General features: G+C 38.1%; 2 protein-coding genes and 1 long non-coding RNA gene across 4 annotated transcripts; 2 read left to right on the top strand and 1 right to left on the bottom strand.

Annotated features, from left to right (window-relative positions):
• Window positions 27,719-28,395, top strand: LOC109825766. 2 transcript variants are annotated; one of them, XR_002243092.1, is made up of 3 exons: window positions 27,719-27,860; window positions 27,928-27,988; window positions 28,074-28,395. It is a non-coding gene; the product is annotated as an uncharacterized LOC109825766 (long non-coding RNA). The 2 variants fall into 2 exon arrangements; XR_002243091.1 differs by having other exon boundaries at window positions 28,071-28,395.
• Window positions 31,829-42,396, bottom strand: LOC109825869 (peptidyl-prolyl cis-trans isomerase FKBP15-1-like). The gene is made up of 6 exons (XM_020392775.1): window positions 42,257-42,396; window positions 42,085-42,134; window positions 37,413-37,475; window positions 34,845-34,935; window positions 32,341-32,445; window positions 31,829-32,192 (listed from the first exon to the last, which is right to left on the bottom strand). The coding sequence occupies exons 1-6, from the start codon at window positions 42,306-42,308 to the stop codon at window positions 32,077-32,079; spliced, it is 477 nt and encodes a 158-aa protein (XP_020248364.1). The 5' UTR covers window positions 42,309-42,396; the 3' UTR covers window positions 31,829-32,076.
• On the top strand, window positions 42,762-58,401 carry LOC109826679 (protein TIC 22-like, chloroplastic). Its single transcript, XM_020393700.1, has 8 exons — window positions 42,762-42,971; window positions 45,963-46,037; window positions 48,345-48,401; window positions 53,718-53,777; window positions 53,858-53,938; window positions 54,010-54,045; window positions 54,163-54,209; window positions 58,098-58,401. Exons 1-8 carry the CDS (start codon window positions 42,762-42,764, stop codon window positions 58,102-58,104), a joined length of 573 nt encoding a protein of 190 aa, XP_020249289.1. The 3' UTR covers window positions 58,105-58,401.

Raw genomic sequence — 72,089 nt, 5'->3', positions numbered from 1 at the left:
TGAAAAAGGTGGTGTCTTCTCTTGGGGCAAAGACGAACCCGAAATGGGAGAGGAAGAATTTTATATTCTATCTCCCGACAATGAAGAAGAAGAATTTTATATTCTATCTTCAGCTGGAAAGGAAACTCGAGGTGGGATCTCCACCCCCAGAATCCAGTGAGGGATTTTGGTGGTGAAAATGATTTTGGGTTATCCTCTAGAATATTAAATGTAATATTCTTCAAGGAACTTCCCGGTAAATGGGTTATCCTGAATGTACTAGGGATAGTATTTTTTTAGGAATTTCCCATTTATTGGCATTAATTGCCTGGCGCCCTCTTGAGTAATCAGGCGATATGCGCCGTTTGAATAGACTGTGTCTATTACAAACGGTCCTTCCCATTTGGGTTCGAATTTACCTTTCTTCTTGGAGGTGAGAATTATTGGTAGGCGAGCAGCGAGGACAAGATCTCCTTCCTTGAAGCTTCTCTGTCGGACTCTTTTGTTAAAGGCCCTAGATATTCGGGCTTGATAAAACTCAATTTGTTGTTGAGCTTCCAAGCGCTTTTCATCCAACCTTTCGAGTTCTTCGAGACGTTTTTGATGTTGTTCTTCTGTCGTCATCTCGGTTGCGAGAGTGATCCGAAGTGACGGGATTTGAATCTCTAAAGGTAGCACAGCTGTGCGTATGGTGGTGCGATAAGCCCAGAGTGCTTCACCGAGTTTATCGTCCCAGTCTCGTTTATTGGTCTTCACGAGCTTTGACAGGATCTTAATGATCGTCTTGTTAAACGCTTCAGCTAATCCATTCGCAGCGGGATAGTAAGCTGTTGACGAAATATCTTTAATTTTGAACTTGTCACAAAACCTGACGAAGGCGTTGCTTATGAACTGTGGATCATTGTCATGAATGATTCGTCTTGGCATGCCGTGTCGGTATATGACATGATGTTTGATAAAACCGATGACGTTGTTCGTCTTCACTTCTCTAAGCGGAATTGCCTCAGCCCACTTTGAAAAGTAATCCGTGATTGCGAGAATGAATCGATCACCTTTGACTGAAGGGGGAAAAATAGGACCGACAATGTTCATACCCCATGTCTCAAACGGCCAAGACGTGGTTGATGTGTGCAACTGCTCTGGTGGTTGATGCATATAATTTGCATGTATTTGACAAGCATGACACTCTCGGACGTATTCGATTGCGTCACGAACCATTGTTGGCCAAAAATATCCCATTCTCCTGATGCGATCATACAGTTTGGGACCAGGATGATGTGCACCATATTCTCCTTCATGTGCTTCCTTAAGAACTTCTTCTGCTTCTTTGTTCGAAAGGCATCGGAGTAACAAACCATCGTACCCTCAACGGTATAATGTATGGGTCTCGGTATTATAGAAGAATCTTGGTGCTCTTCGGCGGATTGATTCCCTTTCTTTTACATCCTCTGGCAAAATACCATATTGGACGTAGTCAATGATAGGAAAACGCCAATCTCGGGACTCAGACCCAATTTGAGTTGAATTCACCTCTTTGGCGCTTATGTTTCTATCATCTTCCTCTTCAACCTCCATATTGTATATGGGTATGCAGAGTTGATGTGTCCTTACTGTGACTAATAGTTCAGTTTCGGGAGGCTGCGCAAGTGATACCGCTAGTGCTGCCAGTGCATCCGCATAAGCATTCTGGAGACGAGGGATGTATTCGATAAAGAATTCTTCAAAAGAATCTACTATTTTGATGGCCTCCTGGTGGTACGGGATCAGGTCTTGGTTCCTGACTTCATACTCTCCACGGACTTGGTTGACTATCAATTGAGAATCCCCAAAAGCTTCGAGATATTCGACCCCCAGCTCCTTGGCGAAACTGAGTCCAATGAGAAGCGCGTTGTACTCAGCTACGTTAATCCCGGGGTTATTACTCTATTAACTGCCCTTGAGGCACCATCGAAGTATAATTGCCATACTTGTTGGTGCGAGGTAGTGTTAGCCTCGTGGGTTTCATCCGGCAAATCATCATATACTTCTGCCTTATCCGTTGTCGGGTTTGCCGCCAAAAGATCGCAAATCGCTTGTCCTTTGATCGACTTTTGTTGCTTGAAGTGCAAATCATATTGGGAGAAGAAAAGGGCCCACTTCGCCAACCGCCAATTCATAAAGGTCGGTTGCGTCATAAATACCCGTACTGGATTAACGTTGGAAATGACGTAAATCGTCTGTCCAACCAAGTAATGCCGCATCTTTTGCATTGCGAATACCAATGCGAGGCATTCTTTCTCAATCATCGGATATCGAGACTCGGCGCCTATCAAGGTCCGACTTAGGTAATAGACTGCCTGTTCGTGACCATTATCATCGTCTTGTGCTAGTAAGGCACTTATCGAGTGGTTCATCGCCTTGAGATAAATCAAGAACGGTCTACCTGATTTTGGTGCGACGAAAATAGGAGGATTCGTCAGATATGTTTTGATATCTTCGAATGCTTTTTGGCAGGCGTCGTCCCAAATAAATGACACACCTTTCTTGTTCAGTTTAGAGAATGGTTGGCACTTCCCAGAAAGGTTTGAGATGAACCGCCGGGTGTAAGCTAAACGCTCTTACAATCCTCTGAGCTCTCTTAGATTTCTAGGGGTTTGCAGCTCATGTATCGCCTTCACCTTATCAGGATCGATATGTATACCTTTAGTGGTGACGACGAATCCAAGGAATTTTCCGCTGGACATTCCAAGGAAGGATTTAGTGGGGTTCATCTTCAATTGATGATTTCGCATGAGATCGAACATCGTCTTCAAGTCCTTGATGTGATCTTCTTTGTTGCGGCTTTTTACAACCAAATCATCAACGTAGCATTCGACTATTTTCCTGAGATGTTCTTGGAAAATCTTAGTTATTGCTCGCTGGTACGTGACGCCTGCATTCTTTCGACCGAAAGGCATTACGGTGTAGCAAAAGATACCGAGGGGCGTTCTGAATGCTGTATGCTTCTCGTCATCTGGGTGCATTTTGATTTGATTATATCTTGAAAAACCATCCATAAAAGACATTCTCTCAAACCCGCATGTGTTGTCGATAATGACATCCGTGATTGGGAGAGGAAAGTCGTCTTTTGGACATGACGTATTCAGGTCCCTGAAGTCGATGCAAATTCTGATTTTACCGTTCTTCTTCATGACGGGAACAATATTGGCTAACCAATCTGGATGTTGTTCCTCTCGGATAAATCCTGATTCGATCAACTTCTTAACCTCTGCCTCAATGGCTTCCATAATCTGCGGGCGAAACCGTCTTTGCTGTTATTTGACAGGTTTGGCATCCGGCTTGATATCGAGACGGTGCATTGCCACATTGGGATCGAGCCCTGGCATATCTTCATAGTTCCATGCGAAGATATCAATATATTCCCTGATGAGAGCAATTAATTCCTCTTTCTCATTTGAGGGAAGACTATCGCTGATGAATATAGGCTTTGGGTTGGCCTCATCACCCATGTTAACTTGGACTATTTTATCTTCAGTGGGGGGTTCCCTCTATTCGAACCTATCGCCATACTGCATGTTCAGGTGATGAACCCACGGGTCTTCCCAAGTTGACATTTGATCGTCGTTCTCCATCGTGGACGGATCAGCTGTAGCCATGTTGTTCGCCATTAGGGCTTTGAAAGCTTGCCCCAGACTTGTATCAGAATCCCATTCCGAGGAATCTGACGAATTTCCATCTTTGTATTGCTTAGATGATTGGTTATTGATTAACCAGCAGCATTCGTCTTCTGAAGAAGATTCATACCCTAACCCTCGTCCGTATTTATAATAATCGTCAGGTTTCCCTTTTGGTACATATGCCGCTTTGGCTGGAATACGAGGACCCCGATCGAAGTATAGACCTTCTCCGAGATCATACCCCTGCTTTTCCATGAGCTTGCGCGCTTCCGGACTATACTTAGATAAATACCGACCAGGTTTGTCATCATCTTCATCTTCCCTTAAGAAATGATCTGGTAATGGAGAGATTTTTCCTTTACCGTAAATCACTTCTTTTGCGCCTCTTATTTTGTTCGGGATGACCATGGTTGTTCCGAAAGAATGCTGGAGGCGTTCCTTTGTTATATAGGACGATCGAAGCGGCATATATAAGTCGGGAACATCATACAAATCTTTTATCACATCATCAAGAGACAGGGAGTACTCTAAATCATTATTTATATCATTATCGGCAAGTTGCCAGTTACAACCGCCCTCTGACGATTGTTCATCGTCAAGGTTGATTACAAAGGGTACAATATCGTTTAAAACATAACCTCCATTGTAATCAAATCCGGCTTCGGTATCAGCTTCTTCTCCGCTGTCCGTGCCATGGGCCGATGATTCAGTATTGGATTCGTTACCATAAAGGAGAGAATCAGTGAAATAATTCTCATACCCTTTGAATGGTTGCTTATCCGCGACCACCGTCCTAACCTTATTATCAGTGTCGACATATTTCAAACACTGATGGAGAGTGGAGGGGATTATAACGTTACTATGGATCCAAGGCCGACCCAATAGTAAGTTATATGAAGTTTCGGCATCGATCACATAACATGTGACTTCTGTCTTCAAATCTACCATTTGACACTTTACCCGGATCTTACCCAAGGGTCTTGACCCGCTAGTGTTGAATCCATAGATAACAGTGCCCGTGGACGCCAACTTGCTAACTGGGATGCCGAGGAAATGCATCAAGCGAAGCGGCATAATACTCACAGCAGAACCCGGATCCACTTGGATTCGGTTGACTTTGCTGGAGCCAATGTACCCAATGAAATATAGGGGTCGATCATGGTTTGAATTCTTCGTCTGCATATCCTCTTTGGTGAAAGTAATGCAGGGAAGGTTCTTAGTCACTATATTGCAGTGTTGACTCAGCGGTTCTGGCCCTTCTGGCACCGGCTTGATTTGAGTCAGAAACACCTCTGAATTGGCCAAAGCTTCTTGCAAGGCCTCCCTGGTTTCCTTGGACAACCGCAGCAACTCATACAGCGTTATCCGTGCTGGAATGTTGGCTAGTTGAGCCAATATATCGAAGACTTGCGGAGTTTTCGAGCTTTCCGGTTTGTCTCTTCCAATCGGGCGACTGAAACGAGACTGCTTCGGATTCTGAACCTCCTAGGGATTCTTCTCTTTCGGTTTATTCACCGGCTGTCATCGAGCCTCTTCGCCCGGTGTAGGACTCGTAATCACCCCCATCTTCGTGAGAGTTTTGGCTGGTCCCCGTTTATTCACCCCCTGCTCACTAGGTGGTGGATAATTGTAGTGATACTCATTTCCGCTTCTAGTGGTGAAGACTTCTTGTTCTTCTTCGGAGAGCGGGAAAGTAGGAGCTTCATCGCTATCCTCCTCGAAGATTGCGGATGTAGCATTGCAGGACTTGCCTTTACCCTTTCTTCTCGAGGAAGTCGCCCACTGCTCGTCTTCAATGAGATCGGGATGAACCCAGAGGATTTCGCCGTTTGGGGCTGTGTGTGGCACAAGTCCTTTTTGGCGCTGTCCATGTGGGTCATCGTTCAATGTCTTCATTCCTACTTTGGTGATGCGCTCTGGTTTGAACTATGTTGTGGGCACTGATCCAAAGCTGATTGACACTGCGTTCGCTCCGACATTCTTGGACGGCTTTGGGGTTATGTCGCCTACATCAATTAGCGCCTGGATCTTGTCCTTGAGGTGGTAGCACGACTTGGTAGGGTGATGGACCGCTCTATGGTATGCGCAATACTTCGGATCCGTCACTTTGCTAGCCCCTTCTTGATCCACGATCGCTGGCAGCTAGATTTTGTTATTCTCCAACAGGTACTTAAAGATGCCAAGAACTTCGTCATCCTTGAAGGAGTACACTTTAGGAAACCTCGGCTCCGAAGATTTCTGCTTCTGAGGCCGTTGTTGCCATTGCCCTCGAGATTGTTGTGGTGCTTGTTGCTGCGGCTGTTGCTGAGGTTGCAATTGGAAAGTTTGATTAGCATCAACTGCATTAGCATGTGCCTTACCTTCCCCCCGTGGGACGAAATTCTGTTGCGGAGCATTCGTCGCTTGTTGGCCTCTTTCCGCCTTCTTCCTCCTGAGAAACCGCTCGGCTTGCTCTCCTCGGACCTTCAAATCCTTCCAGGTTTTGGACGGTGCTATCCCCATTGCTTTCAACACGTCCAGTGCGAGGTTGTTGTGGCAAGTCTGGAGAATAAACTCCTCAGTGATCGGGTCCCGACAGTTCATCGCCTTGTTTCGGAACCTCTTGACGAAGGTGTCCACCAATTCCCTATCCTTTTGTTTCTCGTCGAGCAACGTTCCGATGGATATCTCGGTGTCGTCGTCGAAGAAATTAGCGAGGAACTTAGTTTCCATGTCGTCCCAGTTATTCACACTTCCTGGCTTGAGGCGGCGATACCAATCGAAGGCGGCTCCACGAAGAGTGCCAACGAAGGATCGTACCATCAGAGGCTCAATACCAGAGATAACTCCCAGGTGCGATTTGAAGTAAATCAAATGCTGAGTAGGTGAACCCATCCCATTAAACGGTGTGAAGTTAATTAGACTGAACTTCGCCGGATATGGGATTGATTCCCACTCTCTTGGGTATGGACAAGGAATGCCCGTCTTTTTCGTCTCTTGAGCGGAAATCAACGTATTGATTTTGCTCTCGAGGTTTTTAATTTTCAGGCTTTCACCTGTGTCTTCGCTAGCATTCTTGTTACCACCCCCTGCGTTGACGGGAGGATTATTAGCATTATGAGCTTCATTTGTATCCTCATCTTCCTGATGAACTTGGTTACGACGACTTGGCTCGCCTTGCTGGTTCGTCAATGCTTGGTTTTGTTGGTCATGCATTTCTCTCATGTTCTGCATGGCCATCTGCATTTCGAACCTGAAGGTCTCCTGTTGTTTAGCCATGGCCTCTTCAAGCATCTTGACCACTTGTTCCGCACTTATCATAAGTGCCTCACGGGGTTGTCCCTCGCTCGCGGAGCCGGCATCAGATTCTTCATCTTCTGAAGGGAGTCTTGTCCGAATCCTACCATAGGTTGCTCGCTTGATGGTTCCGGACTGCAGACGGGTTATAGGCCGGGATGCTTTCAGAATCGACTCGAGATTATCCCGTGCCGATGTCCCCTTGCTGGTCATATTGGTGGTGACCCTCGGAAATTCTCCATCTTCAACCACCGTTCTTCTTCGTCGGAAACACCTAGGCCTTGGTTTTGGCGTTTCGGTACTAAGTCTTTCGAAAACCGAAACTCTTTCAGGAACTGTCTTGATGCAGTTGCACTCAGACAATACTGCCCGAATGAGTTTGGAACAGGGGCATTGGGTCTCTAGTCCTCGAGGACTCCTCTTCCTAGTTTTTCTCATACTTTCATCACGATAGTACAACTCGTCAGCTTGACAGTCAGAGTAACCTATCGTGTGTGGGCACGACTTCTCAGGTATAACGTTATCGTCATCAGACGATAATGTTTCCTTCTGAGGGCGGACTGCCTTCTTCGGGCTTTCAAAAGTCACACGCCTCGAGACATGCCCTTTTAGGCGTAAGTTCTCAGCGGGCTCCTGGACTTCGATGCGCAAATTGGCGCGCGCAGCTGCCTTGAACTCCTTGTCGTGCTGAAGGTGGTGGCGACCCCCAGCATGTTGAGTCGTTCGGGGCTTTTTCATCGGGCCTAAACGTTCTTGAATTGGAGATTTTCCTCTCTCATCGTGAATTGGACCAAGGCGCTCCAAAATTAGCTTCTTTCTTCGGGATGATTCTGCATGATCTCCCGGAGTAGCTATGGGAATTCTCGGCAATTTAGCTTGGTTCGCCGGAGGTTGAACTTTGGTTGGAGGCTGCAAAGGTTTCTCCTTAGCCTGAATTGCCGCTTCAGACTTTGGCCTCCAAACTTGGTGGGTTGGTGGCGGCTTCTTCGCCACCTCCCTCTGCAATCTCCTGCGGGCTTCCTGGACTTGAGCCCGTGCTTGCGCTGACAGTGCGCGGCGCTTGCGAATGCGCTCTTCGAGTGTCGAACGATTCCGTTTGACACGGACCCATTCGTTCGTTGGCGGCTTGGAGGAGTCGCCATTCATCGGTCGTTGAGGCTGTTTGCCTCTCCTGTTCTTCAGATCCGCGTTGTAGCGGATTCCGTCCGTAGACTCCATCGCCTTTGCGAGTTGCCGCGCCAGGCGTTGACATCGCCTTTGGCGAGCTCTCTTCGAGAGAGTCACAACGCCCTCAATGGTGGAGGCATCGGCGAGAACAGGGTTGACCTGGTTGGAGGTCGACGGAACTTCACCTGACGCAACTTTGGCATCAGCTGTGGTGAGAGCTTCGTTGGCGTTCTGTACTTTTTCGTACCAACGAACTTTTCTCTTGGAGGAGAACTTCTTGGACTTGCGGGGGGAGGTGGATCCGGATGAGGATGAAAGATACTCCTCGAACTTGGCCTGGTCGAATTCATACTCGACCTCCTCCTCGACCGGGATTGAGATCCGCGGCTGCGACGCGACGATCTCAGCAGCGAGATCGTTGGCTCCCACTGTGGTCGCCAGATTGTTCGCGGGAAAAATTGTTTTCTTTGCTGATTCCATTGATTCCTTTGTTAACAGTTTATCGGTTACAAAGATCCGGTCTTTTTATAAGATCCGGTTACAATAAAATCAAAAGAAAATAAAAATTACAACTTTCCTTATTTGTCGAACGAATCACGAGCTCCTGTTTTGCGGTCACTCGCTTTTGTGGGTTCTTTGCCTGCGCCGGGGTTAATCCGTGGACCACCGCGCGATCTAGATCCGGTCGGATCTACACGGTATAACGGGTGTTATCTCACGAAGGAAATAACAGCCGAGGGGATTATTTTACCAAGGAAATAATAGCCCGTAGTTATCGAAATCGACCAAGCGAAATCGAGACTCTTCTCGGGATCAAAAACCAAGTTTTGATCCGGAGGATGACCGTGTGGATCTCAGATCTGATCTCTCTCGAACTCCTGCCTTATTTGGCGTGAATGATCACCAAGAACCAGATCTGAAAAGTCCGAGTCTTCAAAGCTCCAAAGCTCCAACCTTTTTTAGTCTTGAGCCTTTAATCCAGCAGAGTTTCCCCTCAGAAGTTCCACCAAAAGTCCAACCCTTAAACAATGAGCCCTCCTTCTCTATTTATAGGCATCTCAATCCAGATCTGGGCTCAGATCTGGGCCCAGATCTGGGTGGCTCGGCCACCGGAGAGGTAAGGTTTGCCGAAGCCAACCTAGAGGTGGCTCGCAAATAGGTGTCTCGTTATGGCGCGAGTCCAGCAGGTGTTGTGTCTGTGTTGTGTCCGTTGTCCGTTTTTGTGCGGCGTTCGTTGTTGATCTGGACTCTGATTTGACAGTCTGAATCGCGAATATCGGCAGTAAATCCGCCGCTCGGTGTTTGAGTTCAAATCCGTTCTAATGGTTGGATGACCGTTGACTCACCGGAAACTGTTAGCTGTATTCCGCATACGAGTGGAATTATTCCATTGTTTGCGTGCGGTTACGTTAGCCCATCGCTCCGTTATCCCGTCGTTGAAGTGTCATTGTTTCGGGCGTTGTGGACTGACGTTCGGTTTGGATATGCGTTCGCCCGATGGTTCGTCGTTGTGGCCGAGCTGTGCGTAAGGGACGCTATAAGCAGTTTATACGCCTACAATTGTGGAGGTAAAATATTGTTTTTTTATGTACTTGTTATGCAGTGCATATTCTTCTTATAGGGGGTATTGGTGGTGGTAACTTAGGAATTTGGGGGTTACAGTTATAAGTATTACGTCATGAAATCGCCAATTTATGGATTGTAGATACAATTTTCTCGTAAATTGAAATATCTTTTTTAATTGAAATCAGGTGAAGATTACATTGATATATTTATTTTGGAAAATTTTTTGTAGGCCTCGATTACATTGTATGTTAATTGCGTTAATTTCCATGTTTTTCTGTTATTATGGAGTCAAAATCTTTGTGGATTTTTTAATGTTTGGTAAAACTATATGGATTTGTGTACTTTTTATGGAATATTTGTATAGTGGCTAATGATAATCTAGTGTTTCTACTTCGTTTAATTACCTCCTTGTTGAGCTTTTTTTTTGTGGGGGGTTGGGGGGGGTGGGGGAGGGGTTTAATTATGTTGTTCAATTATTGTTAATTTTTGATTTGTGAATGCATGGTATTGAACTTTGTCATTGATCATTGCATGTAGGTTTATTTGTTGCATTTAGATGGAGAAGGGTGTAGTTGAAATTGTTCTTAGGTATGTAGGCGTTAAAAAATGCTGAAAGATATCCAAATTCAGCTCAAGAGGAAATCATCCAAAAAAGGCAGAAGAACACAAGTATAGACTGTCTCGCACAAGAGACAGTCTTTGCTGTCTCGTCGTGCGAGACAGCCTTTGCTGTCTCGCACGCGAGACAGTGTTTACTGTCTCGCCCGCGAGACAGCTTTCAAAAGGCCCAGAAACAGTTTTATAAACTACCGACACGTGGCCACCAACTGTCAAAGAATATGGGGAACGTCGTGGGCTAGAATCACGTTGATAACTGCCAAAATAACAGAGTTGTAAAACGTGGGAAGGCAGTTACAAGAAAACTTCCAGACAGTTACTGTTTCCGAGACAATATTTACTGTCTCGCGGGCCGAGACAGTCTTTACTGTCTCGGAACCCGAGACTGCCAGACAGTTACTGTTCCCGAGACAGTAAACACTGTCTCGGAAGCACTGTTCATCCCAGAGGCTATAAATACCCCCCGAGATCGATTTTTTTTTGGGGAAGGCTGATCAGATAGCATCCACAAGCTGATTTCAGAGCAGAGAGGGCAGAGAACGAGATCTAAGCTCAGACTTGATCTTTGGAAGAGTGAACATCTTACATCGATAAGATATTCGCTTCAAATTCTTACTTCGATAAACGAAGGAAGAATCATTAAACCCCTCACGATTCAATCAGAATCTGTGATTTGGTGGTCCACGAGTCAAAGCGCTCCCGGCACAGGCAAAGATCCCACGCAAGCAGCGATCCAAACAACGATCCTGCGTTTGTTTCTCAAGAATTGTAATTTTTCCTTTTGTTGTGTAAAAGGAGTCTTATAAAAAGGCTATCTCTTTTTTGAATTTATTGTAATCGACCGAAGATATAATGAATTCCATGACAAAGTCAACTTTTGACGCAAACAAGCTGGCGACCACAGTGAGAGCCAACGGTCTCGCTGCCGAGACCATCGTGTCGCAGCCAACCATCAAGATCCCGGTTGAATCAACGGTCGAGTACGAGTTCGACCAAGTAAAGTTTGAGGAGTATTTGTCATCCTCATCTGTAAAGTCTTCCTCGCCTCGCAAATGCAGGAAGATTTCATATTTGTTGAAGTTGTCAAACACTACAGATGAAGACTCTCGCTTAATTGTTGCTGAGGATTCTACTCGCAACCTCTCTGCTCATAATGACTCTTCTCCAATTAAGGAGTCATTAAATCAAAGCCCGCCAGCATTGACAAAAAGAGCTCGTCAGAGACAACGCCAACGCCGCGCTCGCCAAATGGCTAAGACATTGGAATAACCCGACAGAGTTCGTTATCATGCGGACTTAGAGTCGAGGAGGCATCGAGTGGTTCAGTTGTCTCAACGACCAATCACTCATGTCTCTGCTAAACTCACGACGGAGGAATGGACTATTATCAAAAGGGCTCGTTCGACCCTCGAAGAACGTATACAAAAACGTCGTGCAAACACTGCTCATGCCCGTGCTCTCTTACAACAAAGACGAGAAAGGAAGAAGGAAACGGTGGCCAAAGAACCACCGAAACTCTGTTAAGTTTGGATTCCAAAGTCTGGAGTTGTGAAAAATCAGCATTCGGAGCCCGTTAATACTCCACACCCGCAAGGGGGTGGTTATAAACGTATGACTCTTGACATAACCTTGGATCGCTCAGAGGCGACGACAAGTCATCCTGAGTATGTTAACAAGGTTCAAACACAAAAAACAGAAGATAGGTTGCTCTGGTCACCATGCTGACGAGTTGTACTATCAAACTAAAGGTGGAAACAAATCACATGAAAAGACTGTTCGAGAAACGAATCGTCATTGTGTATATGAAAAACTTATAAAAGCAGTGTTGTCCAAATGCAACTACTTTAAAGCCATTCCGCCGAAAGTTTCTGTGTTCCAGAGACTTTCTACTGAAATGTCGAAGCCTAAGCCGAGACATTTCCGCAAGAGAAAATCAGCCGCCCAAGATGATGAATTCCCTGAAGTCACCATCAACATGGCTGATAAAGGAAAATCTAAGCGGCATTCAAATGAATCAAATCCCGACTTTTTCCCGAGAGGAAAAGTCAATCCAAGAATTGCTCAAAGGATGTCTCGACTCCAATTAGGAGCCATCAGACGCAGAGATTACAAGAGAATGCATAAAGGAATGTCATCAGAGGATGAGCTCTCGGACACTTGTTCTGTGATCGCTTCGGATGATACATCATCTAGCATAGGACAAACCAGAGAAGTACTCACAATCACCTCTGATCAATTCGCTCAAATGCTTCAAGAAGCTCTAGCCAAACAACGTGAAGAAATTAGAGCTAAAATGAAGACAGAGATGGAGTTGTCTATCCAACAAATAAAAGAATTGCTAGCTCAACGGTCTCAACCTCCTGAATCCAGCCGCCACACTCAGAATATTATGGATGATAGCGATCCAGAAGTGGATGAAGTCATTATGGCTGATACACCTCCCAATAGTAATAACGCTGGGGGTGGTCTAAGGGATTCTTCCAATAACGAGATTGGGGGTGGTTCAATAGCACCTCTCACAGGGGGTGGTCTAACTCATTCTCCTCAACGTCCTTCGAATGAAGATATAGACGATAAAGGGAAAATAAAAGAGCTTGAAAACAAAATCAACGCTTTGATGACGGCTCAAGAAATAAAGAAGACGGGTATTCCATGTCCCTATCCAAGAGAATGTGATTCAATACCGTATCCGGCAAAGTTCAATCTGATTAACTTCACACCGTTTGAGGGGAAGAGTTCGCCTATTCAGCACTTGATTTATTTCAAGTCTTATTTGGGCATGATCTCTGAAAACGAGGCTTTAATGGTCCGGTCATTCATTGGCACCCTTCGTGGACCCGCCTTCGATTGGTACCGACGGCTCAAGCCAGGGAGCATCAATTGCTGGGATGACATAGAAAGTTTGTTTCTCAGCAACTTCTTTGATGATGACACTGAAGTGTCAATCGGGACTCTTCTGGATGAGAAGCAAAAAGACGGAGAGTCAGTCGACAATTTTGTCAAGCGCTTCCGTAACATGGCAATGAATTGCAGAGATCCTGTTACGGAGGAGTTCATCCTACAAACATGCCACAATAATTTCTCTATCGATGTCCTGGAAGCCCTGGGGGTCGTACCATCCAAAACTTGGAAGGATTTGAAAATACGCGGCGAACAAGCTGAATACTTTCTTAAAAGAAAGAAAGCTGAGAGAAGCCGACCAACGACATCTGCAATTGCTGGGAACGCGACTCTCGATCCGAGGTTTCAAAAGGAGTATTCTTTCGAAAATGATGAAGCTCCAGCCATATTGGAATACCTCCTCGCCAATGACAAAATCGAGCTACTGCCTATTAAAGATCAGGAGGGTGCTAAGATGATTACGGATCCAAATTACTGTGCGTACCACAGAAGGGTTCTTCATCCCACCAATATTTGCATTGGACTCAAAAATAAAATCCAAGCCCTAATTGACACCGGCGTCATAACGGCAAAACAAGCCGATTAAAGACGACCTAACTCCATTGGATACACGAGTATAAACTGTTTCCCCAGACTCCGATGAGTATACGAGTATAAACTGCTTCTCCATCTCACTCCAAAAAGTATACGAGTATAAACTGCTCCTTAATACTCCAACAGGTATATGAGTCTAAACTGTTTCCTTTCCTTCACGGGAAGTTCCTGGAGAATGCCATGCATGGTACTTTTAAGGATAACTCGATCATACAGCTAAACATGATGATAAACCCAGCTTCGCAAGAAAAGCTGGGGGTGGATAGTTCATGTAACGGGAAGTTCTCGGAAGAATGCTATATATAATTTTCTTAGGGATAACCCGATCATTACAAACAAAGTGATAAATACTACATCCCCACGGTGATTTACGAATACTCTTTTGCTGAGGTGAGATTCGATCACTTCGTTGGATCAATCTTTCCTCACAAAATTCTCTCATGGTCAAACATTTAAACAGTTAGGACCAAAGCCAAAATCCCCTCTCGATTCCTTCCATGAACGAGAGGTCCACAAATCGAATGATCAAACCTTTAAACAGTCAGGATCGCCTCAAAACTCCCATTTGGTCAAACCTTAACCAAAATCCCCTTTCGATTCATTTCATGAACGAGAGGTCTACTTTTGAATTGAATAATCAAACCCTATGACAGTCAGGATTATTCAAACCAGTCCATATCCTTTAAGTGGAGATCCCACTTTGAGTTTTTTTTGCACCAGGAGATAGGATATAAAATTCTTCCTCTCCAATTTCAGATTCATCTCTACCAACAAACAAGAGACCAGGAGATAGAATATAAAATTCTTCCTCTCTATCATCGGGTTCATCTCTACCAACAAATAAGAGACCAGGAGATAGAATATAAAATTCTTCCTCTCCATCATCGGGTTCATCTCTACCAACAAACAAGAGATCAGGAGATAGAATATAAAATTCTTCCTCTCCATCATCGGGTTCATCTCTACCAACAAACAAGAGACCAGGAGATAGAATATAAAATTCTTCCTCTCCATCATCGGGTTCATCTCTACCAACAAACAAGAGACCAGGAGATAGAATATAAAATTCTTCCTCTCCATCATCGGGTTCATCTCTACCAACAAACAAGAGACCAGGAGATAGAATATAAAATTCTTCCTCTCCATCATCGGGTTCATCTCTACCAACAAACAAGAGACCAGGAGATAGAATATAAAATTCTTCCTCTCCATCATCGGGTTCATCTCTACCAACAAACAAGAGACCAGAATACTCCAATAGGTATACGAGTCTAAACTATTTCCCTAATCTCAACAGGAAGTTTCTAGAGAATATTACTCAAAATATTCTTAAGAATAACCTGATAATCTCCCAACGGGTATATGAGGTTAAACTATTTCCCGAACACTCCAATATAGTATATGAGTATAAACTATTTCTCAAATTCTTCGACAGCAGTTTTAATTTGAGACTTCGACAACGGCCACGCGATAAACGCAGCACCGGAGGAATTTTAGCTATTCTACAAAGCACTGAATAGGCTAGGGAGACAGTGTTTACTGTCTCGCCCGCGAGACAGCTTTCAAAAGGCCCAGAAACAGTTTTATAAACCACCGACACGTGGCCACCAACTGTCAAAGAACATGGGGAACGTCGTGGGCTAGAATCACGTTGATAACTGCCAAAATAACGGAGTTGTAAAACGTGGGAAGGCAGTTACAAGAAAACTTCCAGACAGTTACTGTTTCCGAGACAGTATTTACTGTCTCGCGGGCCGAGACAGTCTTTACTGTCTCGGAACCCGAGACTGCCAGACAGTTACTGTTCCCGAGACAGTAAACACTGTCTCGGAAGCACTGTTCATCCATGAGCACTTCAGAGCAGACAGAGCAGAGTTCTTAAGCTTCCGGCAATCCCTTGAGATTCGAGCTTTGACTTGACTTCAAGAAGAACGACTATCTTACTTTGATAAGATATCGTTTCAAATTCTCACTTCGATAAACGAAGGAAGAATCATTAAACCCCTCATGATTCAATCAGAATCTATGATTTGGTGGTCCACGAGTCAAAGCGCTCCCGGCACAGGCAAAGATCCCACGCAAGCAGCGATCCAAACAACGATCCTGCGTTTGTTTCTCAAGAGTTGTAATTTTTATTTTGTTGTTTATAAAAAGGCTATCTCTTTTTTGAATTTATTGTAATCGACCGAAGATATAATGAATTCCATGACAAAGTCAACTTTTGACGCAAACAAGGTACAATGGATATTGGAGGAATGTACCTGTGCTAGCGCGTCAGCATTGACTGCCGTGCTAGCGCGTGTCAGCGTCGACTGCCGTGCTAGCGCGTGTCAGCGTCGACTGCCGTGCTAGCGCGTGTCAGCGTCGACTGCCGTGCTAGCGCGTGTCAGCGTCGACTGCCGTGCTAGCGCGTGTCAGCGTCGACTGCCGTGCTAGCGCGTGTCAGCGTCGACTGCCGTGCTAGCGCGTGTCAGCGTCGACTGCCGTGCTAGCGCGTGTCAGCGTCGACTGCCGTGCTAGCGCGTGTCAGCGTCGACTGCCGTGCTAGCGCGTGTCAGCGTCGACTGCCGTGCTAGCGCGTGTCAGCGTCGACTGCCGTGCTAGCGCGTGTCAGCGTCGACTGCCGTGCTAGCGCGTGTCAGCGTCGACTGCCGTGCTAGCGCGTGTCAGCGTCGACTGCCGTGCTAGCGCGTGTCAGCGTCGACTGCCGTGCTAGCGCGTGTCAGCGTCGACTGCCGTGCTAGCGCGTGTCAGCGTCGACTGCCGTGCTAGCGCGTGTCAGCGTCGACTGCCGTGCTAGCGCGTGTCAGCGTCGACTGCCGTGCTAGCGCGTGTCAGCGTCGACTGCCGTGCTAGCGCGTGTCAGCGTCGACTGCCGTGCTAGCGCGTGTCAGCGTCGACTGCCGCATTTTGAGGGGGGCTGATCATTTTGAGCACTTCAGAGCAGACAGAGCAGAGTTCTTAAGCTTCCGGCAATCCCTTGAGATTCGAGCTTTGACTTGACTTCAAGAAGAACGACTATCTTACTTTGATAAGATATCGTTTCAAATTCTCACTTCGATAAACGAAGGAAGAATCATTAAACCCCTCATGATTCAATCAGAATCTATGATTTGGTGGTCCACGAGTCAAAGCGCTCCCGGCACAGGCAAAGATCCCACGCAAGCAGCGATCCAAACAACGATCCTGCGTTTGTTTCTCAAGAGTTGTAATTTTTTCCTTTTGTTGTGTAAAAGGAGTCTTATAAAAAGGCTATCTCTTTTTTGAATTTATTGTAATCGACCGAAGATATAATGAATTCCATGACAAAGTCAACTTTTGACGCAAACAAGGTACAATGGATATTGGAGGAATGTACCTAGGACCGGTAGGAAGAAGTATGAATGTGGTAACCAAAAGAAGCTAAGGGTAGTTATTAAATACATAACATTGAAAAAGTTTAGTGAATTAATTGCTGAATTTCTACTAGTTGTTAAGGGTACTATTATGAAGTTGTCATATACTATTCCTGGAACAAATCCTAGAAGGTTTGCTAGAATCAAGACACATGCTGTTTTTTTTTTTGTTGTTGTTATTAACAATCACTTAAACAAGAAGAGGCTGGAAATGTTTTTAACACTTGTTTCTGTGTCACACATTAATTCGGGGTCACAAGTGTCCTGTAGAAGAATAAATCCACCTAGAGAGCATGCGTACCAGTCAAAAACGACAATTCATATAGATATGAATGCATTATCTAGTGATGATGAAGAGGATCAAGGGGTTAGTGATGATAGATTTGTCAACATGGGCACAATACAAGATGAAGTTGAAAGGAAAATTTATAATGATGATGGTTTTGATTGGGGTTTAAATGATGATGAACTTGAAGTGCCTAACATCGAGTTAGGGGGAACTAGTGTTTCAAATGAAAATGAAGCTCACATGTATGATGTAAAGGACATCATAGATGATGCTGATGAAGTAGTTTCAGAGGATGAATACCATTCAAATCATAGCTCGGATGAGGAGATAGAAAGCGAAGATGAGGCCGATTCAATCTTATGTGACGAGAGATCAAATTTGAACAATGACAAAGAGGACCTTGAATTTTTTTATAGGGAAGAAACTTTTTAACACTAAACATTTAAAGCAATCATTGCAGCAACATGCAATTAAAAGTAATTTTAATTATCAATATGTGAAAAATAATAATGATAGAGTGGTGGCCAAATGTAAAAGGGAGGGTTGTGAGTGGCAGCTGAGAACTAAGAGACTATATGATGGTAAGTCCATGGAGGTTACCAAGCTTCAGGAACCCCACACATATGTTGGTGTTGACAGTAGTGGTAATGAGCAAGCAATTTGTTATTGGATTGCAAATAAAATACTAAAAGATGCAAAAAGTACCCTAATATCAAACCAAGGGCATTCAAAGTGCAGTGCTAAGCAAATATAGATTAACAATCAATTATAATAGAGCTTGGAGGGGAAGGGAAAAGGTTAAAGAAATGATTATTGGGAATGTAGAAGCAATATATGATACGGTCTTAACATTAAAAAATGTGTAATTGAAGAGGAATCCTGAAAGTCATGTGGATGTGCAACTTGAGGAAGATAATGCATTTAAGAGGATGTTTGTATGCTTTAATGCATGCATACAAGGCTTTAGAGATGGTTGTAGATAAATTTTAGGCCTTGATGGTTGTCACTCAAGGTCAAAATACCTTGGTACCCTCTTGACTGTCACTGCCTTGGATGAAAATTTTAGTTTGTATCTTGTTGCCTTTGCTATTGTTGAGGGTGAGAGTGGTGAGTCTTGGCATTGGTTCATTCAAAACTTGTTAGTTGTATTCCATGGTGTCAGTTCTTTTCAGAGTTTAACAATAATCAATGATTAAGATAATGGGCTACTAGAGGTTGAAGGCACCCTAAGGGGCGGTGTGAATAGGGTTTATACTAATCTAATCCGAATTAATACCAATTAAAAACTTATTAACAAATTATCCTAACAAGAATTATATACAACAATTATATACAAGGATATGCAATATAAACAAGGGCGAAATAACATGAACCAATGGCGATATGAAATAAATGATGAACACAAATAATACACCAAGACAAACTCAAACACACAATATGATCACAGAGTTCGGTCCTTCCGACTTACGTCTTCGCTCTCCACTCCTGGGGAGAATCCACTATCACAACCGGGTTTTTGACGCTCACCCAAAAAATGTTTATACCTCACAAGTTCGGTTTTCTAGCTCACCGAAAACTCTACAATCTCACACTATTGCAATCACACTTTACACCCTCTAAGTATTGGTCTCTAGCCCGTGTTCTTCCTCAAGTGCTCGGATTTACCACCTCTCCCTAGGCTTTACTACCGACACCACTCTTTTTGGAACTGACCTAGTCTCTCACCACACACTCCTCTCGGTGTACAAGTGTATTACAAAGTGATTTCACAAATTAGGTTCAATACAAATAATTTGTTCTCTACAATGGATGAGAACTCTATGTAAGCTCACACTCTAAGTAACACGCGCCACAACCTAAATTATACAATATATGAAATACTAGAAGCTTAATAGGTTGTGTGTGTAAACAAAGAGTAAAATGAAATTTAATTCAATTCAATCTCGCTCAAATATATAATAGACAAAATAATAAATAGCTAGAAGATGAGTTAAGAAAACTTCTCCAATGAAAACAAGAGGGAGAGATGGATGAAGTTGAAGCCTAAATCAATGAGATGATCTTCTCCTCTTGTGGAACTTTCTTCACAAAATAAACTTGTAAAAACACACTTAGACAAAACTTAAACACTTTTAGAAACTCTCTTAAACTTGTTTAAAACATTCTCTTGGTTGGTTAAGAGGACTGTGGTATGATGAGGTATATATAGGAAACCCTAAAGTCAAGAAGAACCCAACAACAATGCCAAAAAGCCCTCAAAAATCACAATCAGGAAACTAGTTGTTACAGGCAATGACTACATCGGCGGTCGACTGCTAACCAAGTCTCGGTCGATCGTGAACAATACTGACAGATTCTAAAACCTGAAAATCTACGTATCTAGCTTTGTAAAATAAATTAAAAATAGTAAATCAACTCCAAAAATCATGAAATTTTGAGAAATGTTTCTAGACATGTAGAGGAATATGTTAGAGAAATAATTTCTAAAATATCACTTACCATTGTGAGAAATAAATATTTTAAAACAGATATTACAAATTCTAAAATACTGCTAAAATACTCAATTTTGTAAAATCAATTCAACATAGTAAATCAACTCTAATAATAATAAAATTTTGAAAAATGGTTATAAACATGTAATAGAATATGTTAGAAAAAGAATTTTTCAAATTACATTTTTTATTTGTGAAAACTCATCTATTTTATAAAAACATGCACGGACATGAACTTATTAAAACTTGATTTTGTAAATTCAATTAAACATAACAAATTAACTCTAAAATTAATAAAACTTTGGGAAACATTTATAAAGATAAAAAACATTTTAATGAAGGAATTTTTGATATATCAGTTCGTATTTGTGAAAACTTACTATTTTGCAAAACTTGTAAATACATGTGTACATAAACTTCTTGATTTTGACTTTTGAGTTAAACAATATTTTGAAACCTTATAAAATAATTTTATAGACTTAATAAAAGATGTATATAATTATTGTTAAGTCCAAAAACCGATAACTCAATATTTTATCAAAATTACTCAAAATTAAGAATTGTGTGTATGTGTGATATTGAGCTCTAAGTATAAACACACAAAGTATCAAAATTACTCAAAATTAAGAATTGTGTGTATGTGTGATATTGAGCTCTAAGTATAAACACACAAAGTATAAACCTAAACTAATTGTACCCAAGGTGTGTATGTGTGATATTGAGCTCTAAGTATAAACACACAAAGTATAAACCTAAACTAATTGTACCCAAGCTATTTGATCTTAAATATGATTGTATTGGTTGCGGATGAAGCTTAATCTTGAATATGACTTGATGTACAATTGCTTCATACCGATATTCCGTCAACCTCCATTTAATGTGATCATTATGGCGTAATTCCATCCAACCTCCAACAAATATTTCTGTAGATTACCTAACAAAATAAATGCAAATGCTCGACACATGTTGTTAGGAATTATTTATAATTATCAAAACAAGATTAGGGAGTAGGTTCATAAACATGAGACCTAACAAGGCTAACAGAGGTAGTCTTTATTTTGTTACCTACTACAGAGCATAGAGTTTGTGTGAGGCATCTTTGGAAGAATTTTAGAAAATACTTTAAAAGGGGATTTTTATGAGAAAACTTTGTGGGATGCATCTAGAGCATGCAGTTTTGAGGAATACAACATGCATGTGAGCATAGTAGATCAAGTTTCATATGCAGCTTACAAAAGACTGACTTCTGACTTCTAACAACACTTTGTGTGGTCTAGATCTAAATTCAATACTGTTGTAGTGAAGCGCTAAATTGTCAACAACTTTTCTGGGTCTACAAATTCATGATTATTAGATGCTAGATTTCTTCCTGCAGTTGATATTATTGATAAAATTAGATCTAAAATGATGGAAAAGTTCAATAAAAGGAGAAAGCACGCAAGAAAATGGAAGGGCAATTTGGTTCCTTATGCAGATAGTTATTGCCAAGATTTGAGCAAAAAGTTAGGGGGACATCAAGTCAGGTATACAAGTGATGCTGAAGCTGAAGTGGAGAATGAGTTTGAAAGAAAAGTGGTTAATCTTGAATATCGTACACGTAGTTGTAGAAAATGGCAGATCACTGGGTTGCCATGCATTCATGTTGCTAATCTGATTGGAACAATATGGAATACAGATTGGTCCTAATTCTGTTACAATTATGATAGTGTGGATGTGTATGCAGTTTATTCATGTTAACTTATTTTCATAATTTCATTTAATTTCATATTCATGTTGCTAACACTTATGTATTTTTATGTAAATGCAGCTATAAATTGTCATATAAAGACTCTATAGGGGTTCTACCATCAAAGGACCAGTGGAAAATATATGCAAAAGATTTTACAATAACCCCTCCACATACGAAGAGGTCAAGAGGAAGCACAAAGAAGAAGAGGATAAGAGGGAAAGACGAAGATGATCTCGGTAGAGAGAGACCATCACGAGTGAGCAAAAGGGTTCACACATGCAGTAGATGCAAAGGCCTTCGACATCACGAGACCAAATATAAGCAACCTATAAATGATAGTGATGGGAGTACTCAACATGTACAAAATCACGCACAAGACCAAACAAGTCAACTAGCAGGACCAAGGTGATGTAAACATTATTTTTCATTTATTTTATCTTAGATGCTAATACGTGCTTGTTCTTTTAAATTTATTGGAACAAGGGGAAGCAGAAGAAAGATGTCTGTTGTTAGAGGAGGAAGGGGTAAAAGGCACATTACTAATGGTGTGCCAACACCATCAGCAACAACCCTTTCAGCAACATGGGAAGAAACAGCATCGCAGCCCGCATCAATAACACATCCACCAACACCATCAGTGCCAGAATCATCAGCTACACAGCCAATAGCTAGATCAACCAATTGGTGCTAATATTTTTTGTTAGCCAAGTAACTTTTGTGTATATGCTCAAGTATGGAGCAGTTGTCTTGATCCATGGCTATTTTTTGAAGGATAAAGCTTTGAAAGAGACAAATTTTGAGAAATATTTAGTAAAAACGATCGTTTTGGCTAAATATTTAGCAAAAACGATCCTTTTTTTGCCAGCTCAACAGAGCTAGCCGAAAAAAATCGATTTTACAAAATATGAGCTTCAAAACGCAAGGGATTACTAGCCCGGTATGTTTAGAGCCTGCTAATTAGCGCTTAATACACCGTGAGTTTTTGCAGTAGCAAAAAAAATATGTATAAATTAAAAAATAGCACAAAATCAATTAGGAGAAATTTTTAAAACAGCCCATTTTTTAATTTTATTGTGCAAAATCGACCGTCTCACAAAATAATTAGCAAAACCGACCGAAAAGGGTCGGTTTTGCAATTGTGGAACTGCACGGGACTACTAGTCCCGTGTAGGCTACCCCACCAGCTCCCCTCTTTCGTTCTTTTTTTCGTTCTTTCTTTCCTTCTTCGAGCCGCCGCCGCTCTAGTTCGTGACCGATCCTTCGACCCCCGCCGCTCTCGTCTTCGAGCCTTCGACCCCCCCCCAAAAAACCCTAGCCTTCGAGCCTTTGCCGCCGACCCCGCCGCCGCTCTCGTGACCGATCCTTCGACCCCCGCCGCTCTCGTCTTCGAGCCTTCGACCCCCCCCCAAAAAACCCTAGCCTTCGAGCCTTTGCCGCCGACCCCGCCGCCGCTCTCGTGACCGATCCTTCGACCCCCGCCGCTCTCGTCTTCGAGCCTTCGACCCCGCTGCTGCTAAAGGTATTATAGATCTATAGATTTTAATTGGTTAATTTCTGTCAAAGTTTTAATTTTTATACTGGGTTTCTGGTTGATTTTGGGGTTCTGGAAATGGTTTTTTTTGATAATTTGGGAATTTGATGGGGCTTTTTTGTTCTTTTTAATTGATGCTAATTTGAGTTATTTATTGGATTTTGTTCGTTGAGGGGGATTGTATAGGTTGAATAATGTGATATAATGTGATATAATGTGATTTGGGAGTTAGGGTTTAGCCATTATTTGGGATTGATTAAGGTAATAAATTTGATGTTGATTTATTCAGATATTAATAGATTATTTGCATATGATGGACTGTGTATTTTCAGTTTCGATGACGAACTCCATACCCATTATTTGTTTCTTTAATGGGAGCCTCGGCGTCGGAGTGAATAATTTGCCGGTGTATGATGGAGGTTCTCGGAAAATGTTCATGCTATCTAAGTCGTGTAATTTTGATGGAATGACTAGGGAAATACACAGAGTTACTAAAATTAAGAAAGAAGAATATACAATTAGGGTGTTCTTCAACTGTCCGATAAATGAGAGTAGAACTATTGCCGTGGAGATTACCGAAGATGAGGAATTGAATGACATGAAACAATTAGTCGAGAAGCAAGCGTCAATTGAGTTGTTTATTGAGAAGTATCCGATTCAGGAATTTGCCCAAGTTTCACGACCTCAAGGAGAGTTTTCTCGGATGCTTGACTTAGACAACGAGTCGATTGGTTTTATGACATCTCCAAGTCAAGAGCCATGGTCTCAACCACAACATTTAAGTGAGTATTCTATCGGTGGGACGTCAACTAATATATTTAACGACGCTTCAGGTCATGTTACGGGTTACCCACCAGTCGGAGCAATTATAGAAGATGAAGCAGATGATGATTCAGATCATTTTGAAGAAGATGGCGTGCAAATTGATAGCATGCATGTGGCAGCTGGAATCGATGATGACGCCCGTTGGATGGAGCAATTTAACGTTAACAATGATTATGTGGAAGCTGAAGATCCGTTGCCCGACGAGTTTCATAATGAGGATTGGATAAATACTTCTCAAGCTGGATTTGTTGATGTTGGGCCAAATTTACAACGACCTGAGGACTTCACTTTTAAAAAAGGGGATCTATTCGAGAACAAGGAGGCACTGATTTTTGCAATCCGAGAATGGTCCATCAAGAATCGGGTCAAATTAAAGCCGGTAAAAACTAATGCAACAAACTACAATGTGAAATGCTTCTTTAACGATAAGAATGAAGTAGAGAACGCAAATGAGCAAGATGAGAGAAATAAAAAATGTCCTTGGTTGCTAAATGCCGCTGTGAGAAAATCATCAAATGGGCAATTTGTAATATGTAGATATTGCGGACTTCATACATGTTGCAACCCGTCGGTGGATGTCGATGATTATTCTGCATCTTCTTCTTATATATGTAAGCTAATTATGCCTGAAGTTAGAGCTGAACTTGATCTGAATGCAAGTCAGATATTTCAGAGGGTATATGACATGCGGGGGATTAAGATATCTAAATATAAGGCATATGATGCAAGGAGGAAAGCGTTGTCTAAAATTTTTGGAGATTGGGAAAAATCATATGAATTACTTCCACAGTATCTTGAAGCTATCAAACGAAATAATCCGGGTACTGAATACGAAATATTATCCGAAGAGATTGCACCGGGTATGGAGAGGTTCACTCGCGTGTTTTGGGCATTTGGTCCTGCTATTAAGGGCTTCACTTTTTGTCGTCCGCTATTGAGCATTGATGGTACACATTTATATGGAAAGTACAAAGGCGTGCTTCTTGTAGCGACCGGTGTAGATGCAAATGGCGGGTTATTTCCTCTAGCATTTGCAGTCGTGGAGGTGGAGGATACGTCTAGTTGGAAGTGGTTTTTTGAACTTATATACAAGTGGATTCCAAGTGTCCGTGCGCCAAGAATAATTACCTTTATTTCGGATAGGATGAAAGGAATTATAAGGGCGTTACATGAGGGTTTTAGTGCACCACATCACCATCGATATTGTTTAAGGCATATAAGAGATAATTTCAAGAAAAAACACGGTGAGATTAATTTGCAAAATCTTTTGTGGCAAGCCGGGTGTGCGACCGACACATTAGTGTATGAACATTGCAGGGAGAAAATCAAGTCTTTGTCATTAGATGCACATAATTGGATTGAAAATAACTTGAAGCCTCAATTCGAGCATCGGTGGGCATTATGTAAGGATGAGGGTGTGCGGTTTTGCATGATGACGACTAATTGCTCCGAGAGCTTTAACGGCGTTCTTAAAGGAGCACGAGCTATGCCAATACAATCTTTGGTTGCGAGAACATTCTATAGACTAAACGCATACTTCAACAAAAGGCGTGGTGATGGCATAGACTGGACAACACGTTACACACCAAAAAATGAGTCCATTTTGCATAGAAGAATTGAGGCAGCAAGATCATGTCAAATTACTGTATTCAACGACAACGAATGGCAGGTACAAGATTGTGACGGTATCTACACCGTTAAACTATTTGATGTTGATTGCACTTGCACATGTAACATACCACAACTCCAAAAAATACCCTGTGCACATGTGCTTGCGGCTTCTTCTAATCAGCCGGGAGGTGCTAGAATTCCCAGAAATCGGTATTGCTCGCCTTGGTATTCAACAGCTCACTATCAAAAGACATATAGTGAGAGTTTTCATCCACCTGATGATAGTCGGTATTGGCCTGAATATAATGGACCACATATAGTTCCACCTCAGTACCGGAGACAAGCAGGTCGACCACGATCTGTGCGAATTAGGGGAACCATGGATCAAGGGCGAGAAGGAGTGGTCAAGCACAAAAAATGTAGTCTTTGCAAACAACCGGGACATACTCGACCTCGTTGTCCATCTAGACACAATAGATAGCAACTAATTGGTAATTTATATCATTTTTTTATTTTTATATACTTTAATAAAGAAACTGAATTACTATATGATTGATTATTGACATGTGTATAATTGTATGTGCAGGTTTGTACACCATGGATCCTGGGCCGGTTAGTGATGAGGTCTTATATGACCAGGCTCAGCATCGTTCACATATTATATCCTGTACAGAGGTAATTCAGTTACTTTATAATTGTAATATTTGCATTTACATAATATTACATTCTTATACTATCATTTGCTGTACAGAGAGGTCCGAGTATCGTTATGGTTGATCATAGCCTCAGCCATAGCCGTTGGCGGTTAGAGGATGAGCGTATCATAGCAGCTGTGGGACGGGCCGGCTTCTTGACTTGTTCAAAGCTTCGTTGGATAAAGCTCGATTGGCCCCTACTCATCGCGTTGATGGATAGATGGAGACCTGAGACCAATACTTTCCACTTCCGGATGGGCGAGGCTACCATTACTCTACAAGATGTAGCCGTGATACTCGGTCTCCGTATAGATGGTCCGTGCATTACCGGCACTGATAGTGATGTATGGCCTCGAAGATGTGAGGAGTTGTTAGGTGTAGCTCCAGAGACTATGCCTCGAGGAACTATTAAGTTGAAGTGGTTGAGAGAGACCTTCTCAGTACCGTTGCCTGTTGATGCCCCACAAATTTTGGTTGACCAACATGCACGTGCATACATTATGCACATGATTGGTACTATATTATTTCCAGATTCAAGTAAAGATAAAGTGCATGCGAGGTGTGTGTATTTATAATATGAATCTGTTTTTCATTGAATTAGTTTATTTTAATAAATTGGAATATTGTGAATATGCTAGGTGGTTACCACTCCTCGAGGACTTGGACGTATGTGGTACAAAATCGTGGGGTAGTGCCGTTTTGGCGTATTTATATAGAGAGATGTCAAAAGTGGCACTTATGCAAAACAGTGAGCTTAAAGGGTGTCTAAGCTTATTGCAAGTATGGGCATGGGAGAGACTTCATTTGAAGCCGAGACTATGCACACATTTACAATTAGATGGACAAATTCCACTGGGATGCAGGTATTGTATTTTTTATGTAGCGAATATTAATGTAGTTATCATTGTGGTACACCATGTATGACAAACATTTTTTTGTAGATGGAATGTCGAAAAATGCTATGACGAGACCCCGGCTAGACAATTGGATTTCTACCGGAATGAGCTTGACCGTATGAAGATTTTTCAGGTAATTCTCACCGAAAAACATGCGCTTTTTTTTCTACATACTGAAAACCCAATTCTGATATGCAACTGCAATAAATTATTGTAGATGGAATGGGAGCCCTACACCCAATTTCTACCTCAGCTACCCCCAATATGCACAGAATACCAAGTTGTATGGAGAGCTAGAGTTCCTCTTATATGTTTGGAGATAGTAGAAATGCATGTACCGGACCGCGTGCTTCGACAATATGGTCTTGCACAACATGTTCCGCAGTTTGTTGAAAAGATAGAGAGGAAGGCAAAGAAAGGAGACCAACAAATAAACAGGATGGTCGTGCATCAAGCTTTTATACACAGATGGCATGATAGACATTTTTGTATTGTCACCCAAATTGAACCAACTCCTCGGGAATCAGATTACTACACTTGGTATTGGGACATAACCCGAAGATGGATACTTCATTCGACCACAATACCGGTTGAGTCGCAAAGAGGATATGTGCCCCGGGGTATAGATGAGAGAGAATTAGTAAGTATTTTCATATTTTGATTTAAGTCCATTTTTATTGGTACTTTATGTGTTGAAAAATTTGCAGGTATCAGCAATAGATGAAGTTCAAACTCTTGCAAATCGTGGCTTGGAATTGGCTCGAGCAGGTACGATAAAATTAAATCTCAAATTTACATTCTGTAATATCAAATTTAATATGAAATTTTGTTTTTGAACTATCTATCGCAGCAGATAGAAATCCCGAAGCACATGAACATGTATCAATATATCAGGCTATAATGCAGAGGCTTCAACAAGCCTTACACCGAACTCACGAAGATCGTCATGATGGACGGGAGGTAAGGTCATTCGTATATACACGACAACAGCGACAAAGTCGAGGACGACGCAGAAATAACGATGAAGCTGGACCTTCCCAACGTGTCGACGATGGAGCTGGACCGTCACAACCACAAACGCAACCGGATCACGAACTCGTCGAAGGGCGGTATGGAGGACGACGAAGCCAAAGGAGGAGGAGGAGAGTTCTTGGATGTATGTAAACTACAGGTTATATACATTACAAAACTATTTAGGGATGTGATTTTTGGATTTGTAGTCGATAATATCGTGTGATATGTTTGATTTCTAAGTGGGTTTGTGGTGTTATTATGTTGGATTTGTTAGTGGGAGTTTGTGGTGTTATTATGTTGGATTTGTTAGTGGGAGTTTGTGGTGTTATTATGTTGGATTTGTTAGTGGGAGTTTGTGGTGTGATGTGATTTGTTTGATTTGAAATGAGTTTGTGGTGTGGTGTGATGATGTGATGTAATTTGTTAGTGGGAGTTTGTGTGGATGTATGCAACGGGACTACATGAAATACAGTGGTGAAATGAGTATGTGACTTGTTAGTCGATGTTTGTGTTGATGTATGCACAGGAAGTGCTTGAAATGCAGCCAGAAAGTGCACAAAAGTGTGCACAGCAAGTGCACGGGACTGCTAGTCCCGTGCACTTGGTCTGGGGCCTGGCCTCTCTGCTTAAAAGTCGGGACTGCTAGTCCCGACTTTTAAGCAGAGAGGCCAGCCGCTGCTCAAGACCAAGTGCACGGGACTAGCAGTCCCGTGCACTTCGTAAAAGACGCTCCGCTGCAAAACCGACCCTTTTCTTCCGAAAAGGGTCGGTTTTGCTAATATTTTCCGGTTTATGTCGATTTTGCCTATTAAAATTAAAAAATGGGCTGTTTTCAAAATTTCTCCAATCAATTACCTAGGAAGACGTCCTCAAAAACCCAAGCCTCCAGACCTTGGACAAGCTGTAGCCCCTCCTCTTGCTCGCCCTCCCCATCACCGCCATGAGCGTGGTTGTCTACCTCCGTCCTTTGCCTCGTCCGCCTCACCCCCTCACCCTCACTAGCAGTGCCCTCTCCATCGGTTTCACCAACATCATCTCCCTCTCCATCAGCTTCTGGCTACGAAAACGACGGCGGCCAACAAAGACAAGGATAAGAAGAAGCCCGTCCGTCGCACTTCTCATGCTGGACGTCATGTAAAATTTTCCTCATCCCCTTCTAAATTTAACCCTCACAAAAATGTACCTATTACACATTTAACCTTTTTTTGGGTTTCCTACAAATATTGTAGTTCCCCGTTGGTTGAATCCACTACCAGCTGAAGCCTAGAATCGCCGCCCACTGCCGTGTCGGAGCAACAACATCAGTGTATTCTGTTGCGATTCTCGAGTATTTGACTCCTAAAGGTGCTGAGCTCGGCGAAAATGTCAGCAAGGACTTGAAGGTGAAGAGGATAACCCCTCTTCATCTCCAGCTGGCAATTGGAGGGGACGAGGAGCTTGACAAGCTAATCAACTGAACGATTGCTAGAGCAGGAGTTATTCCTCACACACTAGTCTGGAGCCTTGTGTTTACCGCTATTGAAAACTCACGGGACTATCAGTTAGCCCTAAACACATGGGACTAGTAGTCCCGTGTGTTTTGAAGTTCACATTCTGCAAGATCGATCTTTTTTTGCGAAAACGATTGCTAGAAGAGGTCGATTTTTTTGCTAAATATTTAGCAAAACGATCGTTTTCACTAAATATTTTTAAAAATCAGCCTCTTTTAAAAAATTCTCTTTTTTTGAAAGCTTGTTCACATAGTATTTTGGGTATAGGCTCAAGTGTTTTAATGTGTACATGATATTTTGTCATGTTAGGATCATGTCCACTAAGAAACACTTGTATACGTTGTGTTAATGTTTAAGTTATGACACGGCAATTTATTAAAAATTAGGTTTATAAGTCCATGTTTATGTATAATGTGAACAAAATCAATGTAGCACCATGTTTGTGTGATGACATGGTTATTGTGTTTATTTGGCCATGTAAAATACCTGCAAGTCAATATGAAACTTGGTTTTACTCTATTGTCCTTAATATAATTGATTTATGTATCTTGTCTATGATGTTAACAACTTCTTTATAATTGATTTATGAATAATGTGAACAAAATCAATGCAATCACATCAATATGCAAAACTATGATCAAAATCCACAAATAACATTAAATTGAACAAATAACATCAAACACATATCAATAATTCCTTTAAAAGTTCACAAATTACATCTAATTCTTCTCAAATTCCATACAATTCTTCAACATAATTTTACGTAATTCCTAAACTTGTTACATAATTTTAGCAAAAACTAACACCCATAACACAACCAAAACAATCTTCATCCACATTAAAACTTCATCAAACTTCTTAGATAACATGCTAATATCCTTTGACATTTTCAGCATTAAGCTCCGATTATCATCAACCTAAACAAAGTACCCACAACCCTTGTATGTTAAATTCCAATATTATGGGCAGCCGTAGAATCGTAGACCCTTATTCTTCCCTTGCTTGCAAGTCCTAATCTTGCTTTGTAACCCGTAAAAACATCTCATGTTAGCTCCGTCCGCACTACCTCTATTGCCACCAGCCGTGGATAAACCCCAATACTCCATTTTTAAACTGAGGTCTAAGCTAGGGTTTGAGGGTCTAAATTAGACGAGGAGTAAAGGAAATATGAAGTGGAGGCCAAGATTTGAGTTTTATGTGGGTCTTCTATGGGTTCCAAAATATTACCATTAGGGGGAAGAAGATGAGATTCTTAATGGGTTTCATGCCATTGAATGCGGGTTTGGGTTTTAAATTGAGGTCATAACTGTCCCAATGAGCGCCACTGTTAGAGTTAACAGAATACTCCGTTAGTTTTTAACACCAACTAGCCATAGGGACCATTGTCAATAACTAAAGTGTATTTGAGGGACTAATATCAAAATATGAAGATTTGAGGGACTAATATCAAATTCGCTATGATGTAAGGGACCAATATCGAAAAATCCCTATTTAATTATAACTACCACAATATTGACAATATGTTTAAGACTATAAATGAATATAATCAAGTGTAATAGAAAATAATAAATTATTATAGAAAATAATATATTATCATATTAAATTTTATAAAAATATAATTAATATATTATTATATTAAATATATAAACACTAAATTATAATACAATATTTTATATCATGAAATATAGTATAATAATATTTTTATTCTAACTAATAAAATATATATTCAATAATATAAAGTAATATTATAATAATATATTGCTAATATTATAATAATGAAATATTATTAACTAGGGTATGTAATATGGATATTATAATAATGTTATATTATGATAATATTATATAATATTATTATCTTAGTGTTATATGTAAGATTTTATAATATAATACAATTAAGATATATTATATATTATAATACAATTAACATATATTAAATATTTAATAAATTAATACTTCAAAATTATCTCACTTTCTCTATAATTGTCCCAAGGTTAAGAATGAGGTAATTTTTAGAGTTTAGGACAAAAAAATTTGTACAAAAATGAGATAATTTTGAAAAAAAAAGAGTAATTGTCCCAATTTCATTGCCTCGATGAATAACATCTTAAAATAAAATTCCAATTCCATTGTCCGAATGATAAGTACGAATATCAGCTACTGGCATTTGATTGTCGCAAAGGCACTTTCAAACAAGTCCGAGACAATGTTCACGTTGAATGAGTACAGGCATTCGTTAATTTCTTTATCCGATCCCTACACAACTTACTTTTCAAGACTCTTGACGAGCATATCTCTAGGAATTGGAACCTCAAAAGTTCCCTAACAGCTAGGCCAACGGGAGAGAATTTTTCGCTACAGTTCGCTATCATCATCATCATCATCGCTTTCTTCCTCCTTGGGATTGCCACCAGCAGATGGCTTCCCATTTACGGACACGAGCTCTGTATCAAATATAAGTGTCGCTCCGCCTGGCGTTTCAGTACCAGATTCAATTAGTACTCAAGAAACGAAGATTTTATTCTACCAAGTCATCAAAGATAGGATCACAATGATATCTTTGTTGTCCGTGGCAAAATGTACCTATCACAGAAATTAAAGTGCAGAGGGTGGAATTACCTGGGATAGTTGGAGGGGATCCTTGATCTCCATAGCCGAGCTTCGCAGGTATCTTTAGCTTCCTCTTTTCACCCACACACATTCCCAAAAGTCCTTGGTCCCACCCTGTAAAGTCCATACAATATCCAATCCAGGGTTTAAATACGCATATGCATGGAGTCCGGAAAATATTTCAGCAGACAGTAAAGTATAACATGATCTTGATATCGAAAGAGCACAGAAACATAGTATCAAACTCGAGAACAAGTACAAAGCAGTAGAAGGAAATCAAATGCTTAAATCCCCAACCCATTTTGCTAGTTCGTGAGGTTACTCAAGTGAGCTTTTAGTACTTGATAGAGTTTGCCCGGACATTTGCAAGAGTAATCGTAATTTTCTAGAGCGTAAAAATTGTGGTACATGACGATGGGTAATTCAGAGGGCAATTGGTACTAAATGCTTAAATCCCGACTCCATCTTGCTAGTGTGTGAGGTTACTCAAGATGAGCTTTTAGTACTTGATAGAGTTTGCCTGGACATTTGCAAAGCCATCATAAATTTCTAGAGCGTGTAAAATGTGGTACATGAGGCTGGGTAATTCAGAGGGTAATCAGTAGAGGCTCCAATATACAAATCCCTCACGATCTTACATTATTGTTTCTATAAGATGTCCGGACCACCATTCTCACTGCTAATTGCGTACTTGGACGTTTCTGACAGTAACTTCATTCACAGCTCAAATCTTGCCAACCTTAGATTAGATCAAAACTTGGAATATAAAGGCTGGGTAAGCTATTACATTGTTGACCTTTTCAATCATTTGTCCTAAAAAGCTACTTTTAGGTATAATCTGCAATCTCCTTCTGCAGGCACATTGCAATGTACACATCTATTTAGACTCTCTTTCGCTGCTTCAGGGCCCACTTCCTTTGGATTCTTAGATTGAAGTATTGCATAATGCACTGTTGAATTAGCAGGGACTTGTTAAGATGGCCAATTTGGTTTTATAGAGGATTATTACTATGCTAATGTTATTTTCAAATGTATCGAGGCAAAGGTCAAGAGAAGTAAGATCATCATGATTTGTTCAAGTTTCAGGCAGGTGCAAGCAAGTGATTTTGCATCTCTGTATACAATGCCAGAGGTAAATTGAGGTAAGGTAGGTCACCCACCTGACCCAACAGGAAAAACACACCCAATGCTGTTCTGTGTACTTGTCCATATAACAAGTCAAATTCGGGAAGTTAAATCCCTATTTAAGCACATGGAACCATTTACGTCCTATGTTCCTGTATATTCTCTATTTTAAACGTGAAAATCACACCGTTTGTCCAGATACGGACAAAAACTGTAAAGATAAGTACCCTTTCGCATATACTGAAGTCCTCTCACATAATCACGTTCTCTTCGTATAAACAAAACTCATACTGTAGGAAAGGGAAGCACCTTCACTAGTTGTCAAAACATATCTAAATCGATCTCCATCTACTCGAGCTCAACTAAAATCCAAGCAAAAATAAAACCGACTTCTGATAAAATCATATACTAATGACTAGCTAAGGCTGCACATAGAAAGATGCAAGACAAAGTATAACTCTTAGTTAACTACGTTAATACAAATCTGAGCAAAAGTGGTCTCTAAGGGCCTCCCTTGACAAGTCAAATGCTTCAATATGTCTTCATTACTAACCAAATTCAATCACTTATGATTCTGAGTGAGAACAGGACCAAATAAGAACAATTGAAAACCACAAATGAAATAGGTTTGCTTTGGTCATTTTCAGGTTACATAATTACATAATGTGGATCAAAATGAAGGAAAGAATACTATTCAACACAAATTGTATGGATCACACTCATTATAAGCTTCATGTTATGAACAAACTATACAATCTAAGTGACTTTACAAATAATGCAATATATCCAGTGCTCCACTCCGTCAGATATGCCATAAAAGAGGTCAAATAAAAGTAATCCTGATTTTCTAGCCTCTAAACCTAACATATAGGCTGTATGCAATATATTATTGAATTGTGGCTTCTCAAGTCAGGTAAATCAACACTACAAATGAAACATGAAGCAAGCTTTACGGTTCTTAAATTTTTTTGAATCTGGACCAACACGCTGATGCCGTATAACTGCTCAAGAGCAGGCCATAGAGCAGGACATAAAGGTCTGTTAGGTCAGATCCCAGATTTGTTACATACCAAATTGCACCTTATTTTCTTCTGACTACCATATGGAAGTGTTGCAGGCCAACAGGCTTGCATCAACAAGTGCATTAGGTTTACCATATGGGCACCGACTACTACTAGATGGTTTATGTTTGTCCTATATATCTGCTTCATCTTTTCACCAAAAGTCAACAATGTCCATTTCCAACACACAACTTTCTTGTGATTTTCTGAATTAATTACTTTATTTCTTTTTTCACTTTCGACAAAGATCATAATTAAGTAGTGCCCTTGTGTTAATTAGATATGGTTAACTGAGTTAAATGATAATAGTATCTAGTGTTCAGTTACCTTTGATTACTTGGCCACTGCCCAGAGTAAACTCAATGGGATCACCTCTTTCAAAGCTTGAATCAAATACCTTTCCATCAGTGAGTGTTCCCTGCAACGTAAATAAACATTCTTATGGTGGAAAATGCAGTTGACAAATTAAACAGAATGACTAAAGAGTCAAATAGAGAAACAAGTTGTGCGATCCAATATAGACCTTCAGGGTCCTTAGTACCACAGAACGACATCAAAGTAGTTTTCTTCTCAAGAAAAGGACCAGTGAAACATGGATATGTGCAATTACAGAAATTGAAGATGCCTTAGGTGCTGAATGTAGGTTACACAAAGTAACGAAACTACTGAAGAAAGTGTTACATAATTTTTTGCCTGTATGCTGGTTCCGAGCACCAAAATAAGCTATGTTATTTTCTATCACCAAGCACTACAGTAGTAGATAAATGTTGCATCGATACAATCTTTCAAGAATCAATGTTACTAAACTAATTGGTCTATAGATGAAAATAAATAAATAAATAAACACAAAAAACATAAATATACCAATAACCATGCAAGAGATATAGCTCTTGACGTGATATGATACAATATGGATATGCTACAAAACAACTAAATAGATACAGAGACAAATCTAAAAGGTGAGAATGTTGCTAGATCATGATTCACAATAACAGAATGATAAATAAATAATCAATGTGTACATGTAAATTTACTTCGAGAATATCTATGCAGAAAACTAAATTTTATGGGAAAAAATTGCAAGTTAAGTTTAAAAAATGTGAAAAATTTTACAGTACAGCAGCAGTATATCTTCAAGGCAGCAATGATTTTGTGAAAAAGGTTATCCATAATGTTGTCCTATGGAGGGCTTAGAATCAATAACTTTTATCCCAACCATTTCAATGCTATGGACAAATGTTAAAAAGGATTCTTGGTATGGGTTTTACCAAACCAAATCTAAACCCGTAACCTATTTATATTTGAGAATCAGGTAAGTTCTCCCTCACTTTGAGCGTTTAAAAAGATTGTCAATTTGTCATGTTTGCTCAATTATCTTTTCAGCATATTATACGGAACAACGGATCCAAGTAATTCATCTTTTTAGAATCATCTAAAAAATGATAAACTTGCAACCTAAGCATAGTCTTTATCAACACCTTCTAATGCTTGTTCAATGCTTGTTTGATATATTAACTTGCTTCAAGCTTTTTGGAAGGTTAATCTCAGACCAACAAACAAATGATGTTGATTAAGATCTCTGAATCCCCCAGTTAAAGCATGATCATATACAAAACACCAACCAACATTAATAAAAGTTACTGATATCACAATGCTACAGATTTATGACAACTACATCACTCCGTATTTCCTTTTTTTATATCAATTATTTATTATTACATGATAATTAAACCTCCAAACTCAAAAGCCATGCTTGCAAGACTCCATGCCATCACTGATTGTTTGTCTGCATTTGTCATCATAATTCACATGTAGTGACTGAACAAATAAGCTTCTAGTATAGACTACACTTTCCTTGCTGACTACATTGTTCTAGGAAAATGAAAGCAATTATTGTCATTTACTAGGCTCCCCTGCACTGAATGAGGCGCAAGTTTCAAATAACCTGAGTTGGGCACAACTTCATTGCATATTAAATTTGCGACACCAATAACTTTGGTCGCATTTACCCATAAAATAGTGGAACAAGAGATCCTGCTCTTAAGCATTGTTCTAAACCTCAGACTCCGAGGCAGTTTCAGCCATAGCAGCCATGTCACAGCCACAGTGAGCTTTAACAATGTTCATGCATGAGAGAATTGCAATTCAGGCATAAAAACTGTAATTTCATCCATCTTAACTACCATGCAGTGAGGCAATGGTCGGTTAAATAAGCTTCCTTTTCTTTTGACTAATAATTGATGAATTAACTTTAGAATGTTAACTTAGAGGAAAAAAAGGAGGGACATAAACTCAGAAAACGGAGAAAGAGAGGATTGTTATTTAGGGTTTTTCTAAGAAGTTCAGCTATTACTTTTAATTCTTTTTGGCACTGTATAACAAGATACCTCAACAATATTAGTTGACCATTTTACTCTTGTTTCTTTCCTTAAATAGTATTCTTTAACGAATCCCTTATTACACAATTTTTCACCATTAAATACAACTGTAACTGGATATTTATACACTACATTACTGTATATTTCTTAGGCTGGTTAAATGTTCAGGACTAATTGAGAATTTTGAAGTTGATCGATGGCGCTAACTAGTTGGCCATGCTATTCTATAGCTTAGTTGGTAATTGTCAATTATCAAAGTGTAAATACACCATTTGGCACAGAATCAGTTTACAAGGAATCCACCAACTGCAACTTCAGCAAGGAAATTGCATGGCTGCTACAATATACACATTTCATATGCCCTATTCAATTCAATAACAATAGTAGATGAAGATTTAACTTTAAACACATATGAGACACCAAAAAAGAAATGTTTCATATAGTAACAGGAATGGGGAAAAACTGTTTGGTTTAATTATTCAAATCAAACACATTGAATAAGAAAGTTATTACTTACACGGTAGTGCACTTTAATCTTATCACCTTTGTGAGCTTGTATGCTGCAAGATTCTGGCTTGTACTGAAACAAAAGAAAGTCATCTAAGGAGGTAAATATGGTAGCTCAGAAACCAAGGGGAAGACGTTGATCTTTGGAAGGGGAAAAGATAATAAACACAAATATTTCATGCGCGTGTAATATATTGTTATCAATAGGTTATGGGCTGAAAACTTCCTGAAAGCCTTAGTACTATGAGCATCTGCATTTGGACTTACAGGTGAATAGAAAGACAAAGCAGATAAACATATTTCACAGGAGAAAAACGCAGGAATCAAATCATAAACGAATATTTTATGCTGCTGCACGTACTGTCATGTATTTAACAAAGGATAAGTGCACATTTGGAAAAATCAAACACGGGAATGGATTCCAGTCACTTCATATGTCTAGATTACAGATATTCATTAGAACTCAATATGAATTTGACACTGCTCTGCATGTTCAATTTTATTATATAAGATATGCTTCAAATCAAGGCAGTACATAAACAAGACAACTACTTTTGAGGATGATATGCTCCCATCTTCATAAATATAAATTTGTGGACCAAGATCCTCTTGAAAAAGTCATATGATGCAATAATTTATGTTACACCATCCGGTTAATCTGCTTTAAATAAAAAAAAACCGTAAGGGTGTTAGGTATAGGTGCCCTGCAGACAATAATTATATATTGTAATAGGACCTATATGAATATAACATCCTTGTTCAAAATGGTAGTATGCTATTTTGGTCAGATTTATCTGGTATTTTAATACAGATAAAGTCCTTAGAATGATACTTGACTATCAGACATTTCGGATATGATCGTAATGAAGAGCAAGTGCAAGTATATATTCCGAAAAATTTAACGGTGGAGATTCATCACCCCAAGCGATCGAGCGGCCCAAACGCCCTGCGACGCTTCGAACTTGACGCCATTAAAGGCTGCTCTCGAAACCCCGAACCGACAGATCGGATTGGGCACGAGAGGCGAAGCGACCTATTTCTCCTTTGGAAGGATGATGATCCATCTCTTAGATCATTGATGTAAGACATCAAGATACAGTATATAGGTGACTCATTAGTGAATGAGTTGACTGAATGACTCACCGAGAACATCTAGTTGGTAATTATACTTAACTGTCAAACAGAAGTTCTCAAGTGATATAGTACAAAGTAATCTCATGACCTGAGGTATGAGTGCAATATCTTACATGTCAGTATAAGTGCACTTAGACTTTTACCTAACCACAGTTCTCATTGAGTTGTGCATAACGGTTCTTATTGAGTGCATCCCGAGACATAAGTAGATATTGAGATGCCAAGATGGGATTCGTCTCTCCCAGTATAAGGGGTTGATGTCATAAGATTGTTTGATATAACTATAGCCAGGAAATCCTTAGCCGAGGTAAATAAGATAAACCGAGTGTCAGTTTGATCTTATAGGTTATGAGTTTAATATCAACAAACACTAATCGAGCTATTAGGATTTGATAATTTTTCATACCCTAGGCTCGATAGTTTGACATGATTTGACGAAAAGACCGGACTGTACAATATTATCACTGAGTGATCTTGATAAAATTGTGTTAGCATCTTACATACATTTATCATAACTTATACCCGGGTAGTCTTCATGTGTAGCTAGTATCTCTGTTGTACTTGTGGATATCATCCACTGCTGAGTTCTTAAATTGGGCCCTAGAGTCACACCAAGCGCGTACTTAAATCTTATAAAATACTATTTATAGAGTGATGCGTATGATTAATACGCATATATGATTATACCGGATACACATAAACGGTTATGTATATCGGTAAAATCGGAATGCTATGTGCTTAGGAAATGAATTCCAGTATTTTTTTCCATAAAGTTAACTTTTAGTCAACTAGTTGACTTTTTTGTCAACAGTTGACTTTTGGTCAACTCATTGACTTGTTTGGTCATATGATGACTTATTGGTCAATGATTGTAAAGTTACAAAATATCGTATTTATGAAATACCGTATTGATGTGGTATTTTTATTTATGAAATACGCACTTCATTATACCTTGATTAATGAGTCATGAGATAAGTCATTAAGGTGGTATGGTTTGGGAACATGGTTTTAGCACATAGTTTTGATTCTTCATGATACATTGCATGACTCATGAGATGAGTCATTGCATGACTCATGAGAGAATCATTGTTTTGATGACTCATGATGTGACTCATGGAATGAGTCATTCATGTCATGACATATTCTTTCTCTATAAATATGAGCTCTCTTTCTTCTTTCATGGTTAATGAAAAAATAAAATAAATGGTTTATTCATAGTTACTTTCCATAAAAGAAAAGAAGAGAGATCTACTTCTTACTAAACTCTAGCAATCTTTGAGTAAGAGGAAGTAGGATTTTAAAATACCCCGGGGTGGATATCTTACCTTGTGTCTCAAGAAGACTCCGATTTTATCAAGCTCACTTGAAGACTTGGAGATCCACTACGAAGAGATTTACTTCCACAAGGAGCAAGAGCTAGGGGTTGTTCGATCTTCCATCGAATCACGCTTCGAAAGTACGACTTTCTAACTCTTGTATGCTCTCTTTATTATAGGGATCATGTTAGATTTAATTAGGATGGTCCTATTTTGTATTTCATGCTCTCTACATGCTTAGTATTATTATACATACAGTCTTCCGTTGCGTATTTTGCATGTAATAAGCACGAGATTTCCTTCAAAGGGCCTGACGGTAATGCTGATTAGTTGTCAAGGTTATCGATAGCGGAGAGCGTCGCGTAGCGGTGAGGCATCGCTAAGGCTATTTCGGGCTATTGCGATAAAATAACGGTAAAAAACGTAAAGTCAAATAGCGGCCTAATTTAGATATGTATAAATACTAAAAAAAATTAAAAAAAAATCTAAGAAATCTAAAAGTACATATTGGATGATTTAAAGAGATCCTAAACATGAAATAGACATGTAACAATCACGTAAGTACATATTGGATGATTTAAAGAGATCCTAAACATGAAATAGACATGTAACAATCACGTAATACCGAATATGATTGGAGGAGTCAAAATTCGAGAAGAAGAGCTTAGCGGTGACAGGACTGCCCTAAGAGGAGTTCATGGTGAAGGAGGTGAGAGGAAGTATCAAGGTAGGTACCAGAGGCTATGAGAGGTGACGGGAGTATGCTGAAAATCACAGGAGACGGTGGAATACAATGGTCAAGTGTTGAGTTTAATTTTTAAAAAATAAGCCTCAAACCGCTTTTAAATAGCAGTCAAAAAGCAAATTTTGAATGCAACCGCTCACAATTTACCGTTATGACACACTATTGATCGCTTTTGCGAATAGACATATTCCGCAATATGTCACTGCTATTGCATGATAGCGTAGCGGACGATAGCGTCGCGGGAAGGGACCGCTAACGCTATTAGCGCCGCTATTACGAGGCTATTTACCGCTATTTATAACAGTGTTAGTTGTACATATAAAGTCAAGACATTAATATGATTCTTACAAGTATTATGGCCGTGCTCACACAGATCGTTTTTATTTCTTTGGTTTATATATGTTGGTTTATATGCCCTTCAGATACGTTAAGCTACCCTAGTGTAATAAGGGAAGTGATTGATTATATTTCTTTGTAGACTATAACTTATAAATCATCTGTTAACCAATACATTAAATACGGGAAAAATTGTAAAATAGACCGTTTTTGCTAATTATTTAACAAAATAGACCGTTTTGCTAAATAATTAGCAAAATAGACATTTTTTTGACCAACAGGTCAAAAAGATGTCTATTTTGCAAAACAGCTCAGAAAACATACGGGACTAGTAGTCCCGTATGTTTTAATCACGGATTAATGAAATTTTCTACTCAGAAAACATACGGGACTACTAGTCCCGTATGTTTTCTGAATCACTAATCCGTGATTAGTTGGCTCTAAACATACGGGACTAGTAGTCCCGTATGTTTTCTAAGCATTGTTTTTCAAAATCGACCTTTTTTTTCAAAAGAGGTCTATTTTGCTAATTATTTTTCAAAGTGATCTATTTCACTATATATTTCATAAAAATGGTCTATTTTGCAAAATTTCCCCATTAAATACTTATCAAGAGACAATGAGTATCTCTTTTTGGCTATGTTATGTCACCCAAGTTGTCAATGGACCCAAATCCGGACTTTTCCATCCTATGGAACTTGCAATTGAATAGGGAAAGGAAGGGAAGAGAGAGTAGGGGGGCCTCAGTCCCCTCCAAAAAATTTACCTGCCCACCAAGGTGAAATTTTCACCTATTGCCCCTTCGCTTTAATTCCCCTCAATCCGAAAATTGCATTAGGAAAAAAAAAATCTGGAAAGGAATAATAGCAAGATTCTACTTGGCACAAATCCTGCTTCAATTAAATACTCAAAAAAAAAATCTGGAAAGGAATAATAGCAAGATTCTACTTGGCACAAATCCTGCTTCAATTAAATACTCAACTATTCAGCATTGGGAGTAATCATCAGGCTCAGATCCAGCCCAACAAAACTACTGCCCGCCATAACCCTAATTCTTACTTCAAAATCATAAAGAAATGATCGACACTTTAACAGATCTAAGAAAAACCCAATTTTTATCGGAGTTTCAAATTATACAACGAATTTATCACCTTAACGCCGATCTGGAGTTGCGTAACATCTCCCGAATTCTTTGCAGAAACTTCATGGTTAACAATTGAGAGGGGGAAAAAAAGAAGAGATCAAAATGCAAATTTAATATCCATGAAATTATATATAAATAGATCTAGTTTTAGGTCAATTAGGAAAAAGATTCTACAATACCCAACAAGATTACAGCAGCGATTAATGCGGTGAAAATGCAGAGTTTCGCCATCGGATTCCTCTCTGCCGTCTTCTCCTCCTCTCTCTCGCTCGCTCTCCTGATCTCCGAATATATATGTACGGGTCGTACTTGGTACGATGTTCTGGCGGAGGAGTTTTACCATTTTCGCGTTAACGGGTTTCGGTTTTAAACGCAAACTCAAACCCGACCCACTTGCACCTCCTTACGGCTGATCAACCTTACTTCCATTTTATCATCTACCGCCAAAAAAACTGCTCATTTTATCCCCCCGAAAAACCCTAAACCCTAGCTCTCTCCGCTCACAACAAGATGCAGTTTCCATTTCTAAATCCCAGTCAGCAACCAAACCCCTTCACCTCCTTCGTCCAAAACCTCAAGGCCCAAGCAACCCAATTCCTCCAGTCAACCCTAAGGCCCCGAACTCAACTCCCATGGGCCCACATCTCCCTGCCGAGCTCTGAGACCCACAGGTTCGACCTGGCGATGTCGACGCCGGAGATCGAGGAGAGCCCCGTCTACGCGCTCAGCAACGCGGCCGAGGAGTTCGTGCTGGTGTCGGGGGCGAGGACGGGGAAATCGCTAGGGCTTTTCTGTTTCAAGAGGGAGGATGCTGAGGCGCTTCTTGATCAGATGAGGTCGGTGAGTCGAGAGATGCGGGAGGGGTCGAGAGTTGTTCCTGTGGCCCTCAACAAGGTGAGAAAGAATGTTTTTTTTTTTTTGAAATTATGTTGCTTTTTGGTGTGTAAATCGTCGACAAATTGACATGCAAAGTTTAGTAATTTCAGGAAAACCCCCTGAACTTTGGGATGATTTGCATGAAACAACGATGGAATTTGGAATTCAGAGAAAAACACCCGACTTATGAACAAGATCCACATACTGCAATGCCATTTTTAAACCTCTTTCTGTCAGTAAATACGTAAAACAAAACTCTTCTATTAATTTTTTTTTCCATTTCCCCATGTTCTCTTTCCTGACAAAACCCTATAAAAGAACTTGCCCCAGCTTTCAGGTGGAACTTTTTGAATGCAAGGGGAAAAAGATTGATTCTTAAAGTTTTTTCGGGCAGTGTTATCAGTGGCGGATGCAGAAAATTATCCTTAGTGGAGCGGAGAACAAGTGTCTATTTACCTAAAACTAAAAATAAAATATTATAAGACTATAGTTCCCCGATGGAAATGCATATGGATACTCTTTATTGATGGGATTTCAAGTGGGCTTCTACTTTCCAATGGGCTAATTCGAAATTGTTACTATTTTTTAAAGTATTTTTAGATAGCTTTGGTCTTGGGGTGCAATTTTAAAAGTTTATGGGGGGAGTTAATTGTAAACATTATAACAATTTCTAGATGCAAATTTAAAATTTTTAGGCATGCAACTTCACCCCTAAAATATACATAAATCCGCCACCAAATGTTATTATGCTTTTTTGGTATCTCAATTGTTAACAAATGAATTTCATGATTTTTGTGTAAAATTGCAAAATTTAGTATCAGAATTGCACAGATTTATCTTCTTCAAGAAGGGTATCTTGGGTGTGCAATAGAAATGGGATCATTTCCTTTTTGGTATCTCGATTGTTAACATTTTTATGTATCTTTAAAATCTTTTTTTAAAGATAATTGAATGGAAACAATGTGTTATGTGGCACGTAGTTTGAATTATGAATGTATGAATCATATATTAGAGCTAGTTAAATGTATTTTGAAAATAAATTGTTAATCTAGGTGTGGTAAGCATGAATTTAGTTTGTGGCTTACTGGGTTGAGAAATGTGAGCTTTTTAGTATCTTAGTTTTCTGTGTCCGACTTACTTCTCAGTCTGTCTGACGCAGACGAAGTTTTTGAACCATTTTTATTAGTTTCTGTGACTTTGAATAATGCGTTTTTCAGTTAATTGGTTGCGTTTCCCAATGTCAGTAATCTACGTTGGAAATATCTTGAGTTATTAGAAATTTGCATATATTAGAAATGTGTATAATTTCAACCAGATATCTATCAATGTTACAATTCTGAACCTTTGCAATTGGTTGCGTTGCGTTGGAGTCATGACTTTAAAATACTTAAGGATTATGCATTCAAGTGGTTGTGTTTCGCAATTTCAGTACTTGTCACTGAAAATATCTGCAGCTGTTAAAATTTGTATGATTTCAGCTATATATTGGTCATTGTTGTCTTATTAATATTCTGAAGTTCAACGGCAAGTTCCGTGATTTAGTTCCAAGAAAATATTATATGGTCGATAAACTAACTCTTTTTAATTCTAAAACAAGACATGAATGTAGGATGGTTTTGGACTACCTCGTCTATTGAAAGAGGAAACAAGCTTATAATACCTCTTTCCACATATACTTTACAATTCCTGAGTATCTGCCTTTCTCCCTATATGCTTTATGTTTATATTGACATTGTTGCGAATACTAAAATAGAGGGTCTGATGTATAGAATTGTTTTCTTATCATAAGTAGTGATGAGGTCCTACAGTTTTTGGGATTCTGAGATTAATTAGTTTTGTAAATATAGTTTATTTGCTCTATTACCACCTGCTATCACTTTCTTAAATGAAATCAATTTCCCAACGGACAAAGATAAGTCGTAAGTTCAGTTTACTTTTGTTAGATTTCTTTAAATAGTGCACTCAAGTAGGTATGTGGATTACGTAAGTGATAATTGTTATTGTTAATTGCTGATAGGCCCTTTGTACTAAGCCAAAGTTCGGATAGACTCCCTGTAGTTCTGTTGGTGCAGACAGACCCACTGAGTGAACTCTTTTTTCTCTTTTAAGAGTAAAAAACACTCAAGGGTCTATCCACACAAATAATATGGGCCGTCTATCAGCACCAATAGAACTACAAAGAGTCTATCCGCAAATAACCCTGATTTTTATTAGTAATTAGTTTACTTCATAATAGAAGTACTGCTTGCTTGAGTGTATTTCCCGTATATCCCTGTCTACACCAGTCTTTGGAGACATGGGAGTCTAGATACGAATGTACAATGAACATCAAATACTTAAGCTCATACCGACTTAAGCTCATACCGACCTTGATCTGCTTGTTCATGTTAGTCTCTATTTGTTCTATGTTACTACTTCATATTATAATGATATTTATTACCGCCTCCATTTTCTGTCCATGCCCTTCATCCATTTGATTTGAATCCAGCCTCATCTGGGTGATGGTCCCTTGATCAGATATTCTAATTTTATTTGGAAGGTCTGGATCTTAGAAGCGGATCAGTTTCCTTGAAAGAACCAGAATATTCAATGTATATGGATTGACTCATTTATCATAGCTAACCATCCGTTCCTTTCCTAGGACAATTCATTATGTAATCTATTTATATCATGCTTAGACATGTATATCAAATTCTGAAAAGAATAAAGCATGGAAATCTTGGTAATCTTGAAAAAAGTTGCACTTAGTTGTTGTGAAACCCTTTTCTGAATCTGAGAAGTTATTGAATTTGAAGCCATTGCCACATTTCCTAATGCATTTGCTACTTTGCTCATTTGTGTTCATTGTTGGTCTAAAAGCTTGAAACTGATCCAATATGCGGCCTTTGTTGTAGTTGCTCATTTGTGTTTCGTTCCTTTTATTTCTATCTCTTTTTAATTTATTTTGTTCGTATTTTCAATATGCTTGGTTTGCCTTATCTTCTTTCACCCCCTTTGATGTGGTTGCAGGTATTCCAACTTAAAGTTGATGGGGTCGCTTTTAGGCTTATTCCTGATACTCATCAGGTTGCAAACGCCATTAAGGTGAGTGCTCTGGCAGCCCTTAGAGCCAGTTGCTTATACTATACTTCCACCAATGGAATCTGAAATTAGAGCTTTGCTACAGGGACCCAAAATATGGGACCAATAAAGGGGACAAGTGAGGTGTCCCCCTCTTATTGGATAATGAGTTGGTCATCATTAATGATGGCCAACTCATTATCCAATAGGAGGGGGACACATCACTTGTCCCCCCTATTGGTCCCATATTTTGGGTCATTGAAGAATTTTTCCTGAAATTATTGTGCTTTGCAAAAGCATCCTTTTTGCATAAATTGATCTAAATCCTTTGGTCATGATACAATACTGATAATGTGATGCATCTAAGAAATGTTTGTTCCGCGGCATTTATTAATGGGGTATTTGGATGCTTGGAAATGCATAAACTGTTCTTTTGCGCATTAGTTAGAAGTTAGAACTATATAATATATATGTAAACTTGTTATTCATTTGAGTTAACCCTAAGGTTCACCTATTTTTATCATCTTAATTGGGAATGTTCCCTATCACTATGATACTAGGTAATTTACACCAAGAAAAACCTGTCATGTATGTTCCTGTATCAACTATGTTTTTTTATGTTTAAAACACTGTTAAGGTATCAGCATCCATGTTTGCCCTGTTGTCTTTGAGCACGTGTTGCTGCAAGATGAAGATATATATATATATATATATATATATATATATAGTGTATCATTAGTAGTTAATATATATCATTTCTGATCCTGTTGAAACTTTTGATGTAAATCCTCTACTTTTTTTTTCCTTGGCTGATATCTTTCTAGTATTCTCTTTTATTTTATTTTTTCATTAATAAAGGGAGTTAAAGTACTAAATAAGACTTCTTAGAAAGACATGGTAAGGTTGTTAATTCTTAATTGTGGTTATGATAATTGTTAAGTACATGGAAACGGATTGAGTTCTTTTTCAGTCAGGAAACTCCTTTGCCTTAGGGTTGCAACTACAGTGCAGTTGAGTTGAGGATCAGTCCTAACCTGAACTAACTTGTAAATTCCTTCACTCAGCCATAACCTAGCATGGCTTTAGTGGTTGTGATGGATCCAATCTCATCAGGTTTGGATGGGGTGGGAGATTCTGTGGATCAAGTTTTTGTTCAGACGGGCGATTGGTGGTGGAATGGAAAGCTTGAAAGGGTTAGATAGGGTAGGCAAGAAGGTAACAAGATGAAGAGCGTACAATAGGATTGTATAATTTCATAATAATAGCATCTAATACTCGAGCAAATGATATGTATTTATTAATTGTGTTAATTTTTTTTCTCAAAAGGATTTACATGATTTGAGGTGAATACATAATATAAAGATTTTCTGGCTGGTCTGAGCGTGCCTCAGTTTACTTTGAGGATTGCCTTGCATTTCCTTGAGTGTTCATCGTCGCAATCATTTTGGGGAATATTTCATTACGGCCGTTAGAAGGTGTTTAATTGACTACAGGTAAACTGTTTCTGATTTTATAGGAAAAATTGTGGGGAAATGGAAAGTGTTTTCCAAAGGTAAACTTGCTGATTACTTTGAACATAAGAGATAACTCAATGAGTTCAGTAAGAATCAAACAACCATAAATTCTAGGAAGAACTCCATTACCTTCCATGTTTTTTTCAGACATATCAGTAGCATCCATTAGAATTGACCTGCAATCATCAATGACCTTGCTGCAATGATATATGATATTCCTGTCTATCTGCACAAGCTTCAAGTTGAAACTCTGGATGAACCTCATATTCTCACTGGAAGTGTGATTTTCATCTACCTTCATAGCAGCACAAACAAAGAAGAAGAAAGAAAGGAAGGCAGGAAGAAAAGGAAGAAACAAATAAACATGTCAAAAAAAGGAAAATAAAAGGTTCAGGCGTCAGATAAAGAAAATCTGTGTACTCCTGTTTTAATTGCATGTTGGGTCATCTAGGTTTGTAATTTATTCTGTTTGAACCATAAACATGGTGAGATAGAATCAAGTGTATTAAGTTTCAAATGGAGTTTTGCATATGCTTTTGTTTCAAAAGTGGATTTCTACTAGACTACTACATTGCAATAGGATGTATCGTCTGTGTCTTTGTTGCATAATCCAGATTAAGGAAAAAGTTAGTTAGTCATCTATACCTGCTTTAGTTATAAAATATTTCAACCGCACAAAATAGCCACCATAACCGTTTTAATTATGCAAATTTTCACATACATACACACATGAAACCCTCACACATGTTGTTTTCTTGAATTTGAGCGGACTTTCAGTTATATCCGTCTTTTGAATGATGAAATTTTCGTTACACAGGAAAAGGAGAAGATTGGTGATACTGTTGAGGATTTCCCTGGAGTACCAGTTTTTCAGGTTCTCACCTCATTCAATTTATAATTTATTGCATCAGATCTCATAGAATAAATATGTATTTCACTAATGCTACGTCTGATTGATGATTTCTGGCTTTCTGGTTCGCATAATCAGTTGAAATTGCTCATGGTGATTTGGCATTATTAGAGGATGTCCTATAATTTGCTTGTAGAGAAATAAGTTGTCACCATATCTTTAATTTCCTTCATGGTTTTGGACGTACTTTTGAGAAGCAGTCTTGAACATCTCCTTTTTTTGTGCTTAATTGCAATGCATTTTTCCTTCTTTGGGTAGAGTTTTTGCTCACTTATATATACAGCTTTAGCTTTGTGCTACTCTCTTATTCTGTACTTGCTGTTCTTTAGGCCAAGTATTTGCAAGGGGCTCTTTTTCATGATCATTCTAGCATATGTTTGGTTTATTTCGTGTTCTTCCATATGTATAATTTATATAATTTATTTGCATTTTGGTTGCCAGACATATATTTCCTTATTATCTTAATGTGTACTTTAGAATGGAGAGTACAAGCCGTCTATTTACGATGAATTCTCTAAACAACTCTATGTTTAATGTTTATTTTACATTTTTCACTTTATGAAGGATGAGTTTCTTGTTAGCATTTGAAATTCAAGTTTAGACATAAGAGATGAGGAAATGGGGAGGACCTTTTTCTCCCGTGTCATTTAAACTTGCAAATGAAGGAAGATCTTTCAAAGAGGGTGATATAGAACAAGGGGAAATCATACATTCCTACTTAATACATATTTTAGAAAAGACATTGCTCATTTTAAAATAAAAGATCTGGTTAAATATTTATGCAATCGACAAATCCGAAGCATTTCTCTCATATCTTCTACACTATGGGTCGGGAATTCGTGTGAGGTTTTTGTTTTCGGGTCTTTGCTTTTCCAACTACAATTGAAAACTTTTCATAATAAATTTATAACACTACTATTCCTCATGATGAGTGCATCCTAGTTGAGGATTGCAAAGTTTTACTGGGGGTAAAGAGGTCCATTATTTTCAACCTTGCATAGATTAAGACATGCTTGAAATTGCCAGTGCCTTATTTTATTTATTTATTCTTTATTGTGTTTGTGTTGGGGGTGGGTGGGCGGTGGGGGTGGGTGGGCTACAAGGTTTGAATTATTGATATTTTCCCACTGAAATTGGACATGATCGAAGATTAATGATGTACATAACGTGCAGTATTTCGGCCTGAGAGGAGCACAGAGCTTTAATTTGGGTTATACACAATGCTGCTTGTATCTTTTGGTTTATGCAACTATTCAGCAGTTACTAGACATTTCTTCTGAGAAATATTGACTAAGATTTGTTAGGACAGATTACATCTCAGTTTCCTGAAGCTGATTTTTTTTTCACATTGGTTATAGACTCGTAGTAAATGACTGAATTCTTGCAATTCACTTTTCCTATGAATGGTTAGTTCCATCAAGAGCTATAGAAGAGGAAACAGAATAAAGAAGTTGTGCAAATCCATAAAGATACGAACTGTAGCAAAAGAACTGCGATGTATCACAGTTTAATGGAACAAATTCCATTAAAGGTACATTATCCTTCTATTCTAAGGCCAATTTTCATGTCTTCATAATACTGTTAGTAGGTTCTTAACCATGGGGATGTTTAGACACTGGAATTGATTTAGCTTTTGGCTTGTATTGTCCATGGATAGATTCTTTATCGTTGTCCAAATTTACTTGAGGATTGTCCGTTTGTTTTATGTGTGTAAACTGTTGACCCATATGGTGGGTTTCTACAATTGCTTCTTGCTATCCAGGTTTATTAGAAACCTTTCTTGCTCATGAGCCTTCTCAGAATAAAGCACCATACATAGGCTTCTCAGGGCCACTTTGTGAAATTCAATAAAAAAAAACTATCATTCAAAAACTTGTATATCATGGCTGACATTGATGGAAACTTGCTAGAATGACAATTAGAACATATATCAGAATCTGATCCAAATTGGATTAGATTCTTCATTTTATCAAATGACATAGTAGCAATTCATATGTGAGACCATTGTGAGAATTGCCACAGAGTGCATAAGCCCTCTAGCAATGTTGAGAAATTAATTACTTTTAATCTAATCTAATCTAATCTATCTAATCTAATCTAATCTAATATCTAATGTCATTCTGAAAGTGTGTAGCATGTGAAAACATTTTTTCTGAAAATGCCCTCTGACAGATCCATACATACTTATATTAACACACACATATACTCAATATAAATGTCATGATTATAGTCAAATAAATAATGATGATGATGATGATAACATGGTGATGACGACGATGATGATAAATAAATATGCAAATAGCATGATGAAAATGGTGCTATAACAAGTCTATCAAATTTATGGTGATCCACTAATAGATTAGCCTTCATTGCTAACGTTACACTTACCTCCATTATTCATCCACCTCTCCTATATCCATTTACTCACACTAACTATTCATTATTTACCCTTCAGTTTTTATGACCTTCCAATTCACTCTTACCTCTATTAAACCCACTCACTTCCACCAGAGAGAATGGGCTGAGAAGAGAACCAAAATATCCCCTAACTCTTCTCGATGTAAATTCATTCCTATCCAATCTTCCACACACCCATTTACAATCTGACTATCTCCAACCTTCAACTTGAGAAATTCTACGAACAAAATTCCAACAAAAGTGAGAAACCTAATTCATTAAGAAGCTCAAAAGAAAATCAACTCCTTCCACCAAGCAAATGGCGGGAGTCATGGGCGATGGTTTCTTATAGATGCAGGCAAGTGTACTGTATTGCAGGTTGTGGAGAGTGTTGGTTAGCTTCGACATGGTGGCACAAAATATCTTAATATGGAATATGAGAATTGTTATGGTGATCATACTCATGTATCCTTCCTAATCCGTATTAGACTTACAATCTCTATATAATTCAAGGAATGCTGAAAGTTTATGAGTTCAAATGTTTATGGACATTATTAGACATGTTCTCTTGAATGGTTTAAAATTTTGAGTGGTGATGTAGGCCGAGTGTGACTTGATAATTTATTAGGAATAATTTTAGATTTTAGAGTTAGTTTAAAAAATATTTTCTTGTGTAAAATTTAGTGGATTAATAAATAACTAGAAGTCTTTTGTTTATTGTTTTCCAATGTGAGGCAAAGACCTGTAAACTTTAACTATGATAATAAGTCTGAGCAATTCAAGAAATGTTGATTACTTATGTGGAAAATTGCTTAATTTAATTGTCCCAAAAATGCATCAGAAAAATACAAATTGACAGACACACAATAAAAATATTAAAACGAAGATTCCATCTAGCCCCAGTCCAGGCTAGCTCAATGCTAAGAAATGAAAAGTGAAAACAATACAACAAAATAAACAATACCAAACTGACCCAGTTAAGGAAGCACATAACTAAAACAACCCATTTTAGTCGGGCCTAAACAAATAACACATATAAGATGACAAACATCATATTAACCTAAATTTTCATATTTGCAAAAAGAACCCCATTGATGTAGGTATTTCTAATAGAACCCTAAAAAATTGCAGATTTTGCAGCAAAATCCTTAGAATTCACATAATTTACAGAAAAGATAAAAAATTGCCAGAAAATTGCAAATTTTGTAGATAAGTTCCCAGAACTCATAAAATGTGTAGAAAAGTAAAAAAAGACTTCCAAAATTGAATTAATATTCATTAGAAGTAATAATTTACTAAAACTAATGCTAATAAACTAATAGTAATCGAAACTAAAACTATTAATTTAAATTTTTCTTGAACTAACAATTTCAATAATAATATTTAATTGTCAAATTAATAAATCAATATGTATTAAAATAATTTTTTAATAATTTTTTGTCTAATGACAAATATGACTACGTGCAATGCATGTACACTATACTAGTGGCACTAAAAGCAAACCCCATGTTGTATATCCAAAGCTTTGTTGGTTCTCATGCATATCTCGGAACACGTTTGCGAAAGAAAGACTCCAATAAATTTGCATTAAAGAAAGACTGAATTTCTGAATGAAACCTGTTCTTTAACTTTGATAGCTATTGATTCTTTTCTCCTACTTACCATGATGCTTGTTAATTGTTAGATGTTGTTGTGGAAACTTGGGAACTTTGATACTCATAGCTATTGATTTTTTTCTTATATTGAATTTTTAAACTATTAGAAACTAGGTAGTATTGTATATTACTTTTTTCGGATTAATATGAGCAACAAACACCAATGCGACATGGACATGGGATGTGGGAAATGGGAATGGGTGTCAACTGTCAAGTATCCAAATTTTGTAGAGTGTTGATGGGGGCAACCCTTAAACAGAAGAAGATAGAGACGCAGATAAGGTATGACGCAGATAATCTATTTTCACAATATGTGTACATGCATGTGTGCATCCGTGTGCATACTCACATGGGTGTATTGATTATATAGAGGAACAATGTGATCAATGTACCACCATCTCATGACATTTTTGAGGGTCTGGATGACTGTAAACTAAAATAATATTTGTTAACACTCTGGAGTTTGTACCTTGGTTTTCATTTCTATGTTCTTTCTGTTTTCAAATAGAAGGATATCCTGGTTTCCTTCTTCTATTACATGTGACTCATAGGATACATGTATCCAAGTGTAGTGTATATAGTGCCAAGCACCGCCAGATTTTGTAAATTGTAGTCATGGTGTGGCAAGCAAATTTTGTCTTGCCTTTTATTATTAAACCTTCCTAAGTTTTATGTTAACTGTCATGTTACAATCCAGTTGTTTAAGTTCAGTTGGTTGAATTATAGAATAATTCTATGTGTTTGCTAATTTTTAAGGCTTTGATTATAATCTCATTTCAGACATGGTCCTCTGTGTCATATTTCTTCAGTCAATTCATGAGATTTGAACTAAAGCATATATTTCACAATATCCTAACAGATTATTTGAAGATCAAATCACAATATATGATATCCAAATCAGCTTTTATTCAGATTAATCTTATCACTGATGCACCACCATCGTTGATTGAAAAGGCTTCTTAGCTAGTCTTCTCAATGAGGCTGGCATTCTTGCATTCTCTTCCTCGCACTGTGGGAGGATCAATGCCGCTTTCTATCTGTAAATCTTATCATATTAGTAGCCCTGTCATCATTATGGTCATCATGTTCTGACTCAGTTTGAAAGTACCCATTTTCCTTTCAATGTCTAAGGTCATCCATGCTTGCTGAATTGTATGCTAGATAGGTTCATTGTGGGTTGTAATTTCAAAATAATCTTACTGATAGTCCACTCTCTTGGAGATTTCAGTCAAGGAGCTTGGTTTTGAGGAGCCAGAATAGGAGATATCGCCCAGTTTTCTTCAGAAAGGTTCGTGAAAAGGTTCTATATACTTTATCATCTACAATCAGTAATTCTATCTGTAGCCTAACTGTTACGTATCTGTAAAGGAGGATCTTGAAGAGTCACTTCATAGGGCTTCTCGTCAGCAGAATCAATTAAATCCTGCATTCAGGAGGGGGGACATTCAGGTATTATGTGATTCGCTTAGATTTTAAGTATTTATGGAAAATTGTGTGTGATGTTTATTTCTTTCTTTTAGGTTTCGATTTTGGAGGACATAATCAATTCGATGAAGGTGTTGACTTCGTCTGTTGTCTGACTTATAAGATTATTGAAAGATTTCATTATTAACTATGCAAAATACAGGATAATTCCGTATCAAAGTGGGATGACGTCGTCTTCATTCCTCCAGGTTTTAATGTCTCAGTCGATGAGCAGGGGAGAATTGCAACAGCTTAGGTGATTATCTGATTTTTGTGCCTTAAAGTCATGAGTTAAACTGCCTAACGTCATTTGTGAATCATTACTAGCTTCTTATCAGTCAATAATATCTGCTACTATTGCTTATGTCTACTTGTAACATGAAACCCTAAATGGTGGCAAAATACGAGCTACAGAGCCAACATATTTGGTACACTTTGATGACCAAAGAACAAGAATAATGAAACCAGTGCTTATAACTAACCGGCAGTAAGCATGAACAAAATATTCCCAATTTTGCTTTCTTACAATTTAATATGGATTAGTTCAACATTGTTCAATATAGTATCATCTAGCTCTGGTAAACAACATGCACACCAGTGTTCGGTTTGATATGCTGTATTTCTCAATATTTTAACCTACTTGGTCTAATTTGACCTCATTGTAGGATATTCAGATTGTCAGATTGGATTTATCAGTTTGAAATTTTGAAATATTCAGCAATACTAAATATCCAGCTAAACTGAATGTACTAAGGTTGAATATTGAGCAATGCTGAATATTTATATTGCTATAGTAGACTAACTTAAATCAATATTGGCAAAGACTACATTACTTAAAACTATTTTGAATGTAATCTGGATTGCACTTATTCTTCCGCTATGGAGGTTGGTTAAACTGTTATTTGTGTCGTATGACACGATGGTTGTGTCCTTTACGGTTACATGTCCCATATTAGACATCTTTGCTTCTTGTCTATTACTTGGTTTAGGGTTTTCATATTATGAGTATGAGTACATAATGCGTCAATTATAAATCAATTACACAGTGTTTTAAAAACGCCCTGGGGCGCCTAGGCGGAGGCGGTGCCCAAGGCGTCTCAAAAGCCCTTAAGCGGCGAGGTTTAGACGCTGGGAGCGCCTACGCGGCCGCCCAGCGTTATGCAGGCCGTTTAAACGGCCCGCCCAAGAATATCAAAAAAAAAAAAAAAAAAAAAAAAAAAAGGAAGAATATCAAAAAAAAAAAAAAAAAGAAGAAAGAAAGCGGGCACAAAATAAACAAACCCGAACCGAACCCAAAAACTCAAACAACACACTAACCACTAACCCTAATTCGCGTTCTCGCACCCGACGCCGCCACATTTCCTCGTCGAAGCCTTGTCAAAGATCCGAAGTTCTGCTCCTCGTCGAAGCATTTCGGTCCTCGTCGAAGCTTCTCGGAGCCTATTGTGGCCACGTTGACTGCCGAAGCCCCGTTGAAGCCCTCGTCGACTGCCGAAACCCGTCGAAGCCCCCTTGTCGAAGACTCCAGCCTCCTCTTCGATCACGTCTTGTCATTGATCTCGTCTAAGCCTTTCGTCGTTGATCTCCGAGCTCGTCTTCGATCTCCAAGCTTCACCGATCTCGATCTCAACCTCCCACCTCGTCTTTGACCTCCCACGAGTCCCACCAACAGCTAAAAGCTTCACCGATCTTTGACCCTTTATATTTTGTGTAACAAAGTATAACAATAAACTCATTCACTGAATTTTAAGTTAATTAACAAGTAACAACAGTAAACTTAAGTTTAAGTAAACATAAATTTTAAGTTAATTAACAAGTAACAACAGTAAACTTAAGTTTAAGTAAACATAAGTTGAAGTGACTTTTGCAGTATAGTTCTCGAACAAGTAACAACAGTAAACTTAAGTTTAAGTAAACATAAGTTGAAGTGACTTTTGCAGTATAGTTCTCGATTTCAAGTAGCTACTGTTAATATTAAGTTTAAGTCAAGTTAATATTTAGTTTTTGTTAACAGCAAACTAAACTTAAGCTTAAGTAAACAATAAACTTAAGTTAACAGCAAACTTAAGTTTAAGTTTAAGTTTAATTAAACAGTAAACTTAAGTTTGAGTTGAGAATGAGTTTTGCACTATTGAGATGAACTTATAATTTGTATTTATGCATCTTTGATTGAGTGTATATATAATTATCTTTAATTATCGTAATTAAAAAAAGAAAAAAGAAAAAAAAACGTTCAGAAACCGCTTAGGCGCCCGCCTAGGCGTCTAAGCGCTGGGTGCCAAGTCCTGCGTCTAAAAACGCCCAGCATTTAATATAACATTTCAATTACAATTGTGAAGTATATAAAAAGTTGAAACATATAGAACACAGTTTTTAACTTTTACTACTGTAGTCATTTTTTACGCAACATGCTTAACTTTGTGATGTCAATAAAATAAAGCAAAGATTAATGGGTTCAAATCTCTGATTTTGTTTTTCTATTTTAATAGTCTTATTCAACACAGAGTTATGGAAAAGAGAGAAAAGGGAAAATTGCACAAAATCCTCCTGAACTTTGTAACTTCAATGATTTGAACTTTGGGGAGTTTCACAAAACCACCGAACTTTTGGAAATTATCGTTAGTGAAGTTGAAGAATAGAACACACTGCCTCAAGTAACCTTTTAAAAAAAGAAGGCAATGAAAAATAAGGGTATGGACAAAATTTTATTTGGTGGCTGCAGTAAAAACAAAGTCCAGTTTTGGTCACTCAGGGCAGGGTGCACCTAACACGCTAAGCTTAATAAACTAATCATGCTAGCAAACTGGGACAGTTATTATTATTATTATTATTTTGGGTGGGTTTTTTGTGTGGGGACCCCACAGAAAGGGGGGCAGGGGGGGTATGGTATTTACAGAGTTGGTGCAATACACTCAAAGTTCAGACGTTTGGTGAAATTTCACAAAATAAACTTCTTCCTCTTTTTACAGAAGTGATTAGTAACTAGAAGAGTGCTTGGCTCAACACTGTTTCTTACTTTCTTAATAGGATATGCTACCATGATATCTCAACTCCGAAATATTTTGTAAATATGACATAGTATCCCTCCTTACTTGACCCTTGATTGTATTAAGAACTATTCTCCTGCTTCGCGGGGTTGTATTGGATGTGGTAAGGTGTTGCAGCCATATAATACCTGATAATTTAAGTTAAGGGAGAATGACAATCAAAACTACTTTGTCAATTTCATTTTGGCTCATAGATCAATAACTAATGACTAAAGAGGGATAATATCTTGTTGAGACTATGTTCGAAACAACATATAAGAATTGGGGGATATAATAGCAATTTCGATGATTTGAGGGACTAACTAGTACTAGGTTTGAAACAACGTATAAGATTAGAGGATATAGTAACAATTTCAACGATTTGAGGAACTAATTTTGAAGCAACATGTAAAATTTGGAGGATGTAATAGCAATTTCAATGATTTGAGGGACTAATTTCAAAATATTAAAGACATAAGGATGAATATCAATGAACCCCTAAAAAATCTTTAAATTATTTTTGGGATAGTGAAGTTCCTTCTACTTGACTAGGAATTTATCACAAATTTCCACTTAGTGGAAGATCTAGAAATACAACTTTGGATCAGATATCTGTCCTCTACTTATTATGATCAAGACACACTTTGTTTGATATTGCAAACTATTCAGAAGATTTAATATCTATGCGGAGGAAACTGAGAATAGAAGGTAGGCCTCCTTTTCCCCCCTCTAATGACCGTAAAGATCTAATAAAAGGGTTAAATACATGAGTAAAGTTCAATTGGGTTTGCACCATTGAGCCTGGTGCGAGAGTTAACATAGTCATGTTACAAAAGAAGAGATTTGCTAACTTATTGTTACTATTATTTGATGATGAGATTAGTTACAATTAAGTATCTTGTGAGGTATGGTGTAATTACATGGTGATCCTAGAGTTTGTGTATTTACACAGGTAGCCTAGAGATTACTGATTATAAATACACGAGTGACCTTGGAGTATGTTTACTTTTTCCTTCTCAGAATTACTCGTGTAGATACAATCGAGCTGCGTATGTAGATACACGGACCTCAGTACCTGAGTACCTAAATGTAATTAATCCTATTTGCTGCTTGGGCAGGTTCTGATAAACTGAAACGAGTGGTTCCAGGCCAAGAGAGAAAGCAACGGTTGTTGCGTAATTCTTCGCTGATAAATGGAAAGATTTGGATTGAAGTATTTCGTTGCAACTTGGCACATACCTTATTGCAGGAATCTAGAGTGTTGTATTGTAAGTCCTGTTCTAGTGTTCTCATGGATGAGCTTTTTTCTGTTGTTTTGCTAGGGTGATGCTTGCTGTAATTAAAATTTTATATTATTTTTGTGACGGTCGTGTGTTTGAACTTTTTCTGTTGCAAAGACTTGTGCTCTTTTTTGTTGTTGTTGTCGTGCTGTTCCTTTGTTCTGTGTTAACTGGGAGTTTGGTTGGCTCTTAGTTTGTAAGAGCAAGTGCAACAGCCTCCCAAGGAGGCTCTTAAGGGTGGGTCCAAACTTCCTTTTTTAATACTAGGGATTTTAGAGGGGGACTGCTCCTGACTTGCGTCCTAATTACCGGAGTTTCATGAAACTATCTTTATGTATCATCTTGTAGACTTATAATAACTAATGTGCTTTTTCAACCAATATCTCCGTTAATATTTATGAAATACCAATTATATCCTTTAGTTGAAAATTGTTGGTGTAAGAGGACAAGTTCTTTTTGTAGTATTTTGTGGCTTTTGTCATGATGTCGTGTGAAGGATGACACTAAAAACTTGACATTTTTGCCATAGCAAGGTAATTGGTCTTAAAGGGTGTAAGCGGTCATTGTAATTTTCTGGCACTAATGAATTTTCTCTTTTATGTATTATATCAATGTTAATTATGATTAAATACATGATTTTGAGTTGCCAAAATGTTGGAGTAACTATGTCTGTAAAGTGTTTTATTGACAGTAGTTGAGTAACCACAACATTAAAAATCACAGCACCACAAGAGCATAAAGTATATTCATCTCAATAAATGGACTATTGGCACATAATCTTGAAAAATAATCAAATATTCTGAATATAGGTTATATTAAATTTGTCAAACTATAGCTTTTTCAGATGCGGATGTGGATGAAAAAGGGTGTGGGCAATAATATGTTTGCATAATGGTACATAGTGGTGTTTTCTAAAATTTGTGTAATCCGCGCATGTTTGGTTCACCCAATTTTTATGGAAAGCGCGCAAAGACAAAATGGAATAAAAGTGCATGAGATGCCATAGTAAGATTCATATTCTATTGCTTGTTTTAAAGAGGAAAAAAAAAAGATGATCGATTCTATAAAGTGGGGAAAACAAATCATTTCTAAGAAAGTTCAATTTCTTGTTTTTGGAGAGGATTTGGTATTGAAATCCGACAAATCATCCCCCCCTTTTTTTTTTTTTTTACTTTTAGGCTCAAAGTAAACAAGATATTATATTCGCTTTCCTATTTTCATGCCGAACCAAACATAAAATTTACATTTGTATGGAAACCAAAGGAAAAAGTTTCTTGTACCGTATCCCCTCCCCACCTCTCCTTTTTTACTTTTAGGCTCAAAGTAAACAAGATATTATATTTTCTATTTTTTTTGCTTTCCTATTTTCATGCCGAACCAAACATAGAATTTACATTTGTATGGAAACCAAAGGAAAAAGTTTCTTGTACCGTATTCCTTTTCTTTTTTGTTTTGTTTTGTTTTTGTTTTTGTTACCGAAACAAAGATACCCTAACAAACAAAAATACTATTTGGCACGTGAGCCGCTACGCGCATGGCGGTCGCGCAAGAAGAGAGTGGTCACGGTGTGGGACCCACTCTCTCCTGCGCGCGTTGGGCTCGCGTGCCAAATAGCATCACTCCCTAATAAATTGGGATATAAGACGTCTTGCATTTAATGCACCCTGACATAAGGACGTCTTGCATTTAATACATCCTGACATAAGGACGGTGCACAACATAGGATATACCGTGGGCTTCTTCATTGACGTCGGTGAAGACAAATTGATATAAAGTTAATGGAGATGATGTAATAATCCATTTTTTTTAAGTTGCAAATCAATTAATTAGGCTCCATTTGGATACCATAGTGTTTTACTTATTTCCATGGTGTTTTTACCAAAAACAAAACACCATGTGTTTGAAAACCACAGTGTTTTTTGAGCTAAATCATCCTCAAACCAAAAAGACCACTTATTTCAAAACACCTTTTAGGTGTTTTAAGTTTGTTGTTTTGGTTTTGAGTTTGAGAAGGTGTTAATATAATATCTAACATAATATATTAAATGTAATTAATATAATGTTATTATGAACATGCTTATTATATTATATTATACTACTATATTATAGTTAATTTAATATATTAGTAATATTTATTAAATAATATAAAAATATAATAAATAAAATATCTTATATAATAATATAATAACATATTAAATACTAATATTTAATATGTTAATAATGTATTAGATGATAAATAAATAATAATAAAATATAAATAAACTAATAAAAATAATAAAAAACTTATTGATAATATATAATAATATAATAATAATATAATAATATACTACACAATATTATAATCGCTATAATAATATTAACTTTTTAATAAATAAATTGTAATAAATTAATAATTATAAAATATTATATAATAGTAACATATTTTTCATAATATAATAATATTTATTTATATCATAAATACTAATATATTATTAAAGTACTATTAATAAACTCGAACATATTAAAAAATATAATATATTATATAATATTAAAATATTTATAATATTTTAATTTATTAATAACATACTTGTTAGCCCTTATGTTTTGATGATGTTTTACAACCATCATTATCGGTACTAATTGCTTATTGAGTGATATTGTAGTTAATATATATATCAAGCTTGTTAGTACCATGCATGAAGGATTGGATGGAATATGAGCTACAACGATGATATCCAAAGGAGGAAGAGGCATAGTGATGAAGCAATGTTAATTCAAGAACAACAAATGCAATGAGAAGCTTCATCAACTCAAGCTATATCAAGACTCAAAGAATTGTAATTCTATGTGAGGATATTAGCTAGTTTTTCTTTTTCTCTCTAGTGCTAGAATGTAGGCAAGTAGCTTAGATTTCATTTGAAGCAATTGGGATATCACACACACGTGTTCATACTTAGATTTTTGAGCGTTTTGACAAAATATCATTTTTCATAAGTATGAGGACCTTTTCATAAAATTCCTTTTCCAAACAATTTGTTTTTAGTGTTAAACATATTTTACTAAGTTTCATAATTTTTGGAAGTCATTCAAATATTTTATAGATTTTTTATAGAGTCAAAAACAGGTTTCATAACTGGTGTCAGTTTGCGGTCGACCGCCACGGTCGACCGCGCCTGTGTCTTTTCCTGAGTGGGCAGCAGAAACTTTCACGGTCGACTGTCACGATCGACCGTCAGCTCGAAAATTCCCATGATCGACCGCCATGGTCGACCGCAGAAGTCTCTAGAAATTTTCTAAGTTTCAAAGCTAGCTAGCGGTCGACCGCGAGATTTGTACGGTCGACCGCCGCTTACTCAAACGGTCTTTTTGGTACAGATTTCAGCGCCGATTTTTTCAGATTTTGGGGAATTTGGGTATGGGTTTAAACTGATTTGTTTTCTCCTATTTAAACTCTCATACCCCTCTTCTCTCATGTGCTCTTGTCCATTTTGAAATATCCTGCAAACTTATTTACTGTTTTCAAAAGAGCCCTAAACTTTCAAACCTGTTCTCTGTTTTTCAAGTTCACATCCCAGCTTCAGTGTAATCTTTCTCCTTGCTATAGGAACATTATAAAAAGAGAGTTTTACACCATTACTACTGTTGTGAGCTTGATCTTGTGGAGATCAACTGTGTGGGAGTTAGATCTTGTGGTGATCAACTGTGTAGTTGTGAGATCTTGTGAAGATCGTTGTGTAGAAAAAGTTCCGGCTTCCAAATCGGGTTGTGTAGTGGATTCTCCTCGAGAGTGGGGAGCGGAGACGTAGGTCAGTGGGCCGAACCTCGTTAACACATCTCGCGTCACTTGGATAACGATTTCTAACTCTATCTCATTTGCTATAGTTATTTATTTTGTGGTTTATTGCTTGTCTTATTTTTATTGCACTATTATAGCCTTAAGATCCTAATCACCCCCCCCCCCCCCCCCCTTAGGGTCCAACAATTGATATCAGAGCTTGGTCTTTATATTAGTTTTTGGTCTAACCACCTTAGAGAAAAGATCTTATGGAGGCTTCAATGAATGTGCATATGTTAGAGGGACAATCTACCACTAGATCACCCCTTTTCACTGGTAGTAATTTTGCTTATTGGAAGGCTAGGATGAGGATTTACCTTCGTTGCATTGATCTTGACATTCTAGAGCTCATAGAGAAGAAATATGTAGAAAAGCTCAAAGTCGGGAATATGACCGATGGAGAAAGGCACCAAGCCAATCTCAATGCAAAGGCCATGAACGCCTTAATTTGCGATCTTTCCCCCTAATGAATATAATAGGGTTTCTACGTGTGCAACCGCATACAAAATATGGGTGAAATTATGTATTACACATGAAGGAACCCCCCAAGTTAAGGAATCTAAGATTAGTGGGCTTATGCATGAATATGAGTTATTTAAGATGCTTCCTAATGAATCCATTGTGTTGGCCTTTTTGTTTTGATGATGTTTAACGAATAATTTACTTCTAATGTTGTTTGTCTAGTGTTTGTGTTTTCGTATTTATTCTAGGCAAACAACGAGTTGGAGGATGGATGGAATAGCGCTTCAACGACAATATCCAATGGAGGTTGGCGGAATTGTGGAGTGAAGCTTATACAATTCAAGTTCAAGATCCAAGTTCAGCTTCATCCGCATAGTGTACCAAGTCAAGCTTATTGAAGATCAAGATCGGCTTGGGTAATCTAGTTTAGGTTTTATATTATGTGTGTTAGATACTCTAAGCTCAATATCATATACACACACATTTTATTGGTTTCATTGTATATATATGTAGTCATATATATATATACAACACAAGTTTTGGTTTTTATGTTTATAAATATGAAATTACATATTTCATATTTATTATTGTGATTTGGTTTTACTACTTAGATATGAAACAAATATATTTTCATATACATACTCATATGTTTCATTTTCTATTGTATTTGTAACAATATTGTATTCTTAGTTTTTGGACTTAACAATAATCATATACATATTTTATTAAGTCTACATAATCATTGTGCAAAGTTTCAAAACATGGTTTCGCCAAAATGTCAAAATTCACATGTTTACATTATTATGTTTTAGCCTATTTTGTAAAATGATGATATTTTTCATTTGGGAAGTCCTTTTTAGAAACCAGTCGTTATAGCATGTTTATTATCATGTCTACAATCATTCCCCAAAGTTTTACATTTTTTAGAATTTATTTGATATTTTTAAACAGGGTTTTAAAGTCAGCAAAATAGTTTTACACAACTTGTTCTTAGTGTTAGTTTGCGGTCGACCGCCACGGTCGACCGTCATGAGTTCAGAAACACATTATATGTTTTTATGGCTCGCGGTAGACCGTGGCGGTCGACCGTACGCAGTCCAGAGACTTTCGCGGTCGACCGTCGCTTGTCCAGAGCCTTTTTCCTGTTTTTGTTTTTTTGTTGCTCGCGTTCGACCGCCGCTCTGTCTTTTCAGTTCCAACGGCTATTTTTTCCAGCTGTTTTCTGATGGCTTTTTGGTCTTTTCTATTGGGTTTTGCTGATGTTTTTAGAGACTATAAGTACCCCATTGTTCTCCTCTTTCAGCAACAACCAAGAGAGTTTCTTAACCAAGTTTAAAAGAGTTTTAACAAGGGTTTTAGTTTGGTTTAAGCGTGTTTAAGAAGCTTTTAAACATTTGGAAGTTTGGGTTTGTGAAATCAATTTCACAAGAGCTTGAGGAGATCATCTATTGGTGTTTGGGCATCCAACTATTCTCCTTTCATCTCTTGTCATCTATTGAGAAGTTTCCCTAAACTCTTTTCTAGCTTTATATCTATTTGCTTGATTATCATCTTATTTAAAGCTAGTTTTACATTTGAGTTTAGTTGATTTGATTCACTCATTGTTTACACACCCACTTGAGCTTATCGTATTTTCATACATAGTATATTTGGGTTGGTGAGAGTTGTAACATTTGAGTGTGAGCTTTTATTGTGTTCTCATCCATATTAGAGAACAATCATTCTTTGTATTATGCTTAATCGTAAGATCACTTTGTAATACACTTGTACACCGAGAGGAGTGTGTGGTGAGAGTCTGGGTTCGTCCCAAGAGGAGTGGCTTCGGTTGACGAACCTAGGGAGAGGTTGTAACCGAGCACTTGAGGGAGACACGGCTAGATCCAACACTTGTGAGGGTGTAGAGTGGGTTTGCAAGAGTGTGAGTTGTAGAGTTTTCGGTTAGCTAGAAAACCGAGTGTGTAGAAGTTCCGGCTTCCAAACCGGATTGTGATAGTGGATTTCTCCCCGGGAGTGGGGAGCAGAGACGTAGGACGGAAGGTCCGAACTCCGTGATTATTTGATTGTGTTTGAGTGTGCTTTGGCGTTTATTCTATTTGTGCTCATTGCTCATATCGCCATTGTCTCATTATTTTCTTTGCCCACTATCTTGTTTATGTTTATTTCACCATTGTATTAATTTGTATATCCTTGCATATATCCCATAGTATATCTCATTGTTAGGATATATCTCATTGTTCATATTGCTTATCCTAGCTCATATATCTTGTTGTATTTCATACTTGCTAGGATAACTTATTAATTAGTTTTAATTAGCATATAATCGGATTAAATTAGCATAAGACCCTAATCACCCCCCATCTAGGGTCTAACACATTGATGCTATGTTTTCTCGCTTTACTAACATAATCAATGAATTGCATGGTCTTGATAAAAAATTAACTATCCAAGAGACGAACTACAAGATCATTCGTTCATTGACTCCGATATGGGAACCCAAAGCTATGGTCATAGAGGAAGCTCATGACCTTACCACTCTAGCTCTCGATGGCCTCATTGCCAAGCTTAAGGTTCATGAGAAGAAGCTCAAGGGAAAGGACAAGGAGGAAGTGTCCCCACGGGAAGTTGAGGAACCATCACCAAAAATGAAGACCATAGCTCTCAAAGGAGCTAGTGATAACTCCTCATCATCGTCGGAGAGTGAAGTTAATTTTTCTAGAGAAGTGGCTCACCTCTCTAGAAGAATTTTTAGACTCATTAAAATGAATAAGAAATTTAATCCCTGATCTAACAACAAATTTTCTTCACGTATAGGGAAGTGCTTTGAATGCAATGAACCGGGTCATATCGCTAAATATTGCCCCAAGGTCAAGGAGAAATACTTGAAGTACAAGAAGAAGAAGGCCATGTATACCGGATGGGAGGAATCCGAACCAAGTGATTCGGATAGCAATGAAGAAGGAGCTAAACTTGCTCTTCATGATCCCAACATTTGCTTCATGGCATATGAAAAGGAGGTAGTTTCCGACACCAAAAGTGAATCCTTTTATATGCAATGAGAAGCTTCATCAACTCAAGCTATATCAAGACTCAAAGAATTGTAATTCTATGTGAGGATATTAGCTAGTTTTTCTTTTTTTTTCTCTAGTGCTAGAATGTAGGCAAGTAGCTTAGATTTTATTTGAAGCTATTGGGATATCACACACACATTTTCATACTTAGATTTTTGAGCGTTTCGACAAAATATCATTTTTCACAAGTATGAGGATCTTTTTGTAAAATTCCTTTTCCAAATAATTTTTTTAGTGTTAAAAATATTTTACAAAGTTTCACAAATTTTGGAAGTCATTCAAATATTTTACAGATTTTTTATAGAGTCAAAAACAGGTTTCATAACTGGTGTCAGTTTGCGGTCGACCGTGGCCACACCTGTGTCTTTTCCTGAGTGGGCAGCAGAAACTTTCACGATCGACTGCCACGGTCGACCGTCAGCTCGAAAATTCCCACGGTCGACTGCAGAAGTTTCTAGAAATTTTCCAAGTTTCAAAGCTGGCTCGCGATCGACCGCGAGATTTGTACGGTCGACCGCCACTTACTCAAACGGCTTACAGATTTCAGCGCCGATTTTTTTAGGTTTTGGGGGATTTGGGTATGGGTTTAAACTGATCTGTTTTCTCCTATTTAAAATCGCATACCCCTCTTCTCTTATGTGCTCTTGTCCATTTTGAAATATCCTGTAAACCTATTTACTGTTTTCAAAAGAGCCCTAAACTTTCAAACATGTTCTCTGCTTTTCAAGTTCACATCCCAGCTTCAGTGTAATCGTTCTCCTTGCTATAGGAACATTGTAAAGAGAGAGTTTTACACCATTACTACTGTTGTGAGCTTGATCTTATGGAGATCAACTGTGTGGGAGTTAGATCTTGTGGTGATCAACTGTGTAGTTGTGAGATCTTGTGGAGATCGTTGTGTAGAAGAAGTTCCGGCTTCCAAACCGGGTTGTGTAGTGGATTCTCCTCGAGAGTGGGGAGCGGGGACGTAGGTCAGCGGGCCGAACCTCGTTAACACATCGCGCGTCACTTGGATAACGATTTCTAACTCTATCTCATTTGCTATAGTTGTTTATTTTGTGGTTTGTTGCTTGTCTTATTTTTTATTGCACTATTATAGCCTTAAGATCCTAATCACCCCCCTCTAGGGTCCAACAATACTAATAATAACATAATATTAACATTATTAATAATATTATATTATATAAATAATATTATAATATTATATTATATTAATAATACTATAATATTACAATAATAATAAAATAACATTATAATAGAAATATTAATATAATATACAATAATAACAAATTGATATACCAACATAATTAAATGTATAATTATTTGAAAATAATTGTAATAATTATAATATAATAATGATTACTATATAATATAACTCATTAAAGGAAAATATAATATTATAATGCATTATACAATATTATATTGCATTACATTTAATACTTATAATACTATAATAATGTAAACTAAATATTATAACATTTTATTTATAATATATTTTATTATAATTAATATATAATATATTAATAATATGTTTAATACTGATGTTATAATGAGTCAAACTAGTGTTGACCAAAAATACTTAATATGGTGTTTGAAAACATTTTAAGGGAAAAACACAACACCATGGTGCTTTTTACAAAAACACAACAAGAAAAACACCATAGTATCCAAACGAAGCCTAAGTTGGTTAAATATGGGATTCACATAGGAGGCACACATCATGTTGGAATTAAAAAAAATAGTTTCTAAAAGGCTCATAATCTCATTTCTTATGGCAATCTTTGTTCAAGGCTCAACTTACTCTTGAATTTTATTTTTTTAAGGCCCAATCTGCCTTATAGCCCAGTATACTAGAATTTGTATGCAACCAAAGCCCAAACTCATCTACACCTATTTTTCCTATGATATATTCAGTTTCTTTTTTCAAAAAAAAAAGTGAGAGAATGTGGATAAGAAAACTAAATTTATTTCTTTTTGCCATGATATCTACGTTTAAAAAAAATAAACAAATTTGAAATCTCAACAACAAAATCCATCATATCCTACAAAATCTCTAACCACCAAGCCTATCCTCAACAAACATATATCCTTTAAAACCTCTTTCTTTTCTTTACCAACTGAAAACCTCACTAATATTAAAAAAAAAGAGAGAGAAGAAAAGAGGGGCAAGGACTACATCTTAGGAGGCGAGTGAAGGATGTTTGCTTGGAGCATTTTCGACACAAATCGGCAAGCATATTTTCTTTTTTTTTCTTTCTCTTTTCTTTTCAAAAAGGTTTCATCTTCATAAATCCTTTCATAGCTTGTGAAAATATAGATGTTTGGTAGATAATGCTAGCATGTTATACTTCTAGTTGATTAGAATCTTTATATGTTGATGATGGTTAAGTATATGTTTAATTCATGAGACTATTTTGGTTATAGCATGAGAATTATTTTTTTCCCAACAACAAATTTAAATTTCTCAAACTTAAAATTTGTTCTTTATAATATTTAGGGAATTTCTCTTATTGTTTAGTTTTCTCCATGTGTATTAATTCATGTAAATATGACTTGTTGTATGACATCTTAGTTATACTTTCCTTAGGTGTCCATACATGGTTAAAATGCTTGTAATTATGTTATGCTTTTTTGTTGAATTTCCTTTTACGGGTAATAAACTTATTATTATTATTATTTTCGGCCACAACAGAGTATTTAAGTGTTACAAATCCTTTTACTCATATTTTTATTCGGTAGTATCATAGTTAGTTGAGACTATATGTAAACTATTATTGCAGCAATCCTAAAACCCACTATTAAACCAGACCCGTTTGGGTCCAAAATACACCAATACCCGACCCGTTTAGATTTATAACCCCTCGAACCTGACCCAGTTCAAACCCATTATCAAATTCTAGACCCTTTTGGATCCATATCCCCAAATTACAGATCCGTTATCCAATTTCCAGACTCATTTGGATCCCTATCCCCAAATTACTGACCCGTTATCTAATTTCCAGACCCATTTGGATCTATAACTCCAAATTTCTGACCCGTTTGACCCAGTTAGGACCTAATATCATATTTCAGACCTGTTTGATTTGATTTCTCACTAAAATCAGTTTTGCAGATTTCTATGTAGTCAAATTTAAAACTGTTAGGCCCGCTTGACACTAAACAATTATGCTAATTAATTATTTTCTGTTTATTAAGATGAATGATAATATTGTTTGCTCTTAATGCTTATTGTATCACCTGATGTTATGTTTGATCACCAAGTGACATTTGATAGGGTTGATTGTGCATGAAGACGACTCCTGTTAAAAATATGATTTATAAGCATGCTTTCATAGCATGGCTATGCCCTCTATATCGATATCCCGACATGAGGTATTTTCTTAGCTATTACTATTATAGCATCGACTAGACGATGCACCCATCTTGATTGGACATGTTCTGGGTCACGATTATTTTTCATAGTTTTACGGAAGTCGTTCCACGTTAACTCTGTGGTTAGTGCACAACATTTCATGCACAGTCATTTAAATTAAACCGACAAATATGGGGTTTATAAAGAGGAATTGGATGGGGAATATATAAGGTATATAAACGGGCTCATGCGCATTCCTGATATCTTGAGTTATATATACAAGGGCTAAGAGTCAATACCTGACTTGAAGCCGTGTTCCGGGACGTGTTACGGGAAGACCGATTTATATACATGATATTATTCTCCTCTAATTCAAATAACATGTAAAATAAGAATAATGTGCTTATATGCTTTGTGATAGATTTGGTATGCACGACATGTCCTGGATGAGGTGCTGGTGATGTAATTTTTATTGTATGTTTATAGGATTTTGGGAGTTGATATTTAGCGATTTACAATTTTAAGATATATGGTATATACGAGGGTTTCCTTGTTTGAATTATTCCCTCGATATACTCATCTCGTGTTGTGGATTTCTAAATCTTAACTCCTTTTAGTATAGGGTATAAATATGTGCTTGTGGTAGACCTTGTTTGATATCTACAAATAGCAATTTCCTTTATCATCTGTAATTGAATTTCCATCTTATCTTTATACCTGCCACATGCACTTACACTCGCACAATTTCTTCATTTTACATACTTGCTGGGAGTTTTCTGACTCCCATGTGGTTTGTGTGCCCCAGACTTGGGAATTGTTCTTTCTTAGCAGGACTGAGTGTACCTTGAGAGTTAGATCCAGCAACAGTGATCACCTTTTGTCCTATCATTCTCTCAGCTTCAGTGTATTTAGACTTTTTCCTGTAATCACATGTGGTTCTCCATACTAGGATGTATTTTCCTCTTTCCTACTTTGGATAGTTGCATACATGTAAGCGAAGTCTGTCCTTTTTAACGATTTCTTTATTTGTCTATTTTTCTTTGTTATCTTAGTTACATGCTCTATGTAGTAGTTTTTTTGGGCAATATATCTATATACAGGATGATCCAGAGGCGTGAATGTGACCGTATGGTTGCATTGCCGACCGAGTCACGCTCCAAATGATCAAAATTGGAACCGGGGCGTGACAGATGACAAGGGCACAATGTGTGACACAGCCATTAGCATGACCTAATCAGCAAAAACGCATGTGCAAAAGACGAGCATTAGGACTGTATAGCTATTGCTCAAGGCATGATCAGTAATCCATGATCCATCATTCGAAGCATCAAGATGATCGATAACATTATTTTTCTCCTAATTATTAACAATAAATTCATAAACTCAAATGACAAACTAGGAACCTATGCGTACAATCAGCCCTCAAGTTTAACAATCATCATGTCTGCAAAATATAACAATTAAACCATCCAATATCAAGAGCTATTTGATTAAATTTACACACATAACCTCTGTGTTACACCAGCCTAAACAAATTAACTGCGTGCTAAAAAACATAGACGCAGTAATTTGTGTGTTACAAAAAAGGGGGGAAACACTTTAGCATCACATAGACACAATACGTTGTTCATCATGAACACATTTCACACAAATCAATCACACAAAAAACAAAATGCTTGCAAAATACTTTAATAAACTTATCCATCTCCCGTCAACTATCCTCTTGTCGACATACCCCAAACAATCTCAGCTACTCTTCCTTCACTCGTAGTTGGGTTTAAAGGTCTCAGATACTCTCGTGTCACATACTCCTCAGATGTTGTTGGGTATGACATAGCCCCCCATAAACAATCTCAGCTACTTATCGTTGCCATCAAACACCACTGACATTGCTTTGAGCCGCATGTTTATTGCGGTCGGTAGCACTTGCTTTGCCCTACAAGTAACGAGAAAAAGAAAAGACAATCGTGCACTAGTCACAGAGGCAATACAAACACTCAGTAAATTAAAAAAACTTACTCCTTCCTTGCCATTCCTTGAATTATGTTCAAGTTTCTTGCACTTCCTGCGCCTTACAGTCCATCACCTTTTCTTTAACTTTGTAGCATTAATATCTTCGGGATCCTTTCTCTTATTCTTGTTCACTAAAACTTTACATTTCTCCATAAGCAGTAATGGCATCAACGGTTGTAATCCTAACAAAGTCTACCGTCCCTTGCCTCTAGTTGGTTGCAGTACAGGGGTATGTCAAGAAAAAAGATTATCAAGGTTGAAAACTTCAAATTTCAGGCTATATGAATTCAGTAAAAGTATGAAAAAAAGTTGGCAGGTTTAAGTGACTTCAGAGTTCAGGCTACAATTAAAAAGTATGCATAATTGAAAGAAATAGCAAGGTAAAAAAACAAAGAGTTCAGAGCATAATTCAAACTAGTTGAAACACAAACTGTGAACAAAAATAAGGATAACGCATACATCCGCTCATACACACGGCAACACACACCCACACAAAGAAAGCAAACCCCTTTATTTTTGAACTCAACAGACCAACTACGACCAATTGGAAAATTAACTAATGCAATTAGGTAATGTACATAATTACTGGGAAACAAAGCTCGCGCTACTGTAGATTTAGCATTGGATGTACAAAGGCCTGCAAGAATAAATGAACAAGCAAAGATGTGCATGTGTATGTCTGTGATGCAGTATATACATTACTGGGGCATGCGATATATATGTTAATAAATTAGGAATCTAAGATATGGCATGCGTGTCCACGAAGCAGTATAGTATACGAACTACTGGCATGTTAATAAATAAACAAGCAAAAGTGTGTATATGCGTGCGCGCGTTTGCGTGCATGCTGATATCGGCAAGGGAGAAGTGACACTAGTAGAAAACATGGCATTGGCGACGGGGAAATCCGTCACCAATGCTCCAAAATCCGTCACCAATACACATTGGCGACGGGGACGGATCCGTCGCCAATAAATCCGTCGCCAATAAGTATTGGCGACGGGGTCCCCCGTCGCCAATGCTTATTAGCGACGAACAACTATTGGCGACGGATTTCTTTGGCGACTGATGGTTTCCGTCGCCAATGTGCATTGGCGACGGGAAAATCCGTCGCCAATGTT

Source organism: Asparagus officinalis, chromosome 10, assembly GCF_001876935.1.
Source record: "Asparagus officinalis chromosome 10, Aspof.V1, whole genome shotgun sequence".
Classification (NCBI taxonomy): Eukaryota; Viridiplantae; Streptophyta; class Magnoliopsida; order Asparagales; family Asparagaceae; genus Asparagus; species Asparagus officinalis.
The sequence above is the reverse complement of the archived record's forward strand: the minus strand, read 5'-3'. Positions and strand labels throughout refer to the sequence as shown.

Bases quoted from the DNA above. Each gene is read 5' to 3' on its own strand.
- LOC109826679 (XM_020393700.1), top strand. From the start codon at position 42,762: ATGTCGACGCCGGAGATCGAGGAGAGCCCCGTCTACGCGCTCAGCAAC. The intron at 48,402-53,717 runs GTTCTCACCTCA...TGGAGATTTCAG, and splicing joins CTGGAGTACCAGTTTTTCAG to TCAAGGAGCTTGGTTTTGAG. The intron at 53,939-54,009 runs GTATTATGTGAT...TCTTTCTTTTAG, and splicing joins TCAGGAGGGGGGACATTCAG to GTTTCGATTTTGGAGGACAT.
- LOC109825869 (XM_020392775.1), bottom strand. From the start codon at position 42,308: ATGGCGAAACTCTGCATTTTCACCGCATTAATCGCTGCTGTAATCTTG. The intron at 37,476-42,084 runs GTGATAAATTCG...CTTTTGTTTCAG, and splicing joins AACTCCAGATCGGCGTTAAG to TACAAGCCAGAATCTTGCAG. The intron at 32,193-32,340 runs GTAATTCCACCC...CTGAAACGCCAG, and splicing joins ATCCCCTCCAACTATCCCAG to GCGGAGCGACACTTATATTT.